The sequence below is a fragment of the Abramis brama genome (assembly GCF_963993115.1).
Source record: "Abramis brama genome assembly, chromosome: 8".
In the NCBI taxonomy this organism is placed as follows: domain Eukaryota; kingdom Metazoa; phylum Chordata; class Actinopteri; order Cypriniformes; family Leuciscidae; genus Abramis; species Abramis brama.
Window position 1 is genome coordinate 10,657,667 of NC_139970.1, and position 72,089 is coordinate 10,729,755.

At 38.2% G+C, this 72,089-nt stretch overlaps 7 protein-coding genes and 1 long non-coding RNA gene across 9 annotated transcripts in view; 1 reads left to right on the forward strand and 7 right to left on the reverse strand.

Annotated features, from left to right (window-relative positions):
• hoxd3a (homeobox D3a) overlaps positions 1-2,261 on the reverse strand; it is a 17,760-nt gene extending 15,499 nt beyond the window's left edge. For both annotated transcript variants that reach the window (XM_084121854.1, XM_084121852.1), the window contains exon 1: positions 2,170-2,261. The gene's annotated coding sequence lies outside the window, so the exon portion shown is untranslated. The remainder of the gene's footprint in view (positions 1-2,169) is intronic.
• Positions 2,262-9,027: 6,766 nt separating this feature from the next.
• On the reverse strand, positions 9,028-11,066 carry hoxd9a (homeobox D9a). The gene is made up of 2 exons (XM_084121857.1): positions 10,443-11,066; positions 9,028-10,110 (listed from the first exon to the last, which is right to left on the reverse strand). Exons 1-2 carry the CDS (start codon positions 10,978-10,980, stop codon positions 9,869-9,871), a joined length of 780 nt encoding a protein of 259 aa, XP_083977983.1. The 5' UTR covers positions 10,981-11,066; the 3' UTR covers positions 9,028-9,868.
• Positions 11,067-12,752: 1,686 nt separating this feature from the next.
• hoxd10a (homeobox D10a) lies at positions 12,753-15,061 on the reverse strand. Its single transcript, XM_084121433.1, has 2 exons — positions 14,263-15,061; positions 12,753-13,527 (listed from the first exon to the last, which is right to left on the reverse strand). Exons 1-2 carry the CDS (start codon positions 14,981-14,983, stop codon positions 13,253-13,255), a joined length of 996 nt encoding a protein of 331 aa, XP_083977559.1. The 5' UTR covers positions 14,984-15,061; the 3' UTR covers positions 12,753-13,252.
• A 4,244-nt stretch (positions 15,062-19,305) lies between these two features.
• hoxd11a (homeobox D11a) lies at positions 19,306-20,970 on the reverse strand. Its single transcript, XM_084122092.1, has 2 exons — positions 20,332-20,970; positions 19,306-19,664 (listed from the first exon to the last, which is right to left on the reverse strand). The coding sequence occupies exons 1-2, from the start codon at positions 20,924-20,926 to the stop codon at positions 19,432-19,434; spliced, it is 828 nt and encodes a 275-aa protein (XP_083978218.1). The 5' UTR covers positions 20,927-20,970; the 3' UTR covers positions 19,306-19,431.
• A 3,563-nt stretch (positions 20,971-24,533) lies between these two features.
• hoxd12a (homeobox D12a) lies at positions 24,534-25,820 on the reverse strand (the record flags this gene model as incomplete). Its single annotated transcript, XM_084121303.1, has 2 exons — positions 24,534-24,772; positions 25,301-25,820. 2 exons carry the CDS (start codon positions 25,818-25,820, stop codon positions 24,534-24,536), a joined length of 759 nt encoding a protein of 252 aa, XP_083977429.1.
• Positions 25,821-29,688: 3,868 nt separating this feature from the next.
• Positions 29,689-30,551, reverse strand: hoxd13a (homeobox D13a; the record flags this gene model as incomplete). The annotated part of the gene is made up of 2 exons (XM_084121304.1): positions 29,689-29,912; positions 30,443-30,551. 2 exons carry the CDS (start codon positions 30,549-30,551, stop codon positions 29,689-29,691), a joined length of 333 nt encoding a protein of 110 aa, XP_083977430.1.
• A 29,385-nt stretch (positions 30,552-59,936) lies between these two features.
• LOC311087742 lies at positions 59,937-62,408 on the reverse strand. Its single transcript, XR_014607361.1, has 3 exons — positions 62,229-62,408; positions 61,275-61,307; positions 59,937-60,496 (listed from the first exon to the last, which is right to left on the reverse strand). It is a non-coding gene; the product is annotated as an uncharacterized lncRNA (long non-coding RNA).
• Positions 62,409-64,570: 2,162 nt separating this feature from the next.
• On the forward strand, positions 64,571-67,004 carry evx2 (even-skipped homeobox 2; the record flags this gene model as incomplete). Its single annotated transcript, XM_084121434.1, has 3 exons — positions 64,571-64,967; positions 65,673-65,908; positions 66,387-67,004. 3 exons carry the CDS (start codon positions 64,571-64,573, stop codon positions 67,002-67,004), a joined length of 1,251 nt encoding a protein of 416 aa, XP_083977560.1.
• Between the last annotated feature and the right edge of the window lie 5,085 nt (positions 67,005-72,089).

Consider the following 72,089-nt stretch of genomic DNA (forward strand, 5'->3'; position numbering starts at 1 on the left):
ATCCAGATCCAGGTACGGGATTGAGGGCTTTAGTGCCAGATGCTGTCATTGATCAGGTATAGCCTTAAAACTGTGTGCTGCACGTGAAGAAGCATATAAAGGAAGGCTAAAGGTCGAGAGGTCAAGCAGAATCATTTACAACACACATCAAAAAGTTTCATTATTTTTGGTAAGACGACAGCGGTAGCGGAAAAAGAAGAAAAGTTCATGGATAATACATGACCTTCTCAGATAAGCAGCTCCTGTGGTCATTCCCACCCGGTCACCAGAGCCAACATAATAATAAACCTGGGATCCGTTAAAAAATTAAGAATCAAGAACGCTCAACATTTTCCCGCTTAGGAATTGAATAATTATCTATTTTTTATTGTTACTTCTAAATTTAACAGCGACTTTAACTTCATATTTACCATAATTTCCTTAAAACAAGCAGATTAAAAGTCTTATGAATTTGCATTGATTTATTTGATTAGCTGTCTGTTAATTTTGATATAATATTATGGATTGTGATTTTAGAACTTAGAGATGATTATAGCATTTTAGAACAAAATAATAGTCTAGTGCTTTAAAAGAGACGAAATTCTTTCTACTTTTTAGCAGGCAATTCATGCGTGATATTGGATGTTTAATATATGAATTAATTTCTGTATGTATTTATATTTACCAAGCATAAAGACAATGTGCGTTTTAATACATGTTTTTTTTATTTATGTTTGTTAGACAGCGTGACCCGTGTTTCACCTTGCTTTGCGACTCGTTCAGGCGGGTCAAAGCCGAGTTACTGATGAACAACTGAGTCACATCTGATTTTAAATGAAAATATCTCCATTTGTATATATGTATATTTATAATTCACATGCATGCACATAGGGGTTTCCATGATATAAACCTTTTTAAATAATTATTTCCCCCATGCGACGTTAACCAAGTTGAAGATTTATTTTTGTATGCAGATGTGTGGATTGAGACGGTCTTTCTCTATTAATCGACATTTTTGCAATAAGTGAATTATTTAAAAAATAATAATAATTTCAACTCACAAGGAAATTAGCCACAGTTTCGCTATCATCGAATGAAATATATAATTTCAAACCTTTTATTACAAAATATCTTGATTATTAGTCATAGAATGTACATAGGCTTATATTTTGAACTTCATATGTTATTAGACTGAAGTTTGATTTAAAATTATTTAATATCATTTCGTTGTTTCACTGACATTGTATGGTTGGAAAGCAGTGAAGAAATTATGTATTTTATATTTTCTAACATTCACATTAAATTGCGCATCTCTGCCATTCTGAATTCAGATAATTTAATTGAACAGGACTTTCGATCTTTTTTTCTGACCAGCCACTGTATCAGAGATGAAAATTAATGTAAAGTATAAATGGTAGGGTCAAAATGAGAGTTTCTTTGCTTGGGGGCGCTAGAGAGCTTGTCAATAAAACCCAGAAACCCTGCTTATTTATAGAGTTCACTTACAAGTCACGAAAGCGCGTGCATCGAATAACTGATCTCTATTCAAATGAATGGTACACTATCTAATAACAACAGACCGAGATACATAACAGGTGCAAATAAGTAAAAAATAAATTGCCAATTCAAAGCAAAACAATTTTTTTAATTAAATAAAAAAAAAAAATAGTTTCGACATAAATATGTAGTAATCAAAAGACAACTCTCAATTTAGACCAATGTATATTTCACACATGGAAGAAAATCACATTTAATAAGCAGTTTATTTTACTTTCTCCTTATTAACAAATAATGAAAAAGTAAAGCAATTCATAAAATAAAAAAATGCTGATGCCCTCGTATCAAAAATGTAAATAAATAACAATAATAGTAGTAGTAGTAGTAGTAGTAGTAATACTAATAACAATAATAATTTAATGCATACAAGCTAAGCCCTGAAAAGTAATCTTTTATAACGTGGCGCCACATTTGCACCAAAGCCGGACTACTGCATAACATTTACGTCACCTTCATCACAACCTATTTTTTCTCTAGTTATCCAACCAACCCAAAACTGTGCACAACAACACAAGAGGGCTTCACAGAAACAGATCAGAACTGGTTTGGTGGATATGAGACTACAGTAAACATCATGGCACAATCCAACACGCGCAAGTTCAGCGACGCGTACACTGAAGAACACAAGCTTACCTCGAGAAGCAGGCGCGTCGCGTAAAGCGCATATATCCATGATCAGAACTCGCGTGGAGACTCTTTCCTCTGCAGCGACACTGGGATCTTTTCCAAACCGTCTGAGCGACCTTTCTAATATACAATGTGAATTATATTTTGGCTTGTCAACTCCCTGGCCATAAAACAAAGTTTAATGGTATCACGTGCTTCCCCACAGCCATTCATGACAGCGCGCGGGTGCCATAAATAATCCTGAAAGTTGCACTTATTCAATAATGGCGATTACTCTGATCTCAGGAGGAAATAAAGACACGGGGTTCAATTCACATTCACTGCACTCACAGGGAAAAACACGCAGAGTTTATTTCTTGTAGTAGGCTGTAGTAGACTAATGTCTGTTGTATGTTTTTTTTGTGTGTGTGTTTTTTTTTGTAGTATTTAAAGAATAATAGAGTTATTTGGTGTAGCGCATTCTTGTGTTACTTAAGTTTGCTCGTTATTTTGCCAGAGTTCAGGACAAATGAGGTGTTTGTGAAATCTCTGACGTGTGAACTAATGGAAATATTTTTCTGACTGTAAATTTTTGAGAGGAAATAAAATAGCGCCATATGGCGGGTTGTCGATTTCTGTGAAGTCACAAATGGCCATTGGGAAAGTTTCAGCAAATAATATTATAACATTTACTGAGAAATATTCTCACCTCTGGGTTTTTTTTTCTTTTCTTTTTTTTTTTACGGGATTAAACATTCAATTCAATATTCACCTAAATAAATACATTACATTTTAGTCAATTAACAGTTAAATACATTTAATATGTTAAGTGCATGAAATGTACAGGCATTCACTGTGAGTGTTTCGGGACTTCAAACTCTATGTCTACGATCACCGATATTGTTATATATTATTGTTATATCTATTAAAACGTAAAACAACTTTATGTCAACACTGAAATGCGTGCATGTGAAAATGATTAAATTATAATCAATAATTGAATACAATATATATAATATAAATATAATAATTCCAACTGTTCTGACACAGTTCCTTTTTTTTTTTTTTTTTTTTTTTTTTAGATAAAAAAAAAACATTTCTATCAGTTAATAAAGGAACTGTGTGACTTGTGTCACATGACTGCGACAACCAATCACAGTCACAGGAAATGAGCTCAAGGACAAAGATGCAGATAGCGGACAAGCAAGTGCCGGAGTGTTAGACAACAGCGCCGCCTGCCGACCGAAGAAGACACTGCATAGGTGTTCGGGCTTTCTTTTTTCTTTCTTTTTGCACAGCTGCTCATACAGAAATAGAGAACTGAACAACTATTAGAAGTTTTTTTTCTTTTTTTTTCTTCTTTTTTTAGATATAGACATCAGTGTTCAAATAACGCATGAATAAATAATACAATTTATATTACTGCCATATTTTACAGAGCATATTTATTATTTATTATTTAATATTTAGACAATAGGCATGTTTAATATAATGTGATTTGGGTTTTAATCCTAACTCTAACACTTTAAATGTTGTGATTTTATAAAAGCTAAATTAGCGAGAATCTCCTAGTTTAAGTGCAATGCAGATCTCGTGGTTATAAATTCATGGAGAATTCTAGACTATATAAATTGCATTTTTGACTGCATTTCAAGTTTGTATTGCAGTATATAGATATATTGTTCAGAAGTAAGTGAACTGAATGTGAAGCTCGTTGCATGAACTCGTTCAGGCTCCTCTAACGCTATCTGTTTTGCCGCATTGCAGTGAGGTTGTAAATACCTCTGCCTGTCAGCTGACTGTGAAATACTGTCTTTGTCCCGCACAGCCTGTCTCTCCCTTCCCAAAAAACTGCGCCATTCTCACCATTAAGGGAGGCATACATTAAAACGCACAACTCCACCGTCCTCCACAGGTTTCCAAACTTTCAAAATCATTATTTTATATTGTGGATCTTTATTTTCATGCACAGATTAATTATATAAAAAATAATGACGCATGAATATATAAGAATCATTATTTGTATGCACAAATTAATTGTAGGTAAAATAATAACGTCTGAATATGTATTAAGAATGGCTGTGAATCATTATTTTTATGCACAGATTAAAGATTTTCTATATAGATAGGCTATCTTAAATCTGTTCATTAAAATAATGATTCACAGCCATTCTACTCAGACTTCATTATTTGATATATAATTAATATGTGGATAAATGTGACACTGGCGAAATAGCCTAAGTTAATAGCCTTCATTTAAATTAAAAATCACAAAAAGGGTCTGTCATAAAATGTATGTTAACTACTTGTAAATCCACGAATCTGCTTGCAATAATCATACATTTAATTTATTTAACTACTTGTAAATCCACGAATCTGCTTGCAATAATCATACGCGTAACTGCTGAACAGTCATCATTTGAAGGTTTGCATTACTTTTTTATTTCCGTAAAATAATTTTTACATATTTTTATTTTATTTTATTTATTTATTTATTTTTAAGATTTGCTGCTGGTTCATTTGAACGACAACAATACTTCAACTATTGCTGATAATAATATCAGTTATTGGGAAGTATTTATTTGTAAAGGTTCATGTTTTTCACATTCAGATCAAATCAAACATGAGTAAAATCACATTTTAAGATCTAGTAAAGAAAGGCCATCAGCATTTAAAGAACACAAGAAATACAGCACTCTTCTAGCTTTTAGTGCAATCCAAAATTAACTAATTGAGTTATCTGCAAAAAAAAATACTGCAAAAACAGTAAGATTGTTTTTAATGAGATTGCTAATGCTGCCGTCACAATCTGAAATCATAATAGCAAACCAGAAACCTGTATCCTGACACGATAGCATGTTCAATCTTATGAAATATAAACTTACCCAACAAAGCCCTATAATCCATGTTTTCGTCCTGCACTGCTGCTGAATATTGCGAAGCTGGTTTGAGATCAGTCGTCCAGTAGCCTACTGTATTGTTGCACTGTTTAGAAATGCAACTCTTGTAGCAGCCGTCTAGCTTCTGATCTGACAACAGCCTACGCAATCGGCCTCGAGTTTGTCTTCTCGATCTCTAACACAGATAGACATGCACGGCAAAAAAAGAAAGAAAAAAAAGAGAGAGAGAAATTATATGATAACACTCTGTATTTTGGATTTGTAGCGTTTAAGCCACAGAATGCAGTGGGAAAATCGCTTGGGAAATCAGGAAAAGGGGTCACGAAGACGTTTGCGTCCTGCACATGACCAGTGGCATCCAATGACCGTCGAAACAGGCTCATAAAAAGATCTATTGCAAAGCTGTAAATTGTCTTCTAACAAAAAGGAATCTGGGCTGCCGCAAAGCCTATAGTTTTTTGCACATAATGACTGAGCCAGCTGCACTTCCTCAGCAAAGAAAATACAGTCACAGACATCTGTGTGTGTGTGTGTGTGTGTTTGTGTGTGTGTGTGTGTGTGAGAGAGAGAGAGAGAGAGAGAGCAAGAGAGAGGGAATGTGTGAGAGAGAGAGAGAGAGAGAGAGAGAGAGAGAAACAGAGAAATTACAAAAACACTAAAGCATTCTTAATATGCTGTTTCGAATAAGTTAAATAATTCAAATTAATTTTAATTTAATTTAAGCCTAGCTAAAAACTGAAACTGACCTAATTCGCTACAAAAACATGTTTCCCTATAGTAAAAACAAGAACCGTCGAACAATAAAAATGTATGACAATTATACGTGCTTTAAGTTAATGCTCACAGTAGATTTTATTAGATGTGAATACGTAATGCATTTCGATATGATATGGAAACAAAATAGCCTATATATGAAATGTCTTATTATGTATATAGCCTATATATATATATATATATATATATATATTAAAATAGAATAATAGCCTAGTAATTGTTCATTTTATAAACAGCAATAATGCACAGTTCTGAATATGATTCTCACAATTTGCTTTCAGCAAAACGATCTACGAACAAATGAACACAGAATAGACTCAGAAATCTGGATAATTTGTCGGTGTTTAAAATTTAAACACATTTGCCACTTTTTGCTTGTGGGTCAAAACGACTGATAGCCTACTCTAAGCAATTCAGTGGACGGAGTTTTACAATAGACAACAGATTACCTAGCAATTTTATATGTTATGACTAGGCTATGCACCTTTTTATTATTATTATTATTATTATTATTATTGTTATTATTATTATTACCGCAAATAGGCTATAGGCCTAATGAAAAATATTAATAAATCACTTTACTCGTGGCTGATAATGCGAAATCAAATAACACTCTCAAAAATAAGTAGGCTAGGTTATACATTAATTATTGGCCGGTATTTTTCTTATTGACCTTATTTGGACACATCAGTTAAAAGCTGCAATTTTTTAACGCGTGAGATGCCATTTGTCACTGCAGGCAATTTAATGCAAAAATAGCATGCCTGCATAAATAGGCTACATGCTTCTGAACATGCATGCTTTCTATAGATGGACAGATATATATCTTTCATAAATGTATCATTTTAATTCAAGTTTGCATAGAATAGCTATAATGGGGAGGTATGGAGAGGTGGTCGTGGGGGTCTTAAAAGGGAACGCCTTTATAATCAAAGTAATCTGAAAACAGATTTTACGGCAGACAACCTTGAAGTTTCATCCAAGGGAACATCTGAGAGACGGGGGCGAGCGCTGATTTAGGTATACTGGTTCCGAGCCAGGATCACAACTGGACGATTTACAGGCTCGGTATTGTAGCGACCCGGTCGGCCTCGCAGTGTCGTAAAGACCCGCTGTCTGTGAAAGTTATCGTGTGCGTAAAATAAAGAGACGTCGCAGTGACACGTAATTCCAGCAGGATTCGTCTGATAACTGGTGCTCTGTGTCTGGACAGATTTCTCAAACAGATGAAATTATTGCATCAGTGCGAACGCCATCGCATGCCTACCGTTCAGCATCTTGTGGAAATGTTGATCCGCAATTCTGTGAAGGGTCGACAAAGTGAGAACTGATGGTGTCAGATCGTTACTTATTAATGCCAGTGGAATCATATATGATTGAGAGCTGCTGTTATTGAATATTCTGTTTGGTGAACAGGCCCAGAGCCAAATCCATCGGTCAGGGTTTCTCCTGCATGACCCTAAACACGCTTGCTTTAGCTCACATGAGAGACAGGGAGGGAGAGGAAGGAGAGGGAAATTAGATTAACTGTAGCCTGTGTTTTTCTCTTTTTCCGTTTGGGGTTTGCGAAAGTCTTGCTCGGCGTATGTGTTTACATTACATTTGCATTTATTAATTTATAGGCTACTGCTACTGCTACTGCTACTACTACTACTACTACTAATAATAATAATAATAATGATGATGATGATGATAATAATGATAATTAATAAGAAGGTTGCACTATTTTGTTGAAACATGAAGTACCGACAGGCTTTTATAGAAAACATATTTAAAACTACATTAAGTTTTTTGTTGTTTTGTAACAGATGCATGAATAGCTTATATATAGGCCTATTATACGCTATAACAACAACAAAAAACAAGTAGCCTATATTAACTGTAAATATATGTAGGAGCGTTTATGTTTGTCGTGCGTGCTTGCTTAAAACAAATAAAACGGCTTTGTTATATTTATATATGTTGCTGTATGTTGTGTTGAGTAAAGCTTCCATTTTTACTTTTCATTTCTAAATGGCCTGGACTGTTCTGATTATCCTCCTGATGATTCAGTTTGTATTGGATACTTTCATTCGAAAGGAAAGAAACATTATGTCAAAGAGAAAGTAAAGATAAATAAGCTAGAAAACTCGCTTAACATTTAGCTCAATCGTTATAGGTCATTAATAAACTAGGCCTATTCATAGGCTTAAAGTTTTATCCGTTTAGCCAAAACTGAGCTGAAATATATTTGCCCACACAGTGCTCCATGCTGGGATACATGGAGCTGTCCAAATTTCTTTGTTCCTGTCCTTTTCTCAACCCTACATCTATTCAGAACAGACCCTGCAAAGTGCTATAGATGCACCTTTAACCATGCATAAACTGGGAGAACTGAGCGCATATGTTTGTCCCGAAATATTAACTTTCCGGAAGCAAATTCATTTAGATACTTGAATTGTCGTGTTTTAATTCTCATTAAGCTCCTGTTAGTAAGTATGCACGGGCACATACAGTCCTTTATTTTCACAGAACAACTATGCCCTCTAGTGGCAATAATGTGCACCCCTGATTAAGGTTGCATTCTTTGAAATAGCGGGATGCATTCATGATTCCTTTTTCTATTCGCATTTCAAGGCATGTCTATACACTTTGAAGCCTATCTGTTAATAAGCTAAAATGAGTGTTGCAACGAATATATGACTGAAATTAATTACGTTGATAATCCCTGCTGCATTTTGTTGTAACATCAAAAACTATTATCAGCTTTAAGGTTTGTGGAAACATTAGGAGTGGAAATGCATTTCGAGAATAAACGTGACTTTCAGTGTAGGCCTACTGGGGGGTCGATGCCGCTTTAGTCTCACAATCAATACATCGACCAGACGCCCCGCAAAAAGTGTCTGTGTTTTTGTGTGCAAGTACAGATACAAAGAAACAGTGAGGCTAGTTTCAAAGAGAAGAGCAATAACGGTCCTATACCATAAACTCATTTAGACCAGACGTCTAGCTCTTCTATGGCTTTATTGGACCCAATTTCTCCCTGCTCTAAAGCAATTCTTGGTACAGGTTTGACGATAAATTGGGGTTCCTTGCAACACCTTTTCCTAATCATAAACTTTTTTTTCCCCAATATTCTCTAACAATGAATCTCTAGTTTGTGTTCAGCATGAAAGAAAATGAGGCTGATCGCATATCACTGAAATGTAAAATATCAGTACATAAGCAGTACGCATGTCGAACTTGAAATTTATTTGTAAAAATTGGTCTAAAAGGGAAACATATTATCACAGTAAGTGCACAAGTTGAGTATTCAACAAAGCTTGTCTACACCCAAATTCACTATACAGCACTGAAGACAATTGAGCTTCACTGTGACCAAAATAAAAGACATAAAATAGACCAAAAAGGAGTTCGTTTTACTTATATAATTTAGACCTTTTGATGCATCTAACACGCCAACAAAAGCTTCAACGAGAAATACAATATTTTAGTAAGGAGAAATCCGAAATAAGGGATTGAATACACGATGTCCAATTTAAAAAGAAAGAAATTAAAGGCACAGTAAATTATTCATGTGGCTGCATGAGGGTGAAGAGGTTTTGCATGCATTATGGACAAAGATGTAAAGATCAGCAGATTAAGAACTACCAGATCACGGACCATATCCTAATTTCCTATAAGACATTATTATGATGAGTAATGATAAGAAACCACTGACGCTGAATTTTACTGTGCAAAAGAAAAAACTGAATTCTCAGATCTTCAAAGAAATACTCCACCATGGTTTTGGGAAATCGATTTTTAGGGCGTTTTAAGCCAAATGTAACTATTTTAGAAATCGTTGTGAAATACCCATTCATTTCAAGTCACTCAAATAATTATTTTGACTCAGAATATATATATATATATATATATATATATATATATATATATATATATATATATATATATATAGAATATATGCCAATTCAATGTTGGGTAACTCAAAAAAAAATCACAAAAGTTGTATCCTAATCCAAGCATATGTTAAAGGGACGCACATGAGCTGCTGAGTTGAAGCACGCTTTCCACTAAGGATCTTTACCGCTCCTCTCTCGGTTCATCTTCTTCATTTTCATTCTTCTGTTCTGAAACCAGATTTTAACCTGCCGCTCTGTTAAACTCAGGATTCGTGCGACTTCATAGCGACGATCCCTCGTTAAATACATGTTATAAAGGAACTCCTTTTCCAATTCCAGAGTCTGATATTTTGTATACGGACAACGTTTCTTTCTTGTTGATCTCGCATGAATCCAGTTTGCAGCAGGGTTGCCTGAAAAGAAAGAAACAAGCTAAAGAAAACATAATAATAATAATAATAATAACAATGTGAAAAGAAAACCATGCACATAAGCTTAACTTCCACAAGAAAGGTCATGACCATGTCAGAAACGGAGATACGATCATATTTAACCATTAAAATATTGTGTAATTGGTGTTAAACATTTGTGTGAATGCAATTATTTCCAAAGTTTCTTTTTTTTTAATGGCCACTACACCGATGAAGGCCAGTGGTAAGAGCCCGGACACTTTTATAGGTTTGTAAAACTTCCAGTTTAGGGCAGTTCGACAGTTGTAAATCACAGGGCAATTCATTTTACTTACTTGGGTCAAGTTGTTGTTGTTGCTGTTTTTCGTCTTTAGGTTCGCCGTGGCTCGAAGTATCATTTTCAACTCTTTCTTCAGTAGTTTTCTCTACGGATACAGTGCTGCAGCGAAACTCGGGAACCACCGGCGTCTCTGCTTCAAACGCCGCGCTTTCAGTCCTTTTCGAGGGTAAACTTTCAGTCTTTGTACCGCTGAGCCGAGTGTTGGAGTGGAACCCCGATAAAGAGATATGGTTCGCGACTGGCTCTATCCAGGAGCGGACGTATCTGTTGTCAGAAAGATGGGTCTGGTGGACGTATGGATGGTAAATCCCGGACACTGCAGCAGGAGAGGGCTGATGAACCGAGGACCAGGACGCTGGGAACACGGCTGACTTGGGAGCGAAGCTGCACGAGGAAAAGTCCGCATTTTCGCCCACACCTGACGGCCTCGCGGTGTGTGAACCCTGGACATAACGCGCTCCGTATACATCCTCCGTCTCGTGCCCCATAATAGAGTCCACATAATAGCTACTGAGAGCTGAACTAGTCGACATTTCTGGATCCCTTCGAACTCATATAAAACGTTACTCTGTTTCCGAAACCTTGCCTCTGAACAATCATAGTATTTTTGCTGCCTTCATCTTCAGTGATTGGTTGCATGAATCACGTGATCATATTTACTAATACAGAGAGTAAATCAGTCCTCTGATAACGGTATGTTTGATTTTGTGCTCTTAAAAAAGACAAGTTATTTTTATCTGAACTAGTAGTGATATTTTGCATTCATCTTTCTTTAAACTACGTCTGTTTCTTTTTTTTATAACAAGGTCAGATTAATGCACCCATTTTTTGCACTCACTATTACCTTAACAAACGATTCCAGCCGTGTAAAATCTTGCAAAAATTTCGTCATAAGGTATGTCATAGTCTAGCCTTGTAAAGTATTTTATAGAGTACCGAGTTGCAAGTCATCGTAAAATAAATGTAATAACATGCTGTAAAACAACGAACCACCACAGCCTCACAGATTCTCATATTTTATAAACTACTTTAGTTTTAAGATCTGTTATGCGGTCTTTGTAAGTTTGATGCTGACTGTAAGGTGTTGTAAGATTGACACAGGAAGAAACATTTGTATATTTTTGGTACTTATTCAAAAGAGAGTCATAGTATTTTATGTGTATCAATAAAAATTTTATGAGGTGCATTTGATTATGTATTAATGTTCCCTTAATAAAACAGACTCTTGGTATTTCAAAGTGTCTTGACCTACGTGTTTATCATTAATAACAATAATAATACAGCAATATTGGGATCTTTTTAGATAACAATGTAGCCTACATCGAGATTGAATTACTGGTGGTAAAAATGTTAATCTACCAAAATAATAGAAGTTTATATATAGGCCTAGATCAAATAGAATAGATCATTTGTGTAAAAAGGGATTAAGTCAAGGGAAATGTAAACACAAGGAAATACAAAATATAGACGAATGCATTACATATTTCATCTTAATTTGAGAAAATAATTTGTGTGAAGAAAACAACGTGCAGGTTTAGCCTATTTGTCGACAAGTTGTCACTGAGAGCTCAGCCGTTACAATTTCGGTCAAAATGATAATCTGTGTTTCCATCTGTGACCACACACTTGAACACATAGCATATGCTTACAGAGGTGTATGGCATTGTGTTTGTGTGCGCACATTATAGAGAGTGAGTGGGCGATGCTAGAAATATACTTTTTTTAGACGCGTGGAAGGATCGGTATTAAAAGACGAAAATAATTACATCTGCATGAAAACTTTTAAACAAAATGTTGTTTATGAATGTATGGAATGACGGACCAAATCATTTTCACCTTTAGTTTACCAAACCTCTATGTGCTTCTGGTTTGCCCAGATTCTTCTGGTACGCCACATTTTTTGGTGTATCATAATTTGAAATTTGGGATATTGACGTTGAAGTTTGAAGGTTATAGGGTTACATTTTCGTATTTTGAATTAAGTTAAGGTTCTATTTAGAAAAACTTACACGTTTATTATTATTATTATTATTATTATTAAATGTTTTAGAACACAACAGTCCATTTTTGGTAATCAGAACATACAGTGTAATTAATTTTTCAAATAAACGTCAATTGACATGTACCCCTATTTGTATATTAGTTTGTATTTGCTAATTTATCTTTGAAGAAGAAAAAAATATTTACCTTTGTAATTTATCTTTAGGGGTGTGTGTGTGTTTGTAAGGGGGAGGGGCGAGACATGATCTTTATTAAGCTGTGGTTTAGAAACACTACACCAAATATTACACCAAAACACTATTATGACATTATCAATTTATTAGTCCACTGACCACATGCCACAAACATGCACGTATACAGACATATTTAAACACCTATTATACAGACATCTTTAAACGTAATTATTTCAGATAAATGTACGTTTTCATTGGAGAAAGAATGGGAGATATTCACTTTCGAATGTGCTTTCATGTCCAAAGTCATGGCTTTTTGGCGCCACATTTTTGCTCGGTTCCCGCTAAAATGAAACCGCTTGAAACAGCCTGTTTCTATAATCTTCTTTTATAAATTAAGACCTTACACCACTTTTATACCCTGTGAAACATATGAAATTACACCAGGCTTCACATTTCAAATGCAATCAAAGATGTAGCAACAAATGACAAGTATTCAGCAACGATCACAACATTGGAACGTGAAAGTAGCCAAAACAATGCACACTGCCCTCATGTCATCATTATACAGGAGAACATAGACTGACCGAAATGAGGGTGATAAGTTTTTGATCTGCACTTGTTTGCATGCTCACGAAAAAGTAAGATTGGACGTCAGTTCACGGATACGATTTTCTCTACTCGTCTTCTTAAGTTTCATCCTGCGGTTTTGGAACCAGATTTTCACTTGTCTGTCAGTAAGGTTGACGCTTTTGCTTATCTCTAGACGGCGCTCCCGAGTCAGGTACATGTTGAATAAAAATTCTTTTTCTAATTCCAAGGTCTGGTGTTTTGTGTATGGACATCTTTTTTTCCTTCCGCTCTTCGCGGTCAACCAGTTGCTCGTAGGTGTGTCGTTTTTGGATTCTGCAAAAACAAAAGGACAGAATGTCAGAAGACAGAATCAGCCAAACAAACAGGGAAAATAGGACACGTTTTATTTCTACATAAAAACATAGACGGCATACGTTTGTTAAAACGGCTGTCATAATTAAACCTACACTTACAGATCATTAGAAGTAACGTACTGAGTCAAAATATATATAATTGTCCATGTGGCCCACAAGTTACCAGTATTCAAGTGTTGGTTAATCTCTACTACGTAATTTTATTTAATGAATTTTAATGTTTTGTTTCTGTTTTTTGCGTTTGGTTAACACATGATCTTGTCTTTTTATATATAGCCTAAGTCATTACCTCATGTTATAACCAATGCACTTTTATATGCAGTTTTCAGATACTGCACCAGAAATAGGACTTTACTATATTGAGCTCCTCAGTCAGTATCAAATAAATAGCAATGAATGATTTCTACATCAAAAGAGCATTCATTCTCGTGCTGAATGGATTAAGTCTCAAATACATTTCACCAATGCTGTTCTTATATTGACCAAAGAAGAATGTCAAGTCACTTGCAACAAAAGGTATTTGATGTTAACGCGCCCTCGCAGCGCCGTTTCCTGTTAGAGCTTTTACTGCAACCTGAGAAAGACTCCCATTAAACATTACGACTTTCGGGCTGTTTGTGTTTTATATTGGGTTTTATGATGCTAGAGCGTTCGCGTTACACCAAGACGCGATTAATCCGTTTATTGTACTCACCTTTGGTTTCTCTGTATGGCAATTCAGGGCTGGAGACAGACGCCTCAGTTGAGCAATGCTTCTCCTCCAGCGAGCTGAGTTTGGGATCTGGACTCTGCGCCGGGGAAGAGCTCCTTGTGTCCCGATCGAGCGCAAGCTTCTTTTCCACCTCGACAAAGGGCGTTGACTGCGACTTTGGAGTCACCCTGTTCAGCTGCATTAACGTAGTGTTTGGGCTCATCGTCTCGTTGTCATAGTCCGGGTTTTTCGCCGTCGCGTAAGTTTGACTTAGTCTAAAATATCCAGGGACCGGGATCTCTGGACTCTCAACGGAACATGATTCGGGGATCAGGTTGGAGTACGCGGGTATCTCAGTCGAACTGACCTTTGCTCTCTTGTCGGAGTACATACAACAGTTAGTCTCTTCTTTAATGCTTTGTGAAAATGTGCAGGTGGACATCTGGTTGAGCGGTTGCTCTAATCGGCAGGACCTGCTTGGATCTGCCCAGGTATCAGTTTGAGGTATGTACGAGTGGACGTTCATGCCCATGTTTTGGTGGTTTACTTCCCCCCGTTTGCCAAGAGACGGCAGGAGTCCACAGGTTTGCATTCCATAGGTTCCCATTTCTGCAGTGGCTGGCATGTACATGTTACTGCTGGAATAAAAATCTGTTCTGCACGCCCCAATCAAGGAATCTACCAAAAACGTGTTTGCAGCAGGAGAGCTGTTGGGAAAGGACATTTTGGAGAGTTTCTTTTTTTTAAGAAGCAGAGAAGTGTCCTCTGTAAGCTGACATATCTAGCAAAACAATCCCCGTATAACCAGCGAGTCTCTCTGCAACCACATGACACTCTCACCAATGAAATTTGAAAATGGCCTTGAGACGCAGGCTCTTCCCCGTCACGTGGGCGCATTGACACATGATTTGAAGTTTCAGACGTGGTCAACAGCGACACCTAGAACAAGGACTTGAAATTGGTTTCAAGACTGCCGAAATAACGTTGTTAAATCCATTTCAGGAAAACATATAAAATGAAAACTTGGACTCATATATTGGCCTGCTGTTAAACAAAAAGCAAGAACAGGGAAAATAAATTATTGCATTTAGCACAGTCTATTTTGTATAGCTACCTTTAAATTCCAATTCAAGGTCGACAGGAAATGTCTGAAGAGTTCTCGTAGTTCACGAGGCAAAATGCAGAGGACTATGCAGAACAAAAATGAGCCGGTGGACGCAGGCCTAAACACCGCTGACTCGATTAAGAGGGGAAAAACAAAATTGTGATTAATCCTTTCTATGTTTGTTTTTATCATGAATTATGTTTTAATAGACACAACTGATTTTGCATGTTTTCCACATTGAGCTTTTTGTCGGACGCAAAGGAAATTCAAATGTTATTACTTTTTAATACTTCATGTAGCCTAATAGCCTATCTTGATTGTTGTTTGCTGCTATTTTCAAAATTAAATAAAAGAAACCTTGAAGAAACCCTGCTTGTTAAATCATAGCCAGTCAGTGTATTTTACCACGTTATCAGTCACATTATCATTATAAGGATGTAAGGTATTCGTTTCTATATTTGCCAAATATAGGCTATAGCGCAAGTCAAAGGTTTAAACGGCATTTCTGTTTTGTGTAATTAATGCAGTTCTTTCATATGTGCAGAGTGGAATTTATCAATTAGTATGCCATTTGTCTTGTAAAATAGGCCGATATACTGCTGTAAACGCATTTTCACATTGACTTTAGAAATACGTGCATTTTCACTCAGCGAAAACATGTTATAGGCCTATGCATCATTATAAAATTATTGTGGGAAAAACATGTAGAGTATATTATTCGCAATAACTAAATACGCAAATACGTTTGCAGAATTTAACAGCATTTATAAAGGATATCATATTATCTCTGCTTAAGAACTGGATACAATGAAAATGCGCAAGGATAATTAAATGATATTGCTATCTTTATATGCCGCTGAATTAATCATTTGCAATGTGCTTGTTACAAGTGTGTAATCTATTATCACAAACCAATAATATCGTCGTTATGTACACAAAATCCTAAAATATCAAATTAGCTATAATGAGCCATTAACTATTTTATAGAAATCTTGATTTTAGGTAAACGTAACGGCGCACAGTTTCTTTACATAATTTTGAATAAAGCATAAAGACAAAAAAGAACGCATGTACGCGCTAAATCAGTGGGTTTCCTACTAAAAATAGCAAGTTGATAAATCTTCCAGATAAATAACAAATAAATAAATAAGAATCACTGCAGAGGACTGACATCTGAAAACACACATAAACACCAAGCGTATTAGTATTGTTCAAAATTAAACCTGTCAAATGATTAAACTAGGATTATGCTAAATGCATAAATTATCTAGGTTATTAAATTATAGGCAAATACTATAAAAAGCCTATAATTACATCTTCTAAAGAGTTTTTGGTTATTTAATTTGTTGGTTCACCTTTATGTGTAATACATAAATAAATAAAAATAAAAAATAGACCTACGATAAGAGGATGTAGATGCAGTTTAATACATTTCCTAAATAAGTAGTGGACTATAGCTACTGTTATGATCCATCATTTGAGATATTAGGAATATTTCATTGTACTTTTTTATTGTACACACAAGCCTGCAGTCTTCCAGCGAACTGATGGTCAAACCCTTACAAAATCTGTCTGCCATAATCGGTCGTAATACGATAGCCAAATTAAGGATAACAACAAAAACGACAAATAATAATAATAATAATAATAATAATAATAATAATAATAATGGTCGTGGTGGTTCTGTAAATGTATGGTTTCTTTATCGAAGGGGACGTTTCCAAAAGAGGGGACTGTAAAGAGGCACGCTAACCTCTGAGACTATGAAGAAAATGTTTACTGAAATTGTCTCCTCAACTATGCAGATGAAGATACCCTCCGTACGTGACTACAATATATTTTCCCGGTTTTCAGGTTATTGTGAGATATGATGCAACATGGTAAATCTAATTGAGAATAAGAGTGAATATCAATAATAACATACCGCCAGTAAACGGGCGTAAAAACATTAGATTAGATCACATAACTCCGCTCAAGATCATAGTCATTGTTTAAGAGGAAAACTGCACTTGGATTACACACAGCACCAGGTCCGATCATTGCTGTGAGTTCGCCCTCTCGTGGCTTCAAGCAGCATCAACAAAATATACATAAATAAAGGGGTTGTCAATGTTAAGATTCCTTATTATTACTGGCAGAGTAGCCTATTATAAAATTCACAACAATACAGTGTTAATTTGTAATTATAAACGGAATTTCCTGTACATATGGCTGAGATATTTAGGTAACACATATCTAGGAAACAAAAGCTTGTACGATTCTCCGTTTGCCTCTACTGCAAATCGGGTTTGCATTTCCAGCATATTCTGACTCCACAGAGGTAGCCGCTTCTTTACAGTATATATGTCTGCTGATGAGATGACAATTAATTTCTGCACCAACAGTCTTTTGGGAGCTTTTTGGTTCTTATCAGGGGCGTAGAATTTAGTAGGGACGCTAGGGACGTGTCCCTACCAATATCCAGTGACACTGATATATCCTTAGCAATAATTTCGATCAAAACTTAAAATATATTTATACTGATGTCCCCGTCCCCACCAATTTCAAAATCAAACCTACGCCACTGGTTCTTATAGCATAATCTTAAGAAAACACAACTGAGGCGCTAAACGTAAACAGTGTAGACTTTTACTGCATTGTTACCCTTGCCTAAATCCCATTTGTAGGAGAAACACATTATGGAGGATTTGATATGGTTGTATTATATGGTTTTATTTTACACAGCATTTCACCAGGCTTAACGGCGGCTATGTGCAGTATTTAACCTATAGTATAGGAAGTATCAGTGTGAAGGCCTTTGAAGGCAGATCAGTGGGATTGAGAGGATGCGGCGGCCATATTGGACGTGCTGCACTGCGGCGGCTCTGAGAGGGCGTAGTTTTTCAAAGAGAACCGCAAAAAAAGGCGCCTTTACTTATTCAGTAAGGTTAAGGGTGACGACCTTGACGTAACAGAAGTTCAAATACAATATTTCATTTGACGTTCGAAGTTGTTGACGAAATCGAACTTTGTAAACCACTGTGTTCAAGACGTTAGTGTTCACGTGCTAGATTTGACGTAAACAGCCAAATAAGCTTGTCGAAATGGGGTGATGTCTAACTCATAGGCCTAGTAGTTCAATTCGAAGTCTAGTCCTCTTTTGTAAGATAACACGTAGTTTATTATTAGATTTTCACTCTTATCTGTTCACATAGTACTCAGTTCTCCTCTTTCTAGACAGAAAAAAGAAAACATCTGCACCCTTTGTGTTTCAGGGCAAAGTCACAGTTGAAGTGGATAGAGGGTCCAATAGCCCCAATTTAATTTACTGCCCAGAGTTTATTGTACTGTCTAGACTGTTCAAGGTTTAGTAAATAGCCTTAGTGTAAAACAACATACAAGGATAGAAATTTGTCAAAGACCTATAAAAGTTACCATTGGAAATTGTTCTCTCTCCATCTCACTTTCCTTCTTCATCTGTAATAATCGAAACCAACATTCATCTGGAAAATGAGTAGGCCTAACATTTTGAAATGCAACTCTGTAAAATAATTGTATTTAATGAAAATAAATGACTGTTAAATAACGCATTCTGTTGCGCGCACTATCATACAAAGACACGTCACAACAATTAATAAAAAATCTGCAAATAACTTGCTGTATTTTTATTTAATACATAGATACATTACATGCTTCAAACGAATAAATGCATACACAGCTCTAACTCAATGTAATTATTGATTGAATGTAACCAAAGGTTGCTTACAATGTGAGAATGCAAAAATACAATAAATAAATACAAATACAAAGCTACTGAATTTCAATGGCATTATCACAGAGTATGAAGAGATTGTCGAGGTACCTGTTCCTGATAACTGATAATTTCCCTCACTGCGGATACATTGTTGTAGATAATTTGTGCAGAATGTTAATTCCGGATAAAATTCATTTTAGATAGCAAGTATTTTGCATAGTAAAATACAGCGTTGACGTGAAAATAAGTCATGTCCGACGAATGGATGATGTCCCACAATCATGACACAACAGGATAGCCATCGTCTCCCGAAGCGGCAAGTATATCAAGACTTTCAGAACAATGGATTTCCAGTGAAATACTGGAGACGATCTCGGTTCATCTTTTTCTCTTTCATCCTTCGGTTCTGGAACCAAATCTTCACTTGTCGGTCTGTAAGACTGAGCATTCTTGACAACTGCAGACGCTTCTCTTTGTTTATGTACACATTGAAAAAGAATTCTCGTTCAAGTTCTCGGATCTGGTATTTCGTATATGGGCACCTCTTTTTTCTGGACTTTGTTGCACCTACAAAAAGAAACGCAACTTGATTACATTGCAATGAATTTGAACTCTACAACGGCAGATGTGTCTGCAGATGGCATTAAAAGTTCGAGTCTATACTTCGGATACTAATGCCTAATTTGTTTTCATACAAAACTTTAGTTTAATCCGCACTTCACACAGACAAAACACTCGGAAAACGAAAGTGTGTTTACAGAGACAATACAACGAGACAAACACTGCTACATGAAATATACACATGCACGCAAACGGCCCACAATCGCATGCATACACACACACACTTTACGTCCAAACGCACGCGCACATGAGTAGCCCGTCGGTGTATTTGATTAAAAGTCTTTCGCTTTTAAGTTAAAATGTTTGGTCATAATGTTGCATAACACTGAAACAAGCGACAGGCTGAAGGTTTCTAAAATAGAACAGACTTTCTATCTAAGAAAGTGCGGTCTTTCTCGATTTCAAACGCGACTATAATTTCAGTCTTTACAACAGTTCATAAACGAAATGTTTTGAGTAGCCTATATGATCCGACGAAAGCGCCTTCTCCATATTAAACATTTTTACGACTGCAAAGAGAATCTTACAAGCTATATAAAAACTTTTGCATGCTTATAAAGTGGCACATAAAAGCTTTAGGGTAGACTGAACCGCGTTAGACGCGTGAACCTACTTGAGCCGTTGTTCTTTTCTTCATCGCAGGTTGATATCGAGGATTCCTCCTCCAGGGTTTCTGTAGGGTCTTGTTTGGTCTGCTCCGCGCTATCTATAGACACATTGCATGCAACATCTCCGGGGACACTTGTATCTGGCTTTTGTTCGGACTGCTCAGGGTTGGGCTTCTCCGAGTTCGCAGTCTCAAAGAACTGATCAAATTCTTGTGGAAGTACCCCGTTTCGGCCGACGTTGGTGAAGAAATTGCACGAGGAGCTATTGCCACCGTGATGGTGGCTATACACGGAATCGTTTTTGAAAATAATTTCCGCTCTGTTTGTTGACTGTAGGAGATCTCGGTGCATTATCTCCTCCGTTGAATAGTACGAAGCGTAATTGCCCCTGTAATGCCATTTGCTCGGATGATCCAGTCCATAGTCCCTGAAAGTCACTTCACGAACAGGTTGGACTTGCGCTATGTTCGAGGAATAGGGGAAATTTACTTGACACGACGTTGTTTGTGGTAAAAACGATGAGACCGACGAGAAATCATGAACATAGTACGGTAAATACATATTAGATGCACAGTTGCCGCGATCATCGTAGTCGGTCATTGCTCGCTTTAGCCTTAGAGAGGAAAAATCGTCAGCTTGACTGTTAAACTTTGACCATCTATTGCACCATATGCGTGTGGATAGGACTCGCGAGGAAGAAAAAATCGGAAACGTACGCTGACGTGCAATTCATCTTGATCGATTCTTGAGGTAATTGTGTCATGTGATCCGGTAAAAAAAAAATTACCATATATCAATATCAGTCATTAAGTGAACGACTCATATGTAACCGCATGAGGCAGGTCATTGGTTGCCTACATTTTTGAAACTCCCATGTTAATTCCCCCATGTGTTGCAAGGCATTAGTAAACAATCACAGAAATACCACGTCAAATATGTTGTTTAAAATAATGCAATAGGTAATTAAATAAAAGACCTTCATCGCAACGTTAAACAATGTTTTTTTTTCAAATGTACGACATCAAGTTGTATTATTCAATTGCTTTATTTTTTATATTTTTCTAGGTTTTCCAACCACTTAACCTCACGGCCGAAAGAAAACTTGACTATGAAGCAAAATTGCAATTTTTTTTTAGTCTCTCCCCTTATAGCCTACCTGGAAATTGAGATTTGCAAGCTGTTATTATAAGAATTGCTGCATCTCTTTTCTAAACCTGTAATATGTTATTTTACTGAAATTCTGGGAAATTTAAAGTCCATATCCTGTTATACCTTAGGCTACATACGATACATGTCATAGGAAATAATAAAAAAGAGAAAGGGAAAAAGGAAAATAAGATTTGAGAGGTGAGACAGAAAACGAGAGAAACGTAGCCTAATGCAGTTCACCAAATATAGTTATTTGTTGTGATGCAGCGAAAACAGATTTTCTGTTTATTCTACACAGTCTACAGAAAGTCCAAATTTAGTCACGATGTAAACATTGTACAAGAATGCTTTTCCAAAAAAAGACAAAGGGCAATGTATAATACAGTGTAATAACATTTAGAACTGTACCTTTCTGTTTTAGCTTGAAGTAAAATCTGCATTTAGTCCGATTTAGTATTCCAGTAGTAAAGCTTGTAGCGAACACAGTTATCAAAAGGAAGAGATACACTGATTCACACTGCCAAGTACAAAACAACTGTTCTGGCTTTGAACGTCTGTGGTCTGAGACAATGCGCAGCCGGCAATCACCAATAACCGTCAGCCAAATCATTTTATTGCACAGACAAAAGGATGTGCTATGGTGTACTGTCCTGGGTGGAGGTAAACAGTGACTGGTACATTCCTACCGAGAGACTGTGAAAACTGCATTTTTACCGTATTTCTTTTTTTTTTCTCCTCCAGATATCTACATGTCTCATACTATAACACACAAAACGTGTTGTCGTTGTTAAGCTTATAAAACAAATAAACAACCAAAGTTATTATATTATTTTGTACATCCTGGTGTTTTTTTTTTAATAAAATAAAAATCTGGTTTATTTAAAAAAATAATAATAATAATTTGGTAACATGCCAATAGTAGCCTAACCATAATGTTATCTTTACTTAATTTAAGCACAGCTCGTGAATTCGAAATGAGAACTTAAATTTGCGCGGTAACACTCAAGAAACACCTTAAATAATTTTCACAGTTTTACAATTTCATTTTTATTTTAAATAGAAGCTGTTTCGCGCTTTCTTAACCAAGAACGCGTGGCCTATCTTGTATCTTGCGATCCATACTTAAGACTTTTTCATTTGCTGCTTCTTTGTTCTGTGTAGAACCCAAAAGTTTTAGAGCCCAACAAAATATGAATCCGTTTACCAGTCGATGTCCAAAAATTTTTTTTAAACAGCAAAAAAAAAAAGAAAAAAAAAGAAAGAAAATATTTTTTTTCGCAATAATATGAAGCTAACTTTGTTAATAGTAGGCTATTAAATGGTAGCGCATCAAAAAAAAGGTATGTCACGCGGTTTGGCCATATGTGAAAGCTCAAAATTGCTTCTTGCAAACTTTTTTTTTAAACGCGCAAAGTATTCTTAGTAGAAAGAAAGTCAGTGCAAGAAAGCCACTAACTTGACCTTAACTTTGTATTGGCGCCCCCAGTTTCTACAGCGGTCGCAGGACGTCTGGCAGAGCCATTACTCCGCTTGCTTTTAACTTTTAAAGGAATTATCAAGACATAACTTGGACCAAACTTACCTTTGTATTATTGAATAGTTGATTGATTCATTCACTCATTCATTGATAGGTAGAAAATATTTATTTTAAATTAAAATAATGATAATACCTGATATTAATGAAAATACTTAAACACATTTGGTGAAAGTGTGCAGTGCATATAGCGTTATAATCGTGAGTTTAGTCTGCAAAGAGTAAAGATTTTGTTAGGTAAATATATAGGCCTATAGGCAATAATAAAAATAATTATTTATTTATCTGGTTTTATTTACTCATTACCATTAGGCTACCTTTTGTCAAACTACTCTTAAATTATTCATCAGAATTTTCATTTTACACCTAATATACTATAAGTGTACCACATTGTTTACCAAAATACCTTGCAAATAAACAGAAAGTGAAGTATATAGAAAACACAGAATATGTGCATTAAAAATGTGGAATTACAAAGTATATAATACATGTTACATGTTTATCATGCTGGTATTAAAAATATAGGCAAGTTCTCGTATTTGGTATACGCGAGTTTTGTCTTTGTATCACGCATACATGCAACTAAGATAATACTAATACCTCTTTACCTGTTCCGTATACTCTCTTTTCAAATTATTCCAATGAATAATCAGCAAGTTCATTTGTACAAATAAGAACATTTGACCGCAGTTTGAACGTATCTCTTAAAGCAAACATAAAAAGAGCTACATTAATAACACATTTTTACATTGTGTACGCTACATTTCTACAAATGTAAATATACTGTTAAAATGATGTTTAGTCGTACATTTTCCCTTTACATACACCCTTAATGCATAAACAGTTACAGCACTTAGTTTTCTATTTAAATTAGTAGTTTAATTCGATAAGAAAATATTAAAATAATATAGATTCACAGAAGAAAGATCAAACTTGAGCTTGGACTTTATTAGCGCATTTTAGAATCACCCACTTAAATAAAACAGACAAATATCACACAAGAATACAGAAGTTTAATATAATGCAGAATTTACAAGAACACTTAATAAATATTACACATCAGTTTTGATTAAAAACGCAACAAAAGTAAAATGTACGTTTTCAGATCGCAAGATACAAATTAGGTTTTATCAAAATGTATTAAAAATGTAATGACTCCCAGTTATATGTTAGCAGCCCAAAGTAGTTTTAAATGATGTCATCAATTAAATATACACGTCTCTATTCTAAATTTGCTGCTGTTCTAAACTACAAAGCATTCTCTTTTTTAGGCTATATAAAGCAAGCTAACATTACAACTTTGGAATTCTCGTTTTTCCACCAAAAACATACAGCAGACACATAAATGCAGCGATATGCCAAATAAATATCAATTTCAATATATTCAACTTGAACATTAAATTACATTTCATGGGTGTTCGGGAGAAAATCGTTTCCAGATTTGGTGGACTAGCAAGAAAAGTCTCTTGTATGAATGATGTCACCACCTAAAAAACAAACCCTACAATTGTTGGAAAGTAATAATTAGTATATGGTGAAGGTATGATCGCGCATCATAAGTCTTTTTTTCTTCATCCTGCGATTCTGAAACCAGATTTTCACTTGCTGATCACTCAGTTCCAATCTGTCCGAAAGCTCCTTTCGTTTCTGTCGGTTTATGAATTCATTAATCATAAATTCGTTCTCCAGTTCGGCTAACTGTGGCTTCGTGTAAGGTTTTCTCTTCTTTCTTGATCTCACCTGTGAGGGACACCATGGTAGTCCTGAGGAGGAGGGAAGAAAAAAAATACACTCATCATCATTCATGTTACTGAATCAGTATCTTCATCTTAAAACGTTAACTCTTAAAGACAACCACAACTCTGTTGACCCCTGTACATTTAAAATGCTATATCGTGGAGCATATGGAATCAGACAGTAGGCTATTGTGTGAAAACAAAAGTTCTGAAAAAATAAGAGTGGCTGAAATAGTTTGTCTATAACTGAACAAAGCAAGCATGAAAGTGCGTATCTATAGCACGAATTGGATTTATCATGTAATTTATACGCAAATAAAAGAGTTTTTACGTGCATATGGGTTTACAGTGCGTAGCACGTACAAACTGTTTTTTTTTTTGTGTGTGTGTGTGTGTGTATAAATTGCACGATAAATACAATTCGTGCTATAAATACACATTTTCATGAGATCGTGTTGCCATTACACACAATACACACAAGTCTACATAGTAAAATACGCTGAAATCAAGGTTAGAGAATGACATATAGGCAGGGTCAAGGTAGAAGTTGCGTACCATCAGAGAAGGCTGACCTAGTCTGGCTGCTTAGTGATGGTTGGACTGGAGCCTTTGAAGCATCGGTCACTGGCTGGTCGATGGAGGTCATTTCAATCGGCTCAACCCTGTTCTGCTGTCGCCTTTCCAAGTTTGAAACTTCGTTGCAGCCAGAGCTCTGCTCTCCTGCGTAAGCTGCATTAGGTCGACTTGGCTCCTCTGATTTGTGGCTGACATCTTGGAAGTAGTACCTCCCGGATTCCTCCAGTGAGCCCTTTTTGAGGCTAGCGCTCACAGCGGCTGAATTGCTGAAAAACGGCTGAGCGAAGCCACTGTAGGCGCGGCTCTGGGCCGGAGGAGTGCACGCATTTGGAGAAGTCCACGGGAGCGAGCACACCTCACTTCTACTGTAGGACATCTGCGGAAGGCCAGATAGATGGACTCCATTGCCTCGCAGGTTTTGGAGGTACAGGGAGTCGGGAGAGTGAAAATTCAAAAGGGGAGCAACATAGCCAGAGCTAAGGAGATTGTGCTCGCACATTTCTCACGAGCTCGCCCGAACGCGTCTTAAAACAGTTTTTAGTTACCCCTAAAGAATACGAGCAAGGTAATTGTTGATTTGTTAATGCACCATCACGTGATATGCAAAGTAAAATGTTTAGCCACGCCCACGTGACTAGTAGTGCTGCAAAGTCAGAAAGAAACGCATATATTTAGTTTCCTTGAACATTTTTTCTTGATGCAACTGTAACTTCTGCCATTATTTATCATAAGATCAATAACAATCCCCAATAATATGCCTTTGTCCTTAATTGTCCTTATTTATTTAAAATGCATTTTGCTGTAATGTAAAAGGTAGTCAGAAAACCCTGACAGCTCTTTAAAATATATCTCATAAGCATACAGATATATTTTATTAACAATCAAGTATACAGAGTGAGATTCGTGCCACATAAGCCTTACGGGGGCAAAAACGGATTGTGGTATGACTTTCAATCAAGTGTTTGAAACTTAATTAGTAGCTTTTAATGAATAACATACAAATACATAACGTTCTGTTATAGTACAACACCCTGTAAAGCTGCTTCTAAACAATTTGTATTGTGAAAAGCGATATACAAATAAATGTTTAATTGTTAACCGACCTGTGCTATAATTCATACACACACACACACACACACACAATACATATGTAATAAAAAAATATTACAATGCTGCATTTCTGAGGAAATGGCTACATGGACTTTCAAAAGAGCCGCGTTTGTGTTATATCGTAAACACAACTGCCAAATTTTCTCTATATTGTAGCCTAATTATTATGATCACAACTGCCAAATTTTCTCTATATTGTAGCCTAATTATTATGATCACAACTTGTCATAACTGCTTTAATGAGATCATTGCTTCTGTCTAAATTAATACAGCTAAAATAAAACAGCTAACTGCATGATTTGTACACTGTAAAAAGTAATCAGTTGACTTAACTTAAAGAGTGAGGAAACCCGTTGCCTAATTTTAAGTAAATTTATTTACTTAAAATTATTAAGTAAATAATTTTCATGCGTAATTGAAAAAAAAAAGAAAAAAGAAAAAAAAAAGAAGTTAAGTGGAATTGTCAAGTTCACATTACGCATTAAGTTTATAATCAGGTAAGTCAACTGATAACTTTTTTTTTTTTTTTTTTTTTTTTTTTTTTTTTTTTTACAGTGTATTATCTCAGAACTGGACATTTCTGACATATGGACATTTCTTTGACACAGTCACCTCTGATAACAGATTACTCTGAATTGTAATTGTAATGCATTTTCCGTAAAGCTGATTTGAAACAATATGTATTGTGAAAAGCGCTACACAAATAAATGTGAAATAAACACGGGGATAAAGCCAAATAGAGCTTATAATGCATTTAAAAAGTCTACTGTTTTTAAGCCTAACTTTGAAATGCCATCTGTAAACGTTAAGCTCACAAACGCATGTTTACACATTTTTGGTGTAAACGAAAAAGGTTTTGATATTTTATAACTTTGATACAGTATTATACAATTTTAAATAGCTACCAATTAAATTATTTTTTAAGATTTCGTCATTGGTTGGCTGATATCTAAATTCGTTTAAAAAAATACTTTGAGTCGAATGTTGGTCTTGAGGTGCCGAGCTATCGGTGCAAGAAATTAAACATTTAGATGTCGTCGGATAATCTTTGTTGTCGGTTTCTAAAATTTTAGAGTAGGTCAGGGTATGAAAGTCATTGTGTATCTTACCTAAAGGTTTGTCCAGATGATCCAAAACACGTTTTAAAGAAAGTGCACATATGAAGGAGCAGACAAAATGACTATTGTAAACAGGCAATTTCCGGAAAGAGTGGAGACAGTACAACCTCCCACTTTTTACGAGTCCAGTAAACGCATGAAAACCTTTAAAATGGGATTGCTTTAGAGTGTTCACGTTCTATTGCGTGTTGAAAACACAGAGCTCTCATCCGTTCAACCTTAAAAAATATGTAGCCTACATGGAAAGGATATGCTAGTAGCCTACATCAGTATAAAGTTCAGTTCAAGGTCAAAGTCCAGACGCAGATTTACCAAAAACAAGTCCAAGTGCATTTAATTAGACAGAAAAACAGTAGAAAGAAAATCCGTTTGACAGTCTAAATCTTTTAAAATTCATTTAAAAAGGCAGATACTTTGAGGAAACAACGTCGTTTTTAACAGCTGAAATCAGCATGACAGAGAACTATAAACATGTTCTTTAAAAGTTTAAGTGCCGTCGTTGTTAAACCCTTTGTACGAATTCGCCAACCAATTCGGCAAAACATAAAACAGCTAGGAACTAGGAATTGTTATTATTGTGTTGAGATTTCTCAGCCGTCCGATGGAATTCTTTTCTGATGGTGGATTGCACGTTTTTCCCAATTGTGACAGTACCTTTATATTATTTTATTTATTTTTTCAAAACTCACAGCGCCATATTCTCTTTTAAATGGTCATAGCAGTTGAAAAAAATTCTCAAAATGCTTAACATTTTTTTAATACAAACAGTATTTCTTGGATAAATGATCTTAATGCAAGGCACATGCTGACCTATAGATGGCGACGCAGCTTCATGCATTTGTGGCAAGTATTATTCACGAGACCAATTGAAGTTAAGGTTTAGTCTGACAATGTGTCTCAAGGTCACCGAGAACACCCAGTTTCAAAAGAAGATGATTCATATATATGAACAATTTAATATATATATATAGCCTATTATAATTTGTATAATATTATAAATATTATAATTGTTTGTTTGTTTGTTTGTTTGTTTTTTATTAAAAGGCAACAAAAATTGTGCATTGTGTATTTATTTATTTATTTTATTTTATTTTTGCTAACGTGTCTTTTTTGCTTTTCGAAAAAAAGACAATAATTGATTATCAATCAAAAAAAGATAAAATAACCAACTTAATTTGGCTGTTCAATCAAAATAACTGTGAGTCTGAATATCGTGCTTAGGTATGCCTATTGACCAATATTGACTCTTCACATTAACTAATTTGGACACCATTGTGAAAAATACACACCATTGCAAGTCTCAACAGTTGTGAAATCCATGCTATTAATAATATCAATCCTCTACTGAATTCATTCGTTATAATCAAAGTAGGCCAACATAAAATTATAGGTCGACTGTCAAATACTAAATTCAAGGCAATCACGTGGAAATGGGAAGCGCTTTTTTGGCAAATGCTTGATTGTTGAATGTAGGCCTATAGTGTAGCTGCAATGACAATAAACAAAATACAATTCATGTATATCTCTCTGAATAATGCAAATGCAAGCGGAAATAAATTAATTATCAAAAGACTGCGGCTTTCGTGCTATGCATTTTACTGTTACGGGAACACCATTCACGGTCGTACTGTTGAAATTAACTAAATCTGTCCACGATATTATGATTCTATTTGCAGTATAGAACAACGTCATTATACTTGTATGGATAATCCCCTAGTCGAAGATGTGAAATAGGCTATGTCATGAAACTTTTTTATTATTATAATTCAGTTTATTTACGTCAGTGTTGCATTCTGGATTTTCCTCATAAAACTCTGGTAATGTAAACAAATATGGTACACAATCTGCACATTTTGAAAGCATGGAAAGAACAGTGGTCTGGGATATAGCGCAGAAAACAGGCAAAAACAAATGGTTTAACAATATTTATATTATTTTGAAAAATAAGATTTGTTTTTATCTGATACTACTGAAATACAATGACAATCTCAATACTCAAAGCTGGACATATGAACTGCGACTTTGAGTACATAAGTATTTGAAAAATATAATAATACTTATAGCCATTAAGAGAACTATTCCCTATATGTATAGCCTACCAGCAATTGTATTAATTAATCTTAATTAATAGGATTAAAATTATTTTAGGTCTTTGTTAGGTCTCTTCTTATCCTTGACTCGACGGTTTTGAAACCATATAGTTACTTGTCTTTCTGACAGGTTGGTAGAAGCAGAGATCCTCAGTCTCTTCTCTTTAGTAATGAACTTAGTGCTGGTGAATTCCCGCTCGAGTTCTTTCAGCTGCAGTTTTGTGTAAGGAACCCGTTTCTTTCTCCCGCGCTGACAGAACGAAACTCTTTCCTCTGGGGAAATACAAGTCATTTTAATCAAGCAATCTTCTGTTACAAGACCTTTCCATTATTCCAAGATTAACAATGACGTAACATTTAGGAAATCGCAATTGACCTTAACGTTTTGTTTGTTTGTTTTTTAAAGAGCGACATGTAGATTTGAATTAAATAAACTCAAATCATGTTTAAAATAATGCCTATGCTTTTTAATATGAGTCATGATTAATTTCAGGTTACTAAATCTGTGCTTCTGGTTTCAAGGATTCATTTATTTAATTATCTTGATACTGACATGATTTTGACAATTAGGCGCTGCCAAACCTAAGCGTGTACAGTAAAAGAAAACAAAAAAAAGAAAACATGTTTTAAATTGATAATGTCCTCCGTCAATGAACACAAGATGAGAAAATCTCTTGCTCCTTCGATCAAAGAATTTGTGCATGATTTGCGCCTCTTTAATGTGTCCCAAAAAGTTTTGACTTCATACCTAACTAATGAAGAGAGGCGAGGAGTGATTCACAGAGCAGAACTCAAGTCTTTACCTGCCAATGATGGTTTCCAGATATGCGGGCTCTGCGTCTGGTGTTTGGAGTAATAAAGTTGACTGCTGCTGCAATTGTTTGACCAGTCCCATGGCTGGTGGTCTTCCATTGTCCAACAAGTATCATGTGTGTGATCTCCTGCTCTATGAACTATAGGTAAATCAAAACAGGCAGGGATTCTTGGGTAGGAATAGCCTTGGTAGAGAGCGAACTCCTTAAACCATCTGGAGGCATCACCATTATCCACGGGTTCAGACTGTCCATTCGCACTTTGTTTAAAAAAACTAAGCGGAAACAAAGCGTTCTGTGGTACTTCGCAGCAATAACAACTGTTTCCGAAATTACATCCATAAGTGACTGAGGAATTTGGGGCAATGTGGGCTGGAAACGAAACGTAAGGAGTAAGAGACTCTAAATTTATAGAAGTAGGTCGTTCCGCTGAAGAGAACAGCGGAGTTCCTGACGCAGACCGGCTGGAGAGCGGGTAAAAACTTCTAAACTCCTCATCCAATCCCACTAGAACTTCCATATTTAGTTGCACACAGTGTATATGATTTGTAATTTAACTCATCGTCTTATGGACTCAAACCCAATAAATATGTTAGCGGAGACAGTCTCAGTTGACAGTTAAGCTTTTATGTTTATTTTCCGGACTAAATAGATAGGTCAGATAACCTAGTACCCGATTGGATAGTTGTCACCATGTGACATGCAAATAGTTAAGCTGAACTTGGACTACACCACAGTGTAGTTTTCAGTTGCCCATAGTAAGCCTAGGTTAAGTCTGAAGCATTTTAACAAGTTTTAAATATTTTTATTTTTTATATTTTTTATATGTTTATTTAATATATATATATATATATATATATATATATATATATATATATATATATATATATAGTTATTGATTTAAAGCCTATTAAAATACAATCAAAAACTTACTTGTGCAGCACAGCAGTGGAAATGTCTCATATTAGACCTGCATAAGCAAACATTATAGTCTATCCATATTAGGCATGTGCTTGATGCTCTGTCAGACAAATTACATTTTTCATGTGATTTTACTGTGTGCATATGTAAATATAAGGCTGCATTTATTTTATCAAATACAGTAAAATAGTGATATTGAGATATTATTACAGTTTAAAATAACCTTTCTCTCGTGATGTATTTCTGTGATCAAAGCTGAATTTTCAGCATCATTACTCCAGTCTTCAGTGTCACATAATCCTTCAGAAATCATTCTAATATGATGATTTGATGCTCAAGAAACATTTATTTTTATCATCAATGAAAACATGTTGTGCGGCTTTAAATATTTTTTGGAAACAATGAGACATTTTCTTCAGGATTCTTTGATAAATAGAAAGTTCAAAAGTACAGCATTTATTTGAAGTAGAAATTAAACGTCTTCACATGATCAATGTAATGTGTCTATGCTGAATAAAACTTAATTTATTTATAAAAAACAAACAAACGCTGAACTAGTGACGTGCGTGATAGGCCATAATTTGATAAATGTCAGAAATGGCTGCTGTAATATATTTCAATCACTAGATGGCTCTGTAATATAGTGTAAAGACAAGAAGTAAGTTGTGCCACTCTTATCTTTTACTGGTCCTTTCTTAGGAGTAAACTGTCATGTCAAAGTCATTGGGATACACGTCAACCATTTATATTTCAAATAAAAAAGAAACAAATGAAAAAAATAAAAAATAATAATTGTTAGCATTTTCATACCTGGAGGGCTCCAAGGGTTCAGTGTTAACTTTGTGGCATGCCCTTGAGTGTAAGTGAGGAAGACAATAAAGTCGTGAAAGAGGAGAAAAAAAAATGCATTTTACCATTCAATTGATCATTTGCAGGGAGTTTGATTGACAGGCGATCTGACCAATCATAATCCGCCATCCGACGAATCCGCCATTTTTGTCCGACAAAGCAGTCAGGAGAGTTAGTAGAGAATCGTTGGAGGATTTGAACTTGAAAAACGGTGTGTACTGACGTCTTTCCGCGGTTAAAACAACATTCCTTATTATGTTCATTCATGTTTATTCGATGCTATTAACTAGAAGGAAGAGATGATCGGTTCACGAGCAGCCAACTGATCTCTACAGCGATCTGTCAGACACATTAAAGAGCCACAAAACGGTATTTATTGTTTAAATTTCTTTAAAAAAAATTACCAAATTTGAAAGGTGAGACTTTGTTTCATATCAAAAGTAACCTGGTCTGTCATGTCTGTCAGCGTGTTGTCAGTGTCACTGCGTGAGAACATGATGTGTGGCGTGAGGGCGGGGTGGCTTGTCGGACATAGCAACAGTAACTAAAGGGGGCGGGTCTTTGCGAACGTTCAATTCCTTTAGAACACTCATAGATCTACTATCGCTTCTACGATTTAGCCTATTTGAGTTCACCATTGCTTTGGGGATTTTGGGCCCCATTGCGAAACACCTGTGAGCCGCTCAGAAGCACAGTTAGAAACCAGACAACCTGCAGTTATTTTTCTGTAGTGCCTTTACAAGAAGCCTGTGTAAAAAATGATAAAATAAAGAATGATGGAACATACCTTTCAAAATGCTAATAGTTATTAAAGGGATGGGGTGTTTGGCTCGAGGTCATGGTGCAAAGGACCATAGGTTGAAATTACTCCGAACCATCCCTTTAAGCGATGAATATAAATACTATAAATACTGCCTGACGCTTGAAAATGACTTTTTCATCTAAAAACAATCCAAAATCCTGGTGTAGGCCTATAGACCTTATATAGCACCAGAGAAACAAGCACGTAGCCATCTTTAGTATTTTGTCTTTGAACTTCTGTTTTTGCAGTAGCTCTGTATATGGCATCGTTGTTGAAGAGTAATTAGCTGGTGAAGTGGATTTACTTACTGTAGAGTTAACGAAAGTTATCTTGAGCATTGTAATGTTTGAAGCGGATGTCATAACAAATGTCAGTAGACCAGGAAGATTTTAAAACGAGCGGTTATAAAAGATGAAGTGCTTCGCACAGGCTATTTAAGACAGTACTGGCTAACTTGATGACAAATGCTAGACATATATATGCGCGTAGGTGGGCTTAACAGAGAAGTTAATCAGGCTTTAGATATAAGTTATACATTTCAATGAACACCTTTACAGATCTTTGAAACAATAATGTTTTACTGAAGCCTGGCGACTGACAGACCCACAGTTGGAACAGGAACACTGAGGCCTAGGCCTGAACAAAGGCTAGTTAAATAAAAACTTCTGTGAGCTAAATTAACAAACTGCTGACACCAAACGCGTTTGTAGCCTACTTTTAAAAATGCAAATACAATGGAAAGGGGCGTTGGGTCTCGAGACGTGTTTTATTTTATTTTATTTTTTTTATTGCTGAATTTGATCTTTTAAATGTCACCATTTTAGTACATTAAGGCACTTTAATTAAATTTCAGTGTTTTTCACATTAAGCATTTTAGAATGTCCAACTGTTTTTTGTAATTGAAATACATCAGGTGCTGATGTAGACGTGACAATGAGAGGTGATGAGGCTTCAAAAGTGATACATGAATGGGTGTGATGTAGTGTAGTGGAAGTCTCAGCCAGTATGTGACTGTAATGTTCAATGATAGCGCAGGGACCAATATTCACAGTACAGATGCAATCCAATGCTGTACTTTTTTCAGTGCCAGTGTTAACATTATTAGCTTAGAAGCATAGCATTCACCTTGAATTCATCCTGTCCATTGGACTTGGGCTTGGAATATTGAGAGAAGCATAAAGATGTGAGAGGAAAATTGGACCTGGTAGGTAAGTAACAGTGAAATCAAATTGCGTGGGAAAAAAAGCCCCCCGGGCCTGGTGAGGGTTCAGCCGTCTGGCTTCCCATTGGTACTCAGGTGGTGGTGATCAGAAGTGGATGATGGGAACCCTCAAACTAGTGACACCACTCTTTCAGCACCAGCTGATGGCTAGCTGCTCCCAGTTGCCGGTATCATAGTTCTGCTTTGCTGGGAAGAATTTACAGGAAAAGAAAGCGCATGGATGGAACTCCTAGAAGATGTATTGACCTCCACACGAAGGCGATGTTCAGATTAGGGTGAACCAGGACAGGAGCACTAGTAAAGGTAAACAACAGATGTAGCCTCAAGTCAAGAACAGACTTTCACAGGGCTACACAATTTTAATTGTAAACAACTACACATAGCAAACTGGGCTGGTTTCTATTTAAGTAACAGTGGCAGGATTCTCTTCAAGTACAATGGTCCTCAGCTTTCTTGCAGGAGAGACTGTTCCTCTTCTCATCAAGAATATAAGATGCTCTACTGAATCATTTCTCTCTCTCTGTGCTGGTGCTTGAGGCAGATAAATATCCGTGTGCAATCTGTGCAAGCAATGGAAAGCGATCTTTGTTCATGCACATGTAGTCAAGTGGATTGTCGCTTCTAGTGATGGATAGTTCAGCTAGATAAATCTCCAGTTGTTGTGTAGCTACACATTTTGTAGTGCTGGTGTGGATCAGGGGCTTTTCTGTATCTCATTAAACATGTCAGAAAGTGAAGGAGTATGTGCCTCATCACTTGTATGTGACCATTTCTCTGGCACACTTTGCTGCTTTTTCTCTGCTTCAAAGTAATGTTCTTTAAGTCATGGATCTAGTATTGTTGCAATGCAGCTAAGAGATTGGTGTCTTGAGTTTTTATTTCTGTTTTACACCATGGTCTGTTTGTGCCATTTTTTCCTAGCAGATGTTCCATGCTGCAGTCAAGGGAATAACTTCAACAACAGATAAATTAGCTGAGCTTATTTCCTTATTTCCACTCTTTGAATGGAATCTGATCAGTCATGTATGCAGCTTAGACTCACTTTCTAACCTACAGTAAATGTTGTTCCAACAAGTGGCCTAACTGTATTTGCAAAGTTTGTAATCGGGAATAAGTGAACAGAAAATGCTTAAAATGACCCACAATTTTTTGTCCCTGCATGTTGCTGTTATTTCTGATATGCTGTGCTGACTCAACACTCCCTCATTTACAGCCAATTTCAGCATGTATCAAGCAAGGTATGCTCTCATGTCTACTGTCCTCCATGGCCTTTGCAATGTTCCATCGTCCACTTAGAAAGACCTGAGGCTCTGGACTTCCACACTCTGCTTGCCTCGTTTGACCACAAGCGAGTGTCTACTGTACCTTGGATCACTTCCTCACTCTTAACCTCAACCTGGCTCTTGACACAACACACACTCCTCCACAGGTCAGCTTTTGGCGTAACCTATGCTCACTCTCACCCTCCCACGTATCATCTATCGTTTCATTCTCACTTCCTCTCCCTATCTCCCTAATCATTTCTCATCACTTGATACTGCCAGTGCTACTGACACTCTTTGCTCCACTCTAACATCTTGTTTAAACAACTTTTGCCCCCCTCTCATCCAGGCCAGCCCTCCGCCCCCTGGCTATCTGATGTTCTCCACAAGCATTGTTCTAAACTTCTGCAGAGAGAGAGAGTGGCACAAATCTAAAGATCCCACTGACCTTAGTTTGTATCAGTCACTCCTCTCTTCCTTCTCTGCTAATGTCTCAACTGCAAAAATGACATACTACCACAACAAAATGAATAATTCTTCTGACTCTCACACCTTTTTCAAAACTTTTTCCTCTCTCCTTTGTCCTCCTCCTCCCCCTCCTTCATAAGCTCTAACAGATGACAACTTTGCCATATACTTAATAAATAACACAACAACCATCAGCGGCCAATTCTGCCAATTCTCCACACCACAAACTGACAAACACATCTTGAAAGCAAACACAAACTCTTCCTTCCTTATCTCTGCTCTCAGAGGCAGAAACTCATCCAAACTCATCCTTTCCAATCACCATACTACCTGTCTGCTTTCAAGCCATTTCTTCTTCAATTGTACCTGCACAAACTCACATTATCCACACATCACTTCACACTGGTACCTTTCCCACAGTATTTAAGCAGGCTCAGATAACCCCACTGCTTAAGAAACCTAATGTAAATCCAGCACTTTTTTCCATCACTACAGACCGGAATCCCTTCTTTCATTCATTGCAAAAACGAGCGAGTTGTGTTCAATCAAGTCTCTGCCTTTCTCAGACAGAACAAGATCATGGACAGCAACCAGTCTGGCTTCAAAAGTGGCCACTCTACTTGCTGGATCTGTCTGCTGCTTTTGACACAGTTAACAACCAGATCCTCCAGTCAACCCTCATGACAAAGGGCATATTAGGAACCACACTCCAGTGATTTAAGTCTTACCTCTCAGGTAGGTCCTTCAGGGTGTTTTGGAGGGGGCACAACATCTAGCTACTGGGGTGCCTCAGGGCTCAGTGCTTGGACCACTATACCTAAACTCTCTTTGCAGGTCTTCCAGCATGTACTGTCTTTACTGCGGCAGCAAGAGTGGTCTGTAATGAGCTGAAGAGAGCACGTCACATCAAGCTGCTCACATCAAATTCGGGGCACTGAAGTTTGCCTCAGAACGACCGCTGACTCTGCATCCCTATACCTAAATGCACTACTTCAGACTTATGTGCCCTCCAGAAGCTTGTGTTCTGCAAGTGAACGTGTCTTATGGTTCCATCCCAAAAGGCACAAAATGAATTTTATGGACCTTTACCTTGACTGTTTCCTGCTGGTGGAATGACCTGCCTAACTCAACCCGATCAGTCTTTTTCATCAACAGTTCAATGCTATTAATAATACCATTAATACTAACACTTTCTATTCTATTTCTATTCTATCTATTTTTTCTATTTTGTCACAGAACTTATATATTGTTGCTCTTTTGTTGGTTTAATTGCTTCTATTGTCCTCTGTTCTCCTCCTCAACAGAGAATGGCTGGGGTACTTTTGAGTGTTGTTGTTTTGCTGTACTCCACATAGTGAATTAGATGTTGTGTTTTCAGGTTATGGTACCGGGTATCAAACATGTAATGAAAAAGTGTCTCAGTACCTTTCCACGTATACATAGTATTTCTTAGTATACATTTCAAATGATGAAAAATACTGATTTGGTTCATTCTTTTGTTTTATTTCCAATTTATGTTCATTTAATATCACAAGTAGCTTGGATGCACACTTTCTAGTTGAAGGTTTGGCATGGTCTGGTAGGATCTTGCTCCTGCCTTGTCCAAGCTGTGAATTAGTTGGAGGGGATGATTGTTTGTGTTTTGTGGTTATTTTGTTTAATAATATTACTTGCTTTGATAATAGGACTGACATAATCACCCTTTTCAGGGTAGTGTCATGATAACTGTTTGAACTAGAGTAAAGTGTGAGTGCTGAGCACAAAGAGGAAGGTGAGTGCAACATATTTTTGGCTCATATTTTAGACCTGTTTTTCCTTTCGGACAAAAACCGTTAATGCCATTTTCGGTTCCAAACCAAAATTTCAGTTCACCCTAGTTGTAGGCATTGCGCAAATCCAGCTTTGTGAACACTGTGACACAACACAGAAGTTACAGAGTGACAGGGACCTGGGGAAGGGGATAACGGTATTTGTTTATGATCATATTAGGTGCTCAGTGGTCAATGCAGATCCTCAAGCCTCCCTCCTTTTTGGCCACAAAGAAGAAGTTTGAAGTAGCACAGAATGTGGGGGGAAGATATACAGTGGGTACGGAAAGTATTCAGACCCCCTTAAATTTTTCACTCTTTGTTATATTGCAGCCATTTGCTAAAATCATTTAAGTTAATTTTTTTTCCTCATTGTACACACAGCACCCCATATTGACAAAAAAAACACAGAATTGTTGACGTTTTTGCACATTTATTAAAAAAGAAAAACTGAAATATCACATGGTTCTAAGTATTCAGACCCTTTGTTCAGTATTTAGTAGAAGCACCCTTTTGATCTAATACAGCCATGAGTCTTTTTGGGAAAGATGCAACAAGTTTTTCACACCTGGATTTGGGTATCCTCTGCCATTCCTCCTTGCAGATCCTCTCCAGTTCCGTCAGGTTGAATGGTAAACGTTGGTGGACAGCCATTTTCAGGTCTCTCCAGAATGCTCAATTGGGTTTAAGTCAGGGCTCTGGCTGGGCCATTCAAGAACAGTCACAGAGTTGTGAAGCCACTCCTTCGTTATTTTAGCTGTGTGCTTAGGGTCATTGTCTTGTTGGAAGGTGAACCTTCGGCCCAGTCTGAGGTCCAGAGCACTCTGGAGAAGGTTTTCGTCCAGGATATCCCTGTACTTGGCCGCATTCATCTTTCCCTCGATTGCAACCAGTCGTCCTGTCCCTGCAGCTGAAAAACACCCCACAGCATGATGCTGCCACCACCATGCTTCACTGTTGAGACTGTATTGGGCAGGTGGTGAGCAGTGCCTGGTTTTCTCCACACATACCGCTTAGAATTAAGGCCAAAAAGTTATATCTTGGTCTCATCAGACCAGAGAATCTTATTTATCACCATCTTGGAGTCCTTCAGGTGTTTTTTAGCAAACTCCATGCAGGCTTTCATGTGTCTTGCACTGAGGAAAGGCTTCCGTCGGGCCACTCTGCCATAAAGCCCCGACTGGTGGATGGCTGCAGTGATGGTTGACCTTCTACAACTCTCTCCCATCTCCCGACTGCATCTCTGGAGCTCAGTCACAGTGATCTTTGGGTTCTTCTTTACCTCTCTCAACAAAAATCTTCTCCCCCGATAGCTCAGTTTGGCCAGACGGCCAGCTCTAGGAAGGGTTCTGGTCGTCCCAAACGTCTTCCATTTAAGGATTATGGAGGCCACTGTGCTCTTAGGAACCTTAAGTGCAGCAGAAATTTTTTTTGTAACCTTGGCCAGATCTGTGCCTTGCCACAATTCTGTCTCTGAGCTCTTCAGGCAGTTCCTTTGACCTCATGATTCTCATTTGCTCTGACATGCACTGTGAGCTGTAAGGTCTTATATAGACAGGTGTGTGGCTTTCCTAATCAAGTCCAATCAGTATAATCAAACACAGCTGGACTCAAATGAAGGTGTAGAACCATCTCGAGGATGATCAGAAGAAATGGACAGCACCTGAGTTAAATATATGAGTGTCACAGCAAAGGGTCTGAATACTTAGGACCATGTGATATTTCAGTTTTTCTTTTTTAATAAATGTGCAAAAATGTCAACAATTCTGTGTTTTTCTGTCAATATGGGGTGCTGTGTGTACAATAATGAGGAAAAAAATGAACAAATGATTTTAGCAAATGGCTGCAATATAACAAAGAGTGAAAAATGTAAGGGGGTCTGAATACTTTCCATACCCACTGTATCTTTAGTTCAATGCTTTCTCTACATACTCCTTTATGGCCTTCTGTTCAGCGGGAGATAAAGGATAGATCTGGCTTCTGGGCATTGGCACAACTGGCTGTAGCTCGATGGCACATTCACCATGGGGTCTAATATGAGGTTTTCTTGCTGTGGGCAGGAGACATGCAGAAACTAATGATATTCAGAGACTTTTACTCTGTGCTCATTGTGAGGACTTTTCAAATATGTGGCGCAGAGAGAGACAGGATGGATCAGCACAGCCAGGACTTTGCTGGTGTACCAGGAGAGTCTGAGTGGTGAAGCAACCATGTTCATCCCAGAATGATATCCCCATGGACCCCTCCAGAACAAAAACAGAAACGTTTTCCTAGTGAGCGATCAGATATTGAGGGTAATTAGTTCAGTATGATAAGTGATGTGATTGCTGCCAACATACAAAAATATGTAATTGGAGATGGAGCATTTAATTGGTTGTACCATAACTTTTCATTTACGGTGATGTTATCTGCCCACTGCAGTGCTCATCCAGAGTGCAAAGATGTGATTTAGGCGATCCCAGCTCTATCCGTAAGAAAGCAGTGGGGCTGCATCTCTAGGGCGAAAGAGCATTGCAACAGCAAACCACTGCAATCCTCCACCAATCCAGAGTAGGGAGTTGGATTGACCATGGCAGAACTGTAAGTCGAAGAAACGAGATTCGGCATGCTGGGTGTAGGAGGTAATTCCATCGGGTTGAGCTTTGGAACTAGAGGGTGAAGAGAGTGCTTGTACCAGTTCTAATTTGGAGGAAGAGGAATGGGGAGCATCTTCTAGCCAACCCCCAAAGAAAAACGCAGTCATGTACAGATAAGAAGGCTGTTGTATTGTTCCATTTTTACCAAAATGCCATTTAAAGAGTAACAAAGCACAATACAATTTATGAGACTAGTTCAGGCAAAAGTTACAGGAAGGGAGGCCAGTTCAGGGGGGTGAGGGGAATGTGGGCACTGAGCTGGTGTGAGCTTCCCCAAAGTGCAGAACCTGTTCAGCAAGATCTGAGTTCAGTGGAGAGTCCTGACATTCATCACTTTGCAGTGAGGGCAGATGGACCCATCAAAATTCTGCTTCAGTGATAGCTTGGCCCAGGCTGGAGAATGGAGGTTGTGTCCATTCAGGAGCTTAATGGGTCCCACTCAGGAGAGGCATTCACGCAATGCCATGGTATAATGCTTAATTTCTTCCTCAGCGGAACGCTGTAGGGGGGAGCGCACAGTTGAGTGTCATCAGCTGAAAGAGAGTATCTCAACAGTGAGCAGTATATTGCTTCTTAAAGACAGAGACAACTCACTTATGTCATTACGATGGAACTTTTTGTTTTGAAGACACAGTAAGAAAAACAGTCTAACAGATGTATCACTTAAGCAGAGCAGCGATTGTACTGCACATATCAGAAGATTATTACGGAGGTAACTGACATTGATGGAGGAATTTGCAGGAAATTGCTCTTTTTTTTTTTTTTTTTACATACATTTCCCAAATATGTACTTAACATAAGTGTGATGTTCGTGAAGCTTTAGTGTGATATCTAATAATAGTCAACCCAATTTACTAAATACATATGATTTTGTGTGGATCAATCTATTACTTAGCCTACACATTGCTTTGTTTGTCTGATTGCAGTTTTCAATGTTTCATTTTCTAATTCACCTATGGATTAAGACACAAGCTTCCAGGATCAGTGGAGACATGGAGATTAGATTGCCCTGTGACTGATCCTGGCAATACAAGGACACGGAGTAGTGAGGTTCACAGTGTTGCCAGTATTAGCCATGGAGTTTGCATTAAAGATGTGGACCCATCAAGCAGTGGTCTGCTCTTTACTCCCCCAAAGGAATTGCATCCATGCTGAGCATGGGTCTCAGAGGACAAAATATGTGTTGTTGAGAAGTAAGGTAAGGTACAAGAGAAGGAAGATGTAATGGGAAGATGTTTTGGTGAGCCAAGAAATGTGGAACATATGGACAGTTTTCATGTATGATGGCAAGTCATTGAAATGTTTCCCCCTAGTTTTTATCAGCCTGCAAAGCCATTGGAACATTGCCCCCTCAAATAACATCTCCAATCACTCTGAATTACGTGTAAAGTTGTTTTCAACAAAAATGATACAATTTTGTTTGTGCCAGACCACATCCACACAAATCAATGTATTTCACATTATATTACACGCTCTGGCTACTTTGACACCGATGCCTGTGGGAGGGGGTTAGTTAGTTGTCACAATGAGCGAGAAAGGACATGGAGCTGCTAAATCTCGATCTTCCGTTTAATTTTTAATTTTTTTTTACAAAGGCCACACAGAGGAGAGTCTGCTGTCAAAAAGAGAACGAGACAGAGCTCTAAATAAAACAAGAATCAACATTGGCTTGGCTTTTTGGAGATGGTGAAACCTGAGGGATTTGAAATGTTGTAAAAGCGCCATCTCCAAAAAAAATTCATTTTTATAACTCAACAGGTGAGTAAGGTATTTTATTGAACAGATAAATTGCCATATAGCTCTCTAACATTCTAAAGCATCATCTTTTCCCTTAAGAAAATAAACCATGGTTACTAGTCAAAGCTGTTAAACCATGGTAAACAAATTAACCATGGTTTTGCTACACTAACCATAGTTTAACCATGGCATTTGTAGTAAAACTGGTTATACAAATGGTAATCAATTCGCCCAAAAACCATGGTTACTGCACTTTTACTTTAATAAAACCATGCTTAAATTTAATAAGTCTAAATCTCGCAAAGGACTGGTTAATCTCTTAGGATTGTGCCAATGTAGTTTACAAACAGTGATAAAAACACTTTTAATTAAATATAACATTTTTGTTTGATATTTACAGCTGTTTGAGGATTATTTTATGGAGCCAAAATCTCTTTTTTTTTACTGTACTGTAGGCTACCGAAAGGCTTAATAGGTAGCCTAATGTCTACTTCTAATTTATTACTTTAACAGTTGAGCAAAATAAATAAATAAAAATGTGTGTGTGTGTGTGTATATTACATGATACAAATGTTGTGGGGGGGTTTTTGGACCAGTTGTGAAGTTTTATTAATTTTTTTGTTCCTGAAATCCACCCTTCTGCTGGGATCAGTATAATCTAGATTTTATGGATCAAAGGTGTCCAAATCTTACTAAAAAGTTTTGAACAACACAAACTGATGATTTAATGCAGATCAAAAACACAATTGGATTTTGTGATCTAACCTGATTTCAGAATCCTTTTTTTTTTTCTTTTGCACAACCCATTTTCAAGATTTAATCCAATCCGATTGCCAAAATCCAATCAGATTACTTTTGAACAACTGGCCTCTTGTGTACCTTGGATTACTGATTTTGCTTTCCCTGGTGGAGTTTAACCTGTGGCCGAGGTGTTGCTGACTCGAGTCTTTCTGGGACCGCAGTGAAAATGGATTCCGCGAGCACGGTTTTAAAGTACATCCCTTCCCAACTCTTGGGTTTACAACAGACTTACTATTTGTCGAAAGACACGTATCATCTCTGCCGTAATGCTGGGTCTGTTGCAACCGATGAGATATATTCATCGGAGTTCTGGTCGTATAGTTTTGCATCCTCGTCTTTCTATTTCGGTTGTCAAGTCACGGCAGAAGGCCAAAACACTGTCTTTTACTGGGGCTAATCTAATAATTTGTCATCACTCTCTCATTTAGATATTAATACACCCTCATCGGTGACTTGCCCATTAAACGCAGAGCTATTCTACACACGATCTGTGAATAATAAGGCATCTCACATGCCTGATATTATTACGGACAACAACCTGGACATATTGTTCTTAACAGAAACTTAGATAAACAAAATGATGGACTCTGTTTTAACACCATTACTCCCCCTGGGTACGGACTGTTTGATTCTCGTCGACTTTTGGGTAGAGGCAGGGATATTATTGTGCTATACATGTCAACTAATACCCTTATTAGAGTATTAGTAGACTCTCTGCTAACTCTTTATTTTGATGATTTCCCAACAGACATTCTAATGACTATAAGTAACTTTGCAACTACATGTCAACTTAATCTAACCCTAACAGTCTACTAATACTCTACTGACACTCTAATGGGAGTAAGCTGACATGTAGGTGCAACGTTACTTATAGTCAACAGAATGTGTTAAAGGAACCATCGAAATAAAGTGAAACCGATTTCTGTGCTTTCCTCTCCTGATAGTTCCCATGCTAGTGTGACAAGTTTTTCAGGTGCCCTGATTTCAAATTTTGTGCAACCTGATTTTGCCTTGCTTGTTACAGTTTTTTCAGGTATGAAAGCTACTACTTGCATACTTGATCCCCTTCCTACTGGTTTAAGTCTATTTTGAGCATTTGTGCCCAGCAGTGCTTAACATAATCAACAAATCCTTAAGTACTGGTGTTATCCCAGCTGCATTAAAAATTGCTGCTGTTACTCTTCCATTTTAGCAACTTCAATCTGATTTTCAAAAATTTCATAGCACTGAAACGGCCCTGGTTAAAGTTACTAACTAACTGCTTTTGGCCTTTGATGCTGGATCTCCTACTATTCATATTCTCTTGGACATTAGTGCTGCTTTTGACACCAACGATCATACTCTTTTACTTAATTGCCTTGAACCCGGTACCGTCTTAAACTGGTTTAGATCCTATTTGACCGGACCAAGACAGTTTGTTGCTTTAGGGGAACACAGTTCTGATATTGTTACTGGCATCCCCCAAGGCTCAGTTTTAGGAACCTTACATTTTAGTCTTTATTTATTCCCACTTGGTCAACTCTTACAAATTTTAGGCATTAAGTATCACCTTTTATGCTGATGACACACAAATCTATATTCACTGTAAACATGCAGAGTGAGGCTTTTTTTCTGTTTAAACGGTGATAAGACTGAAGTCGTGCTTATTGGTTCTCCTCATCAGCTCAGTAGTCCTCTTGTCATTGATGGTTCTGCACTCGAGTTTCAGAAAAAGAGTCTAGGAGTGCTCTTTGATTTCTCATTGACATCTGACCCTCATGTACAGAATGTTGTTGAGACTTTTTTTTATTGCACACCATGCTATCCTTTTCAGCTGCAGAAAAGTGAATTAACATATTTGTTTTCTCTCGCATTGATTATTGTAATGCGCTTCTTACTGGGGTTTCTAAGCATGTTTTAAGTAAGTTACAGTACATTCAAAATTCTGAAGCCAGAATTTTAACTAGGACCAAAACTCAAGATCATATTACTCCTGTTTTGAAGTCACAACACTGGCTACCAGTTAAGTACAGTGTACAGAGCTCTCCACAGTCGGATCCAGAGTATTTATCTCAACTTTTAACTCCTTATTTTCCAAACTGAAGTCTTCGCTCTTCTCAGCAGGGTTTGTTGGTTGTCCACCAGACACAATTACGTTCCATGGGTGACAGAGCTTTTTCTACAGCTGCTCCCAGGTAGTGGAACCAAATTCCAGTTGCAATTCGGGAGGCACAGTCTCTTGGAATTTTTAAAGCACATTTTAAAACATTTTTTTTTTTTTTAAATTAGCTTATTGTTGATTGTGGTAATCATTGCTGGTTTCTTAACCCACCTTTGCTTTTTTGTGTGATTTATTTTGTATTTTTGTTTATTCTTTACTTGTATTTTCTTCTACTGTAAAGTGCTTTGAGAAGCTCCTTTAAAGGTGCTATAGAAAATAAAGTTATTATTATTATTGTTCGCATGACATGTGGACTTACTAAATCCTTGTCTTGAACAAAATAAGCAATCTGATATTCAGTACAATGTTTATCTTTTATATTGAATATATACAAATTTCATTTCCGTGTTTTAAATTGTCAAGAGATTTAAAGCGCCGTTTCTGAAGAGTGCGCATGTGCAAATGTGCTCTAGTATGTAAGAATGAGCCTATGATTGAATCTGGAAATAAAGCAAAATAACTGAGAAAAATTATATTTAGACTCCAGATGCCATGTCTGTAATTTAGTCATGGCTAGCTATGCATCGTGCTATGGTAGTTAAGCAGCGAGTTGTACGGGAAACGGACCCCTGGTTATATGTCTTAAGCCTAGTAGTAAAGGTTTTATGATCAGTAGGATAACCATATTCATCCGCACAGTCACGCAGAGCCGAAGAACAACCCAAACAATGTTCTTACCCCCAATAGGGCAAACAGTTAGGCTACCTTTAAATAAACTGATAATTGATGACTTTTTGAGACATTAGTATTGCAATATTTTAATGTAAATCTGCTCTGAAACAATGCCCGTTTTGAGAAGCCCTATATAAATAAAATAAAATTGACTAGACGTGACTTAGAAAGAAAAAATAACCCTTCTCAAATTGCTGCAACTAAACTGAAATCACACAGTTGTCTAAAATGCATGTACTCACCCTCATGTCATTCCAAACTGTGGCTGTTTTTCTCAAAAGTATCATTAGGTAACTATGGTCACAAGTTCCATCGTTACCAATATAGCTGAACGATTTGCCGTTTCCCAAAACCATAGTTGGAACATAGTGGTTGGAACGACAGATCTCGAGCTGTCGTTAGAAGCATTTATTGTTAAAATGACATGTTGAGCATATAGGATTTGATAATACAATCCCTTAGAATAAGCTGCACTTTCTTAACATCTTGAGTGGGGGGGGGGGTAGGGGTAATCACTTCATTGGGGTCCTCAGGTGGGCACCCTCCTTCCTTAGTGTTTTGTTGATAGGCCCACCTCCAAAGGGCTCAACAGCGACACCTGGCGTCCCAGGTGCGCTCCCATCTGCTTTTACCCCTCTTGGTCATTTTGTAGCCCATTTGGGATCCTTCTGTTTTAGCCACAGCCAGTTGCTGCTTTGCTCAGAAGTCTCTGACAGTGACCTGACAGCTTGTCGGAAGGTCTGTCCTCTGACTCCCAACCCTTTCAGTAGCCTGATTGTTGCTGTGGCTACAAAACCTCTGCAACCAACCTCTACTGGGAGCAACTGGGTTCGCCAGCCCCGTTTTATTGCTTCGGCTGCTAGGTCTGAGTACTTCAGCCTTTTACGTTCATTCACTTCACCAATTGTAGCCTCCCATGGCATAGTTAATTCCACAATGAACAGGGACATTTGTGAGGTTGATCAAAGGATCAGGTATGGCCTGAGGTTAGTTGTGATTATCTCAGGCGGAAAACTGAGCTTCCGGTCTAGATCAACTTGCATTTTCCAGTCCCAGGCAGCATCCAGTAGGGTCGATTCCATTTTTGTAGTTGGCTTCACTGGCGTTGTCCTGCTCTTATGAAGGCGGTGGATTTTGAGAATCCATGCTTTGGAGGAGGAAGGGCATTGGTAGTGGTTCTCCTTCCTTCCAGGATAATCGCCAGTTGTCTCAGGACCTGATTGTGCCTCCAGGTGTAATGGCCTTGGGAAAGACAGGTTTTGCAGCTGACGAGGATGTGCCTTAGTGTTGCTGGGGTTTGACAGAGAGGATATAATGGATCTTCTTCAGTCCACTGGTTTAGGTTCTTGGGTGTGGGAAGTACAGTAGGTGGCTTTGATGATGAGGCTCAGTCTGATTCCTTCCATCTCCCAAAGATCCTTCCAGGTGAGCTTACGTTTCTCCAGGTTTTCACAGTTAGTCCACTGTCCCTGTTTGGACTGCGAGACTGCCTTTGTGCAACTTCCATCTCCACTTCCTCTCAGTTGGCAGCCTGGGTGCAGCCGCTTGTATTACAGCATCTAGAGAATCAGTCAGGGTCATGTCCAGTCTCACTTTGTTGCATTTATAATCTTCAGTGAGGCTAGAGACAGGCAGTTCCAGTGCACTTTTCCCATATAGGCCGATATTACTGAGGCAACTTCTTGATATAACTGACTGTTCTCTCCAGTTTCTCGATTTTGGTATTGGGGACCTCATAGACTGTTAGAGGCCACATCAGACGGGGGAGCAATCCGAATTGCAGGCACCACAGTTTCAGCTTGCCAGGAAGCAAGGTATTGTTTATTGTTGCGTTGTACCATCGCCCTATGCTTTTGACTGGTATTTCCAACACTGTCGGGATGGGTGTTTCATCAATGTGGAATCTCTGGTCTAAAAGTTTCCTATTGACTATGGAAATGCTTCTGGATTTGCTGGGTTTTAACTTCATCCATGCCCATGTTTGGTACATGCAATGGTTGAGGTCAATGGTCATGTCATCCATGTAGGCACGAATGGGAGGTAGCCGCTGTCCAGACTGCAGACGTTCTCCTCCTACAACCCATTTGGAAGCTCGAATGATCAATTCCATTGCCATGGTAAAGGCTAGTGGGGAGATGGTACACCCAGCCATTATTCCCACTTCCAATGATTGCCATGATGTTGTGTATTCTGTTGTTGTAAGGCAGAATTGCACATCTTTGAAGTAGTTTCTGACCAGTTGTGTAATGGTCGTTGGCCCATGGAAGAACTCAAAGGCTGGTCCAGGAATAAGATATGCAGATCTCCTCCTTCCCTTTTTGCAGTCTAGATTTGATGCCATGTCATGCTTGTGTGTTCTAAGCATTCCGAGAAGCCTGGTATACCAGCTTTCTGAATCGACGCTCAATCAAGTTGTTCTGTTTCAGGTATGTTGTCATCCTTTGAGCAACAATGCTAAAGAAGATCTTTCCTTCTACATTCAAGAGATTGATTTGTCAGAATTGGTTGATGTTCGAGGCATCCTTCTGGAGGACCAGCCTGCCGCATTACAAACTTCTTGAAGGGAGACCCCAGAAATTAAGGCCTTAGAGGCCGCCATACTCCTAGTGGAATGAGCTCTAATAGCCAAAAGGGGATGGATGGCCAGAAGTTCATAGGCAAGAGAGATAGCCTCAACTATCCACTTGTTAACAGTATGTTCAGATGCAGGGAGCCCTTTCCTAGGTGAGCCAAAACAGACAAACAGGTGATCAGACTTCCTCCACAGGTGGAAATCAGTATCCAATGCTCTGACTGGACAAACAAGGTTCAGCTTTCCTGGTCTTGACTCTTAAAAAAGAAGGAGGACAGAATGCCTGCAGAATGGTAGGCTGCGGTACGTTGGTCTGGACTTTCGGAATGTAGCCCGGCTTAGGGTAAAGGAAAGCTTTGACCATCAGTGGTGTAAATTCAAGTCACAAGGGGGATACCGAAAGGGCCTGAAGATCTCCTACTCTCTTTAATGAACAAATGGCCAGAAGGAACACCTTTTTTAGGGTCAGAAACTTCTCTGAGACCGAGTCAAGAGGCTTGATGTCATGAACCGGGTATCCTTCTCTGTCTCTCTTTCTCCCTCTCTTGGTTAGTTTCTTCCACACACACACACACACACACACACACACACATCCACTCGTCCCATTATCCTCTCGTTATCACTCCCAGCTGTTCCCCATCTCCTCTGCTCATCATTCACTCCTCTCTTCACCTGTACCCTCTTTCTCTGGTTAGACGCTCTATTTCTAGTCTTCCTCTTCCCTTTGTTCTCCGCCAGATTATTATCTCATGTTTCATACGTACCTGATCCTGGATCCCTTACCTTCTGTCCTGTCGTGTCCTGTTTGGTGCGTGTTGTTTTCTGGATATATCTTCGCTAAACCTCTGCTCTACCCAGCCTCCTGCTGACGTGAGTCTGCTGTTGCCCGTAGCGCCCACCGCTCGCCTGGACCCGCTCTCTGCTTTCTCCGGGATTCCCCGTTACTGGCAGAGTGCCAGCCTTCTTCTGTTATTTATATTCTAGAGACATTTTCTGTTTGAAATCGCCTATTGGCAGCCTGAGTTCTATTTTGCCTTGTGGATATTCTGAGTTCATTAAAGTGGCATTACCTGCCTTTGCGTTTGGGTCCTCTCTCCTTCTGAACTGTGACACTTGAAGGGAGCCGTAGATAAACCTTCTAAGAGCAGCGCCAAGTCCCAAGCTGGAACTCTGGTGCAACTGCAGGCCTCAGCCTCAAAGTGCCATAAAGGAAACGTGTTATCAAAGGGTCTCTCCCAACAGATAATACCCCCAAGGGGACATGGTAATCTGCTATGGCTGCTGCATACACCTTTAATGTGGATGAAAATAACCCTGCAGAAAAACGATCTTGAAGGAACTCTAGTATTGAACCCACGGGGCAATTAACTGCATAAAAGGAGGAGCGACGAAGGTGAAGGACGAGAGAGGCCAGGCCTGGATTTTATTTGATGTTTTGTTTCTGTTTTATGTGGCAGCAGTCATCGGTGAGGGATTTTACTTTACTTGCCTTTACTTTAGTTTTGTATTTGTTTATTTTACGTTTATTAAAGTCTTTGAATGTTTGCCGGTTCCCGCCTCCTTCTTCCCATTACATCTAACCTTGATACAGTCGTATAGTACACCAAGAAGTCAAAACTTTCCATCTCAGGGCATATAGTTTCCTAGTGGATGGAGCTCTGGAGTGAAATATGGTCTCTACAACCTCGGTTGAGAGATCAGAGTCAATGAATTGGGCACCCTCAGAGGCCAAACCCACAGGTTCCAAAATTCTGGTTGAGGATGGAGGATCACTCCTTCCTTCTGAGATAGAAGGCCCCTCCTGACCGGAATCTCCAGGGGAGAGCCGTCGGAGAGGGATACTATGTCTAAGAACCAAACCCGGCTCGGCCAGTACGGTGCTACTAGCAGTAAACTGATTCCGTCCCGGCAGATCTTCTCCAGAACTGGGAGCAGAGCAATCCAGGGAAAAGTGTACAGATGCAACCTCGGCCACATGTGTACCATTGCGTCCACTCCCAGTGGGGCTGGATGTGTGAGAGAGAACCACAGTGGACAGTGCATCGTGTTCTGAGATGCAAACAGATCCACTTCTGCTTGGCCATAAACCTACCATATATGCTCCACCACCTCTGGGGGAAATCTCCATTCTGATGTCCCGGAATATAAACTGCTCTCAGGGAGAACATCTTCCCTAGGGACCACAAGAGAATCTGGTGTGCCAGTTTGCATAGTGGACCCTAGTAGTGATTTATGTACTAGACCAGCGGTCCCCAACCTTTTTTGCACCACGGACCGTTTTAATATCAGACAATATTTTCACGGACCGGCCTTTAATGTGTGGCGGATAAATACAACAAAATAAAATTATACGACCGGCATAAAAACTGGGGTATTTTTTAAATATAATAATAAACGTGAATCCAATGTGTAGGCCTACTCGCAACTTTATTAGCAGCGTCCTCGTAACATCGCGCCTAAAGACAACTGAGAAAGCCTGAACACAAACAAAATGCCCCCAAAAGAAAAAAATCTCCATGTTTTCGGTGATGATGCGTTCACGTAACGTAAGGGTGGCGCTGCCAATAAAGCACCTAAAAGCTGTCACAACGAACCGGCAAAATTAATGATTATGAATATGTAAAATATAGCAGGAGACATTTTAATTGTTTACTAATAAACCAGTTTTTGTTATGTCAGTGTCGGCTGGAAAGATGAAGTTGACGATGCTGACTCGCGATCTTCACATGTAGTGAATGCGCCAGAAAGAAATGCACACTTCATACGGATTACATAAGCAGAGAGCAGTCTGTTTTCTTTCGTTTTGAATTGTTCTGTTTAAAAGTAGACATTTCAAGCTTTCTATTTATGTCTCAGGTCTGTGAGGCAAGTAGGCTACCTTATACGCTGAGTTTCGGTTAATTTATGAGACCAACTCCAGCTCACGTGCCGGCGCCTCCGTGTCATGATTATCTATTTTTTTTTATATTTACTTCTTATTTATTAAATCCAGACAATTGGTTGATGAAACATTGATTAAAATTAAGATACAATTAATACAAAATTAAATTAAATTTAAAGACAGGCTTTGTGCTTTCTGTTTGAGGTCTCTGTGAAAGTTTTAAAGCAGTGTTTCAGTGCCGCTTTCAGAGCGCTCACGTCCGTAACTGTCCCGTCTGTAACTTTTTTTCTTTTTTTTTTGTGAAATAAATTTCTAAATAAATGCGACTTATAGTCCAGTGCGACTTAGGCTATATATGTTTTTTCTTCTTCATGGCGCATTTTTTTGACTGATGTGACTTATAGTCCGGAAAATACGGTAAGTTATTTATTATTTCTGTGCGGCCCGGTACCAAATGTCCCACGGACCGCCATACTCCGTGGGGTACCGGTCCGCGGCCCGGGGGTTGGGGACCCCTGTACTAGACCACTGATGTGTTGTCTGTAAGGACAAGCACATGGTGGCCTTTAAGGTCCGGGAGGAAGTGCCTCTGGGAAAACCCCTTGATCTTGAGCCACCACTGCAGGGGCCTCGTACAGCAGGCCGAAAGGTATGGACGCAGCTGCCATCAGACCCAACAATCTCTGAAACTGTTTTACAGTGAGTGACTGGCCTAGCTTTAAATCCTTTACAATTGGGGGGATCGTGGTGACATGAGCAGGCGAAAGCACGACCCGCATCGTCACTGAATCCCATATAACACCAAGAAAGGTGATCATCTGTACTGGGGAAAGCACACTTTTCTTGGCATTCAGTCTCAACCCCAGCTTTTTCATATGAGCAAGAACGACATCTCGAAGTCGAATTGCCAACTGTTCTGACTCTGCTAGGATAAGCCAGTCATCTATATAGTTCAGAATGTGTATGCCCTGCAGTCTGAGAGGCGCCAGAGCTGCATCTACACATTTCATGAACGTGCGGGATGATAGAACTAGACCGAACGGAAGAACCCAATATCGGTATGCTTTGCCCCCCGAAAGCAAACCTTAGGAACTTCCTGTCCTTTGGAAAGGTGGAGACATGGACGTATGCGTCCTTTAGATGTATCGTAACAAACCAATCCTCGGATCTGATTTGAGTCACGATCTGCTTCAACGTTAACATCTTGAACTTGAGTTTCTTGACAGAACGATTTAGAAGACGAAGGTCTAATAATGGACGCAACCCTCCATCCTTTTTGGGAACAATGACATACCGGCTGTAAAACCCAGAGTCTCTGTCAGGTGGAGAACCGGTTCTATAGCTTCCTTTGCTAAAAGAGATTTCACTTCTTGTTCCATCACCAGAGCCTGTTCTGGATGTACTACTGTGAGTAACACCCCGTTGTATTGTGGTGGACGAGAACCAAACTGGATTCTGTAACATTTTTCTACAATCTGCAGTACCCATTGAGATATGTTTGGCAGAGTCCTCCATTCTGCCAGATAATCTACCAAGGGAAGAAGCCTCTCGGGGTTGGCCTCTGATGCAGTTAGAGTAGCCACTTCAGTGACCTGAAGCATACTGGCAGGAAACAACCGATTTGACTGATTTTCGACTGTCCTCAGAGCACGTGAGCCTGACGCAGCGTTGTGGTAACATTGAATCACAAGCTCACTGGAAACCGCTGCGCCCCGAGGCACCAAGGGTGGTGGGGTTGGCAGAACGGCCTCCTTAGGCCATCGAAGTGGCGCAGGCACCATGTAATGAGGTGTACACCGCTCCACCCCTGAGGGGGATGCCCTCAGAAGTCTAAGGAACATTCAGAAGTCTGAGGAACGCCATTGATTCGCGAGAAGAACGTTCCTCAGATCGGTCTTCTGCTTAGAAGGCTTGGGCTGAGAGTGTCGCCCCGAACCCCATGATTTTTGAGGGGAGGCACGAGATGAGACACTCTCCTTCTGTTGCGCTCGATATGAAAAGCTAGACAGCTGGGGCTGCTCACGCCCATCAGCCCCAGGGGCCTGGGGACGGCGAGGGAGGTAGTGCTTGAATGCCTCCGATTGTCTTTTAGCCTACTGAAACCTTCTTGTTCCATCACCAGAGCCTGTTCTGGATGTACTACTGTGAGTAACACCCTGTTGTATCATGGTGGACGAGAACCAAACTGGATTCTGTAACCTTTTTCTACAATCTGCAGTACCCATTGAGATATGTTTGGCAGAGTCCTCCATTCTGCCAGATAATCTACCAAGGGAAGAAGCCTCTCGGGGCTGGCCTCTGATGCAGTTAGAGTAGCCACTTCAGTGACCTGAAGCAAACTGGCAGGAAATAACCGATTTGACTGATTTTCGACTGTCCTCAGAGCACACGAGCCTGACGCAGCGTCGTGGTAACATTGAATCACAAGCTCACTGGAAACCGCTGCGCCCCGAGGCACCAAGGGTGGTGGGGTTGGCAGAACGGCCTCCTTAGGGCATCGAAGTGGCACGGGCACCGTGTAATGAGGTGTACACCGCTCCACCCCAGAGGGGGATGCCCTCAGAAGTCTGAGGAACCTCAGAAGTCTGACGCCATTGATTCGCGAGAAGAACGTTCCTCAGATCGGTCTTCTGCTTAGAAGGCTTGGGCTTACACTGTCGCCTCCGAACCCCATGATTTTTGAGGGGGGGCATGAGATGAGACACTCTCCTTCTGTTGCGCTCGATATGAAAAGCTAGACGGCTGGGGCTGCTGGGCATGAGCTGGGCTGGACGGCAAGGGAGGTATTGCTTGAACGCCTCCAATTGTCTTTTATCCTACTGAAACCTCTTCACAGTGTTTACAGCTTCGCCGAAGAGGCCAGGAGGCGATATCGGGGCATCCAGCAAAAATACAGATTCAACCAGAGATGTCTCTCCACGGCCACCGAGGCTGCCATAGACCGCCCAGTGGTGAGAGCGGTCTCTTTGGTGGCCCGAAGAGGCAAATCTGTGGCCCAATGCATTTCTCGAACTGCGTCAGGCCCCACCCCCTCACTATCATCCAGGTCCCTCAGCAGGTCGGCTCGGTATGCCTGTAAAATTGACATGGTGTGGAGACATGCACCAGTCTCACCTGCTGCCGTATATGCTTTTTTTAGGGGCTTAGTGGGAAGCGCCGGGACCTTCAGGGATGATGCCGAGCTAGGGGACAGATAGCTTGCAAGCGTCTGTTCAACCTTCGGCATCGCCCCATAACCACATTCTTTTGCCCTCTAAGTCAGAATTTACGCAAACCTGAGAACTAAATATTAGTGAAGAGTATTGTTTATTCCACAACCTCTATCTCTTTGGGGAGGTCAGGACAAAATGGAAGGCCCTGTGGTGGAGTTACTGTGTTTGTTATCAGAAAGCGCTCATCCAGTTTGCTTTTAGGACAAGCTTCTCAGCTGGCCATTCTATATTTAACTTTGACACAGCGCAAGTACCTCCACCAGCTCCTCATATGCAGGGGAAAGGGATGGCGAATCCTCTTGCCCCTTTTCGATGCTTAGCACATCCACTTCCTCAGAACTAGATGGCTGAAGCACCTGGCCCTTCTCCAGGGCGGAAAAAGCCAAAGCACGGGCTTCCGATCCCGGAGTGAAAGCACTGGATCTCACAGGTAAAGGTTGAGAAAGGGCGGGGCCCGTCTCAAACCCTCTGTGAGATCCATTTGCGACCGCAGGGAACACTAACCTGAACACTCTCCTCAAAGAGTGAAAGGCAAGAGCGGAGCGTGCGAAGCGGCAGCCTCTCACAATGCTCGCAGTCAGCCCCCTCGAAGGCTCATGTGTATCCCCACCCGTAAGGAAACGAGGGCAGGGAGAAGCACACAACCTGAATGTTTGTTCTTTGTTCGCCATGATTTCTGTATTGGAGCTGTACTATTTTGGGACCGACAACAATAAATAAGACAGAAGCTGAGGCACAGAAGCTAATTCCGGTTATTCCAGATGTGCTTTTAACCTTTCCTGGTCGTGACGTCACCCGTCCGTGACATTCACTCTTGCCTTTGGAGTTGACATGTGCTTCAGACGCAATCACGCAGGGGTAGGGCGTTCCCAAAGCATCCCTAGAAAGGGAACTTCCTTAACTATTTATGCTTATTACATGGCTTGGTTGAATTCTAATGTAGAATGCGGTCTGTTATTTCTTGATAACAGACGCTGCTAAGTGTAACACACTGTTGCCATGAAAAACAGAGCGTTGCTATGGACGCAGGATTCTGACCGTAGAGACAGAACGGCAATATCTTATTTAATGGAAGAAATACAATCGTTTTTTAAATCAATAAACTCCTTTTCCCATTTTGTGTAAAATTATTGATTTATTTGGTAGGTAGCCACGTAATAAGCGGGATAATGTAGAGCGAGGCGGTTGTTATAGCGAATACAACCCCTTCAGGCTGATTCAAGCTCCGCTTCGCGTCGGGGTCCTGATCAGTCTGTCGGGGTTGTATTCACTATAACAACCGCCTCGCTCTATATTATCCCTTACTTAATGAACACTTGACCCCAGTGTACCTGTGTAAAGAACATGTAGATCTAGCAACAACAAAAAAAAAACTATCAGTGTGTCTAAGTCTGTGTGTTTATGTGTGAATATTCTCAATCAGAGCCACAATGGTGAAAAATCTATGTTTTTTGAGCCCTAGGCTTGGTGAGCCCAAAGATTGAACAGGGCACATTTTACTCACACTTCCTTTAGCTTTGAGCTGTCAAATTGCTCCATACAAACAACATAAAAGTTTTCGCTGTCTGAGGTCTCAAAATCCTCACCATTGGCTTTCAATCTTTTCTTTGCAACTGATCTGACTGACCTGCCCTTCTTTAAAACTCCATCAGTTCCTTTTTTACCTTTTTTTTAAACACTGGCCAGGACACATATATCTGTCTTTCTTTTCCACTGTCTAGGTATTATGTAAAATTATTAAAATATAAACTGTTCTTAGTTGTATGTAAGAGGATGGTTGTAAGATAATATGTGAATACATTTTTTTCACTCTCTGCTTAAGGCAATCACTTTTGTATCTTTATTATAAATCAATTTATATTTAATTCATACAGTGAAGACAGTATTATTTTATTTTTTTTAAGTATTTTTAAATTTGATTATTCCATTTCTGTATATTTCTTAAGACGTGTTACTGTACCTGAAAAAACTTAAATTATTTCATTTGTATATTTTTTTTATATTGTATGTGTCCTATTGTTTATTTATTTATTTTATTTACCAGTTTTATATTGGCAAAAGTTTTCATTTTTGTATTAAAGAATTTATTTTATGTACTAAGTAGTTTTTCTATTTGTCTCAGGGCTGCCTTGCTTCATTATACACGACTGCCAGTCATGTATGTAATGACTGCAGTCATCTTAAATTACATTTGTTTTATAAAATTAATAAATAAATAAATTTCAAGGTTGACAATTAAAGGGTTAGTTCACCCAAAAATGAAAATTCTGTCAGTAATTACTCACCCTCATGTTGTTCCAACCCCGTAAGACCTTCATTCATCTTCGGAACACAAATTAAGATATTTTTGATGAAATCTGAGAGCTGTCTCACTCCTCCATAGGCTTCTAAGACATTATAACTTGCTGGCCCAGAAAATGCATTAAAGACATCGTTAATATAGTCCAAGTGACTACAGTGGCTCAATCTTAAGTTTATAAAGCGACGAGAATACTTTTTGTGCGCAAAAAAACACACAAAAATAACGACTTTATTCCACTTTTCATTTCCTTCTCTCTGGGCCTCGAGTTTTTCACGTAGTGTTTTAGCGCAGCGCGTCTGTCTTGTACGTCACACGCATCAGACACATGACAAGCGTCGGCCAATAGTGAGCCTACGTGTGACGTACAACACAGACGCGCTGCGCTGAAACACTTATGTGAAAAAACTCGAGGCCCAGAGAGAAGGAAATGAAAAGTGGAATAAAGTCGTTATTTTTTGGGGGGGTTTTTGCGCACAAAAAGTATTCTCGTCGCTTTATAAACTTAAGATTGAGCCACTGTAGTCACTTGGACTATATTAAGTCTTTAATGCATTTTCTGGGCCAGCAAGTTATAATGTCTTAGAAGCCTATGGAGGAGTGATCCAGCTCTCAGATTTAATCAAAATTATCTTAATTTGTGTTCCGAAGATCACAAGATCACTAGATCCGAAGTGAAGATCACTAATCGAGTCACGAACGCCGCGCTACGTTATATTTCACAAACGTAATTCCTATCGACCAGCTCACTTAGCATGGCGTTCGTGACTCAATTAGTCGAGACTGTTTTCCAAGATGACGCCTGCCTGTAAACGCGTAATGTTCTGTCTTTATAAAGTCTCTTCATATTAAACTGTCTGCACACTTACAAAGTTCTCAATGCTTCGGTTTGCATGTAGGGACCCTCATTATGCTACCGTGTTAGTGTGAGGCTATTTGAGCCTTGTTAGTGGCATTAACTAGCGATTTACTTTTACTTACTCTGTGCCCCATATATAGCGTTATAAGCTAATCTGTTTTTAGAGATAAAACTCTTTACATTCGATTTTCATGAAAACGCATCCCAGGGAACGATCGACTCGGTAACCATGTGTTAATTACCCCTAGGTTCATTTTTCACCGGAATTGTCCTTTAAGTACTAAACATAATACAGTTTTGGTAAATAAATAAATTAATCATATACAGTAGGATAAAGGATCTGGGAGGAATTGGATAAACACTGAAATGATCATGGGACTCCAAGTTTTTCCCTGATTGGTGGAGATGGTGATGTTACAACGCTCCCCATGTTACAATCACACCCAGTCTCCCACGTTTTAAGTTATTAAGGCTACTCTACATTAATCCGGATACATTTGAAAACGGCGTTTATAAACGGCGTTTTTTTATAAACGCTCTCCGTCCACACTAGCGTTTTCAGGCGTTTTCGGACGTTTCAGTGTGGATGAGAAACTTTTGAAAAACGCCTGCAAACGCTAAATTCACCTTACTGCGCATGCGTAAAACCCCACAAAAGATCACTGGTATGATTCAGATGGAAAAAATAAATAATGAAGTTATCGCGCAATTCTTCTGACAGGATCATTTTATTTAGTAAACCATATCTCACCATCCACTGATGCGGTCCAGGTCGCACTCAGTCACCATTGGTCTAAAACGCTAAAACTGCTCTCATTTGCCGCAGTACAGCAAATGTGAGTAAATTCTGTCATCTTTGCAGGACTGTGATATGAAGAGTGTGCAATGTAGAATATTGTTAGCAACAATGTGAAAGTGAACAGCACATAACAGGCACAATACCGGTATAAACATGAATAGCTATTGGTACAATGCGTCACATGACTAAATTTACGTCATCGTTTTTAAATACCACCGGTTTCACAGTCCACACTACAAATGATGTTTCAAATGTATCCACTTTGGAGTGCGTTTTCAAAAACGCTTCGTTTTCATTAATAAAAACGCCGTCTCAGTGTGGACGGAAGGCCAAAACGGAGAGAAAAATATACGTTTTCAAACGAAAAGTGGACATGGCCTAACTGTCATGTAAATTCGAAGACTGTGAGTATAGTTTTAATAAAGATATTTTTTTTAGTCTCGAATATAATATATAGCAATTAACAAATATTAACAAATATTATTTGTCTCCTTAAAAGGGATAGTTCACCCAAAAATCTAAATTCTGTCATCATTTACTCACCCTCAACAAACACAAAAGAAGACATTTTGAAGAATTTTAGTAACCAGACAGTTGATGGGCCCCATTGACTTGGTGCCCCGACTTTCTGGTTACAAACATTCCACAAAATATCTTATTTTGTGTTCAGCAGAAGAAAGAAGCTCATACAGGTTTGGAACAACTTGAGAGTAATTATTATTATTTATTTATTTTTTGTTGGTGAATTTACCCTCAAACAGCGAGAGCAAGCAAGATGCTAGGCGATTTTGTTTCTATCAAAGACTTTTTGCAGATTGAGGCTTAAACGGTTTACAATAGTAAGACATTATTATAGTTATTTTGCTTCTAGCAGAGATTATATGATATACGTATTAGCGATCTTATCATGTATTAAAAGCATTATTTTTCACAAATATTTTTCACAATGATCTGAACGTCATTAGATTCTACCGATGTCACAATTGATAAATTATTAATAGGTTACAATAAATTAACAAGCTGGTTAGAGCTGTGGTTAAATAATTATTTGAACAAAATGGGAAGATGGGTTGATGATGGCTCACTGAATTCAAGCTGTTGTATTATCTGATGAAAAACTGGCGAGGGCGCCAGAGGACGCGCAAACGGTTTAGTGCGCGTCCCGGTCACGCGCGCTCTCTCAGCTTGAAGTGGATAACCTAACCTCGCCTTACAGAGCCGCTCACGCCCACACCTTAACACTTGATTTGAGAGCACACACTATAGTTCCAGGATCACATATTAAAACGGATTAATACTTACCTATTTTACAGCGTTTTAGAGATATTGTGAGAAATATGTACACAGTCCCAGCAAGCAATTTTGCGTCTAATAGACGTCTAATAGACGTCTAAACATAGCCTAGACGTCTAGGCTAAAATCAGGCTAATTTTGGGCTGTCAGTGAAAATCTAATAGACGTCTAACCATAGCCCAAGAATAGACGTCTAACCATAGCCCAAGAATAGACGTCTAACCATAGCCCAAGAATAGACGTCTAACCATAGCCCAAGAACTAGTCATTAATTAGACGGCTATTAAACGACTACATATATACGTCTAATAGACAGTCAATATGGGTCTAGGCTAAAACAAGGCTGAATTTGGGCTGTCAGTGAAAATCTAATAGACGTCTAACCATAGCCCAAGAATAGACATCAATTACACTACATATACATGTAATAGACAACAAAATGAGGCATAAGGATTTTCACTCAAATATAACAGGTTCTCATAAAGGAAAATCCATCCAAACTAATTGAATATAAAGGATTTATTTAGAACAATTATATTAACAACTTAGACAACATTCAAACATAAAAATTAACATAAAATATTGGAAAATTTGTAAAACGACTTAAGATACTAAAATTTTTAAGAATTAATTGTTAGCTTTATATCCATAACCACCACCCCCTGCTCTCCCTGGTGCTTGTTTAAAATGACCAGAAATTAAATTTTTTATTTCCCATTCAGTCGCCGAAGGAAAGTTGGTCATCACTGCGTCTGTCAAATGAGAAAAAGAAAAATATTATTGCTCAAGAAAAGCATTGTTGACAATCATTTTTAACTAATTACAGTCATTCACTTTTGCTAGGTTGCACACTAGAGCTGGCCAATATAGAGTTAACGGAATATAGATTGAGACTATATAATTTATATCAATATTATTAATAAATTAATATCAATAATTGAATTTTTTTGCCTGCATAATGGTGATGCACTAATTATATATATATATATATATATATATATATATATATATATATATATATATATATATATATATATATATATTTATTTTAGAGGTGTAACGATACACGTATTGAACGATTCTGTATGAGGCTTTTGGTTAGATTTCAGTATGGATTTTTAAACAGAACGGTTCATTAGACAATTTTTCCTGCTAACCAACATTTTTTAATTACAAATGTAGGCACGTCAAAAAGCCTGCTCTTAATGTAAGAGAAATCATAACAAATCGTGACAACAATCGTGCTCTTTCAGGTAGTGACCATATAGACCTGCATTATATGACTGACTGACTGACTGACAAGAACAGTTTGACCTAAAATATCAAAATTAAAACTAATGCGGAAACAAAGACACCTACATCTTGGATGCCCTTAAGGTAAGCTAAAACATACCAAAATTTAATTTCAAAGCAAACTATCCCTATAAATCATTCTTTATCACTTACTCATATAACTCTAATGAACATAAAAAGATACTTATAGGGGTAGTTCACTTAAAAAAAAAAAAAATCATGTAATCATTTACTCACTTTCACTTGGTTCCAAACCTGTATGGCTTTCTTCTGTTGAACACACACAAAAAATATATATTATGAAGAATGTTGGTAACAAGACATTTAATGATAGTCAGTGACAAGTGTTCTGTATATTCAATTGCTGTACTTTGTTGACTGATTGCTGGATAATTTGCGATAGTGTCTTTAAAGTGGATTACATCACTCCAGTTCTGATGTTTTTACACTGGCTATCTGTCTGTCAAAGAATTCATATCAAAATACTACAGTTAGTTATTAAATTAACATTTTAAGGCCAAAGTAAATTTCTAATCTTCTGATGCATTATGAACCATCCAGAGCAGACCTCTCAGGTCATCTGGGACAGTAGCCACTAGCCAGCTACTTTTATATCCCCAAAGTCAAAACAAAACATGGAGAAGCAGCATTCAGTTTTTATGCACCATATATCTGAAACAAATTCACTGAAAACTGAATGTATGCTGCATATTTGAATTATTTTAAATCAAGTTTAAAGACTTTACTGTTTGCCACTACCTTTTATTAATTGGAAAGGAACAAATATTTTTTTATAATTTCTTTTCATGAATGCATATGTTGCTGTTAAGTTTTATGTAAAGTACTTTGAAAATTTGCATTAAATCAAAAACTATTATTACTTACTCTAATCTAATATAAAAACAAAAATATATTAGTATCTTTAATAATAAAATGATAAGTTTCATAGTTTCATTAAACTTCTCATTTTAAAAATAAAATAAGTTTCATAGTTTCATGCTTACCACCTTGAATTTAGATACATTTTAGATTAAGGGCACAGTTGCAATAACACGTGCAGGTAACGTTAACTTGTTGGAGAAAAATAGTAGGCTTACTCTGCAATGGTAATGTTAAAATGTCACGGTCTACACATTATAACAACTAACTACTTTAAACAATAAACATAACAAAAATAACACGCATACTTACAAGATCGAAGTAGAAATTTGAAGGTTTTCAGAGTGTCGCTCGCCCGTTGCTCTCCGACAGCGGCCTCGTGTAAAATAAAATTGAAAATGGAGGAAATGTGTATCGCGAGATCTGGCTAAAGTGATCTAGTCACGCAATGCCAGTAGTCCCAGTAGTCATGTCTCAGTAGTGTTTCGATTGTGCCATCTAGCGGTTGAGAAATGCCATTGCATTTGATTTAATTTTGATAGACAGCCATATCGTAGATTATGTATAAATGTTATGTTTATGTGTGACAGCAAACATTAAGCTGTGTGAGCGAAAACATTTTTAAGACTAATATTCTTATACTATATCGCTGGTCTGAATCAGGGCTATAGCCAAGCCGTACGTAGACTAGATTGCCTTCATTTCGCCAGGTGGGCTAAAGCAGACCGCATATAGCCCGTCCAATTCAGAGCTAAATCGTGACTACAGATCGACCATGTCTTGAAATGACACATTGAACCTTGTAGATATCATTACCAATGCGAACATGATGCAATATCAACCATCTCATGCACTGCCTGGCAAAAAACTACAATTAATCAGTTTTGACTAAAAGTGGGCTACAATAGCCGGGTCTGAATATGAGCTAAATCGTGGCTACGCATAGCCTACACATATAACATGTAAAATAAAGCAAACCAAACAACTTGTAATCACAGTAGACTTTGCTTACATGATGGAATATCATACATCTCACAAGTTATTTTGGAAAAAAATACATTTATCCAGATTAAATGTTATTTGGGCTAAAAGTGGGTTACACATAGCCGGACTATATCGGGTCTATATTTAACCCAGACGTTGAAAAGACGGCTATTGCTTGCTGGGGTGAAATAGCCTACCCTTTTGGATATCAGATTTATTTTTTACACTGTAATTCTACATTTAAGTACTGCGTAATATTAGTTAACTACATGTATTTACTATAGGGTTTTGATTAGGGCTTGGTTTGGTTTAGGGTTAGTTGCATGTAATTTTGCATAATTTATAGTAATTACTACATGTAACATAGCCTCTATGTCACAATGACACTGTAAAATAAAGTGTTACCCAGATTTATTTTGTGTATAGGCATGACCAACGAGATTGGCAATCTAGATTGGCATTGATCATAATTATAATCTCTATACAGTTTTAAGATCTGCATATTATAAACATAAGCCTAAAGATTACATGATTCCATTTCCCAATATATACAAAATAAATAAAAGGGTTTTTCGCCGTCTTATTACATACTTTTGATTCAGTCTTTCATACCGTGAATTTTAAACATGGGTTTAATAAACGAAAACATGTGTTAGTTTTACAGGTTTTGTGTTAAATTAGGATCAATCACTTGACATTTGAAAATAGCCTATCTCGTGATTTCAGCATAGATACATAAAACGTAAAACGAGAACGTCTACTAATAACAAAAAATAATAATAATTCTACAAATAAACGATTCAAAAATAGTATGTAATAATATGGATGAGATTTGCAAACGTTTGGGTCATCTATATCTCCAACAAATATAGGCTATAAGAAATCCGCAGCGTTTAAATAATGCCACAAAATTGAATGTCTCCATATCGTTATTTTGTAACGAACAACAATATTCGCAACGGGATCTTCTAATTGGATGCAAAAAATCTTTAACTAATGCCTCTCATTCGAAAACGTCTGTTGTGAAATAATCGACAGAGAAAGAAAAAAGAAACAGAGCTCAGAGAGAGAGAGAGAGAGAGAGAGGGAGAGGGAGTGGGAGAGCCAGAACAGAAGGAAGGAACAATAGAGAATCAAAGCATAATGATATTCCTAAATGAAGAGGGAAATGTTGCCGCGCTCATTTTATTAATCAGACTGTCAATTTCACCCCAGAGGCCAACCCCAGGAGCCATCTAAAACAGAGTCCGATCAGAAGCTGCTCTCCTCACTTCTCCTCTCTCTCTCCACCTGGATATACGCGTCTGGCCGATCAAGGGCCGACTCTATCAACCGATGACAGTCTCTCTCCTATTTATTTGCTTATAAACCTGTTACAATAAATGATCATTCGAACCGCGTCACGCGCACCTTTAACGACGAAGGCGCAAACCACTTTTTGATGAATGACTTTCTGGACCAGAGAGGATGCGCGGGTCATTTTGAGCAGTCATTCGTTGCCCGCACTGGCATTCCTCTGTTTTTTGCTTCCAGCTCATAAAGGTGTTATATTATTTAGAGGCGGCAGCTGAGCTGAATGCGGATTAGATCCGCCACCAGTCATCGGAGCACCAGCCCTGGGACTTTGGATTTCTTTTTTCTTTTTCTTTTTTTTTTATCTGCACGACTTCATGATGGAGAGGATAAGAAAAGAGATGATTCTGATGGAAAGGGGACTACACAGTCCAGTGGCGGGAAAGAGGCTCTCCAACCTCACTGACTCTGCCGGGAACGCGGTGCTTGAGGCCCTGGAAAACTCTCCGCACGCCGGTCGCCTCAGCCCGAGAATACACGGCGGGCTCGGGGATATTCCCACCAAAGGCAAGTTCGAGATAGACAGCTTGTTTGGAAACCACCACAACGACAATACCTCCTCCACTGAAGTGTCGTCCTCCGAAAGCAGGAAGAAAATAAACCTGTATCCTGAAGTTTCTCCTGACTCCGATATGAACAGTGATGTGGAAGTGGGATGCCCGTCTCACCGCTCGCCGGGCAGCATCAGCCAACACAAGGAAAACCACAGCAAAGGTAAACAATCCGCATGGAAACTTTCAGCTTGTGCTTTATTCATTCGTTCAAATTCTAATTTGAGTGGATATTACAAAGTTTGGAAGGTATAGCTCTAATTGAAATTCCATTTGATGTGTGTGTTTATATTTTATTTCATACACTCTTAAAAATAAAGGCTCCAAAAAGGTGCCATAGAAGAACCATTTCGGTTCCACCAAAGAACATTTATTAAAATAACCAATTTTTTTCTTAGTGTGAAGAACGTTTTAATAATCTAAAGAACATTTTTCCACCATCCTTTTGTAGAATGGAAATATTCCAATATTCTTTATGGAACCGTTGATGCCAATAAAGAACCTTTATTTTTAGAGTGTGGCATTTTTCTAAAGCCTGTCTGCGTTGCCTTTTTATTACCTGAATTAAATGATCTGTGATTGCACTGTATACATTTTGCAGTGTTAAAATGATGCATTTGAATTGTTTGATACGTTTGTCTTTAATTGTGTATTCTCTATTTTTGGTTTAAAATAATTGCGCGCTGCATCTATGTGACAAATACATTTAAATGTAATCCCAACAAGTCCCCGTTGAACTGAATTGCTACATTTTATAAATAAATCACAGGTCATATTTGTATATTTTATTTTAACGTGCAAATGAGTGTGATAAAAGAAAAAATAAATGTATACCTTTCTCTTTTATTTATTTCATTATCCGATTTAGGTTTTTCGGACAGTAATTCAGGGGCCTCCAATTCAAGTTCGTCTCTCTCGAATCTGAACGGTAATTCCATGGGAAACTCCAGCTCGAGCTCGGACCAAGTGAGGAGGTATCGGACTGCGTTTACCCGGGAACAGATTGGGAGACTGGAGAAAGAATTTTACAGGGAAAACTACGTGTCAAGACCCAGAAGATGTGAACTGGCCGCAGCATTAAATCTACCCGAAACGACGATAAAGGTATATGGTCATCATGATTTGGTTCACCTCTTCCAGAGCAGATCGAATATGTTCCTGCTAATTCATAATGCTTTTAAAATGTTCTGCTATATTTTACAGCCCAGAGGATCAGGAGTAGATTAATACACAAACAAAAACATGCAATTGTATATGTCCGCGTTCTAATGCTAATTCTGGTAAATATTGTTTACAAAAAGATATGTGGGATGTACTGTTAAACACACATTAGACCATATGTAATGAGATATTTTTATTTTGTCTGATGCAGAAACATGCCTCTTTTCAGCTTGTGGTTGCATTTACAGAATTTCTTGCGTAACTGATTGCGTAAATTCTTTTCTGATGAAAAAGCTTTCACCAATATTATTTCAGAAGCTTATGTCCTGAGGTTATTTGCCAGTTAAACTGCACTAGTGTTTAATTGTTTAGTTCTCTTGTTCTGCTCATCTCTAATTGTTACCTGTGTGTTTCTGTGTAGGTGTGGTTTCAGAATCGACGAATGAAGGACAAGCGGCAGCGGCTCGCCATGTCCTGGCCACATCCCGCGGATCCCAGTTTCTACACCTATATGATGACGCACGCGGCCGCCACCGGAAGTCTGCCTTACCCTTTCCATTCCCACATGCCACTACACTATTACCCCCATGTCGGTGTCACGGCAGCAGCTGCTGCGGCGGCCGCGTCAGGAGCCGCGTCTTCACCTTTCGCTACCTCTATTCGCCCCCTCGATACTTTCCGTGCGCTTTCTCACCCATACTCGCGCCCGGAGCTGCTGTGTAGTTTCCGTCACCCAGGACTGTACCAGTCTCCCGCGGGTCTGAACAGCTCCGCGGCGGCGTCAGCGGCAGCAGCGGCTGCGGCGGCTGCGGCTGCGGCGGTCGGTGCGCCTTCAGCGGCGGGTCCGTGCTCGTGTCTCAGCTGCCACAGCAGTCAGGCTGCCAGCGCGCTCGGCTCCAGGAGCTCCAGCTCTGACTTCACCTGCACTGCGAGCGGTCAGAGGTCCGAGAGCGGATTCCTGCCATACTCGGCCGCGGTTCTCAGCAAAACTTCGGTGCCCTCGCCGGACCAGAGAGAGGAGAGCGCGCTCAATAGATAGCTTAGTACTGGCATACACTCTTTTATTTGAAGGACATGTAATTATTTGTATTATTATTGATATTATTTTTAAATGTACACTCTAAAAACTGCTGGGTTGTTTCAACACAACTTTGGGTCAAATATGGACGAACCCAGTCGTTGGGTTAAATTTTTAAATTCAAGTTTTTAACCCAACGTTTGGGTATTTATATACATATTTGACTCAAAATTGGGTTAAAACAACCCAGCATTTTTAGAGTGTATAGGGACAGCATTTCCATTCCAATAAGGCATATAACGCTCAGAAGAATTATAAAGATATATTTAAAATAAGGCCTTTAGAACACACTGTATTACAACATTGAATAATAAGCAAATTTACACTAACACTTAATTTTACTTTTAATTTCTCGTTTTCAATTATTATTATTATTATTATTATAACTGCACACTCTTAAAAATAAAGGTTCCAAATGGGTGTTTTAGCATCAGTGCCATAGAAGAAACATGTTCGGTTCCCCGAGGAACCTTTCAGTCAACAGTTCTTAAAAGAACATTTTTCCCCTTAGTGTGAAGAAAAATCGTTCTAAAAATCTGAATATAAACAACCTTTCGTGGAATCGATTCCAATGAAGCATCGATTCCAATAAAGAACCTTTATTTTTTTAAGAGTGTATGCAAATATTATTTTGTTTTAGATCGTGCAGTAAAGAGAATATATACACTGGTTGTGCCACTTTAGCATCGGTTAAGGGACCAGGCGCGAGATAATGATGCTACTCTGAAAGTGTTGCTGCTCGAGGGACTCTCTCCCTGATAGGAGTGTGTCGCATAAAATCTGCACTACTGCTACAATGTCAATTCTGCTGTTAATAATGTGAAGATAATGACGAAAATTGCCAATCATGTACCTTGATGGACCTCCTTTGAATGTGGAAATGTAAGAAAGTTCCCGTTTTGAGACTCGCTGTCAGAGCATAACAACCCGCTGTGGGAAGTCATTAGACAAGATAGATAAAAGACCTTGAGCATTACGCATTGTTCTCGGTGTGTAGATTGTACAGTATTAAACGTGGTATTCGTTACCTGAGAATTTTTTTTATTTAAAAAGAAAAAAAGAAAAAAAAGAAAGAAAGAAAAAAAAAAGAAAAGATCCCCTTTCCACCGAGTCCTATTTCCAATCTTCTTATTGGAAGGTTGTCCGGCCTGGGCAGGCTTTTCTCTCAGAGATGTTCCGCTGATGCGAGCAGTCTCATTAAATCCAAACCGAAATTTCCATAATACTCCCAGTAGAGACTCTTCACTCACAATATAATGGGATTATCCACACAACCCCAAACTTCAGACAAATTGCTCATGCATTTCTGTCTGCATACATATTTTTTTGTCACTGTGCGCAATTCTGCCTCATATAAAACCACGTTTTAAAAATAACAAAATAGCACTTGTACAGATCAAATGGTGAGATATTTTGCCATAACACGTATAGTCACGTTTGTATTAAACCAAAATGTTGACTGCCATCCGAAATTATTAACGGCATAGATAGGCCTACCCTTTTACATTTTTAAAAAAAATATAATTTATTTTGTTGACTGTTTATTTAATGTTAGGATTACGCAATTGTTTTAGGTTCTCAAAACAATCTGACATAGAACAAATCGAAAGCGAAGAATTATTAGGCCTCAAATGATGTTGCAAACCAAAATGATCAGACTCATTGTAAATAAAGCATATTACATTGCTGTTACATTTTCAAATGGAAGAAGATTTAAAAAAAGGTTAGCGAGTTGTTTCGCGGGGCTGTTTGCCGTCTGTTCAATAAATGACAATACTAAAATCCCAGTGTTTTGCTCCTCTCCCAAGGGATTTGCCGTGATACACGACTCTGTACATTAGCCTACGTGACTGTATTTTACATATTGCCGACTGTATGAATTTTCATATTTTCACTTGAGAAAAATGTGCAATATAAAAATGTATATTATGTTATTTATTGATGGTGTTGTTCTTGGAAAATAAATATTTAAAACGCAAATTTTTAATATCGTTATTATCACTGTGCACGTAGCAAATTAAATCAACGGAACGCATCAAAGTCGTGCAAATTCGAAATCGAATGATGTGGCCTATGACGTTTCATTCACTTCGAATTCTGATTTAGGTTTTTATTTTCTGTCTAATTCTAAACAATAATGAACACGCAAATTCAATTTATTGTAAGTAGCTACATTTTGAAAATGTGTTTTTAATTCAACTGATGTCTTTTCATTTTGCTTTTAAAAATCAATATTTCAATGAAAAAAAAAAAAATACCCAATAGTGTGAATCGGAGTTCCTGCTCTGTTAACACATTTCTCTCTCTCTCTCTCTCTCTCTCTCTCTCTCTCTCTCTCTCTCTCTCTCTCTCTCTCTCCTTGGTAAGAAAGTGAGTCTGGCATTAATTAAAACGACACTAAAACTATGGGGAATATGAAGACTGCGATCACGGGTCATTCCGGCCCTATAATTTACCATTATTTTTACATTACCTCTAAATGATACAAGCTGATACTGTCGTTAATTGCAGCCTGGTTAAATATATATCGGGATTTTCCCGGGGGGCTTTGAGATAAGTTGCTTTCTTTCTGAACGTCCCCATTAAAGAAATGGGATTAGAGTGTGATGTATCGCCATGTTTCGTTATGCTCTTTACCAAGGCGAGGGTTACAACCCATACAACAAAGGCATTGAGATAGATGGAGAGGCAAACTGGAGAAGACAGAGGGCAGAAAAACACTGGCCAGAATAACGCCATCAGTTTTGTATCCAATGCGCATAGACTGAAAAAAGAATTCATCATAAAATGCCGCAAACTGTCTGTCACCTCAGCCGAATTGCTTTTGACAAGAAAATAAATCTGCCGCTTGTTTAATATATTTTATTTTTCCTTTATTTCGGTGCTAATAGAAAAACCAAATTAAATGTCCACCACCAAGATAGAAATGCAAAGATCGATGATCCTCGCGCTACTGTCCAATCACGCCCGTTTAATTGACTGTATTTTCTGGGTAATTGAACTGCTTGTTGTAAATTGAAGATTTTATAGAAACGACATAAAAACCACATTTACTGACATTCATCGCATCTTTGACATTGATTATCTGATCAGCGCGTGTCATGCTAACCTCCAATTCTTCATTACGCACTGTTTATGAGCTGTTGCAGAACAACTCGCTTGTTCCACCGTGATTGATTGCCTTATTAACGCGTGTTCTTGTAAGTGTGACCGAACTGATTACGATGCATATGTTTAGAATAATGTTTCATTTAGCTGACTGCGAGTAATGCGAGGTGACAGCTGCTGCGGGGAGGACAAAATCACAACTACAGGGAGCACGTGGGGCCAAAAGACTGTTGTTGTTTTAAGGTGGAACTTCACAAATACGGAAACGGTGCACTGAACTGAAGATCAGATATCAGTGAAATAATACCATTGTTGTTATTGTTCCCGGCCAAGAACGATGCCATACAGAGTGAGAGAGAGGTTATAGATTTAATCAAATAAACAAAAGAATTCAGCAATCTGATTCCCATCCAGAGGTTGCGATGTAACTAAAACAGCAACGATTATACCGCGGTATAAATTAAATCTGTTCTGCTCAGTCTGGATGATATTATATACACTAAAGGCACAAGCCTAAGAAAAAATGCTTTTCATTACTCCCATAGTTTATGATTGCAGAAAAAAAAATGTTTGTGTTGAACATTGATGGAGCAACAGATTTTGTGTGAAAATACATCATAAAAGTGGTTTATTTCGTAATGTATGAGGTGGCGAGCTGGACCTTTTACCCCACAGACAAATACCCCAGCACGGGGCAAAAGACACACAGTATTGATGCAAATACTTTAGCTAAAATAATATGTTTTTAATAATGTTTAAGTTAATATTTATTCAAAACAATCACTTTAGCAAAAGTTTGCACTATTTTTGGATTATTTTGATAAAAGTAAAAAATAAAAGATTCTAATGCTTTTTTAATAAAATAAAGATTAATTTATTTTATTCAATAAATATACTGTTATGAAAATATGATCATTTTAAAAATACAGAAACACAATTATTTTAAAAAGTAAAGATTCTGAAAGCATCGAATGAGATCCCATAATAATTTAATAAAGCATTACAGTAGTAACAATAAATGAATGAATGGATGAATTATTGATTATATTAATTAACTATTTAATTAGTTAATTATTGTGTCCTTCACCCCAACAGCAGGGGCGCCTTTTACCCCAAATACCATACTTTTATATTCTTCTGTTATTGAAAAACTGTTGCTTTAATTACCTTGAACAAAACTAAAATCAATAAAAAGACATTTGTCTAAATATAGCCAATACTTTTATCAATTCGTATTTGCTATACAAACATTTTTAAAAACATTAAATATTACATAAAATTAGCGTAGAATCGCTGCTGCCCGCGATCGCGTCAAGTCGCCGATTTCCACATGCAAATGAAAAGCGGTTGTTAATAAAAGTGCTTAGCTGATTTTTTTTGTGCCATCTAGTGGTTAAAAGAGAATAAAGTCAAATGGTCCTTTTACCCCGGTGCACCTTTAGCCTTGTGGTACTCTATTACTCACCACATGCAGTCATAAAAGAGGAGAAAACAAGTAGTGTTTGGTGTTTCACAAATGTGGTCAATTATGTCAGATGAGACCAAACGTGATTTAAATAAGAAAATGCACCAAAAATATCGCGGCTACTGAGTTTGTTAAACAGCTAGTCTTCAGCTTAGCTTTATTAGCTATTTGCTTTGTGTTTGATGTCACCATTAAAGAAAAGCGAGGGAACAGAAGGGAAAAGGTTCGCGCCGGCTGTGATGAGGAGATTTATGCATCAATTGAAACTATGGCCACCCTTGTTTGTCTCAAATGAACGCTTCTGTTCAAATGTTGCTTTCATATATTATGTGACATTAATTTAACTATAGCTCATTAAGACAGAATGAAATGGTTAAATTAACTTATCAACCCATAATGATGATGAATGGGGTAGTAATTCAGATACAAGCTGGGCAATTTGCAAGTCTGCACATTTGATAGTGCTCAAATAA

What these genes read in the sequence shown, in the direction of transcription:
- hoxd10a (XM_084121433.1), bottom strand. Translation starts at nt 14,983, where the DNA reads ATGTCCTTTCCCAACAGCTCTCCTGCTGCAAACACGTTTTTGGTAGAT. An exon ending in GCCATACAGAGAAACCAAAG is followed by an intron (nt 13,528 to 14,262) that starts GTGAGTACAATA and finishes TTGTTTTTGCAG; the next exon opens with AATCCAAAAACGACACACCT.
- hoxd11a (XM_084122092.1), bottom strand. Translation starts at nt 20,926, where the DNA reads ATGACCGACTACGATGATCGCGGCAACTGTGCATCTAATATGTATTTA. An exon ending in AGAAAAGAACAACGGCTCAA is followed by an intron (nt 19,665 to 20,331) that starts GTAGGTTCACGC and finishes TTCTTTTTGTAG; the next exon opens with GTGCAACAAAGTCCAGAAAA.
- hoxd9a (XM_084121857.1), bottom strand. Translation starts at nt 10,980, where the DNA reads ATGTCGACTAGTTCAGCTCTCAGTAGCTATTATGTGGACTCTATTATG. An exon ending in ACAACAACAACTTGACCCAA is followed by an intron (nt 10,111 to 10,442) that starts GTAAGTAAAATG and finishes CTTTCTTTTCAG; the next exon opens with GCAACCCTGCTGCAAACTGG.